The sequence below is a fragment of the Vanessa atalanta genome, chromosome 11, assembly GCF_905147765.1.
Source record: "Vanessa atalanta chromosome 11, ilVanAtal1.2, whole genome shotgun sequence".
Taxonomy (NCBI): Eukaryota; Metazoa; Arthropoda; class Insecta; order Lepidoptera; family Nymphalidae; genus Vanessa; species Vanessa atalanta.
In genome coordinates this window covers 4,700,991-4,773,079 of record NC_061881.1, presented here as the reverse complement: position 1 = coordinate 4,773,079, position 72,089 = coordinate 4,700,991, and the positions used below count along the sequence as shown (strand labels likewise).

Sequence of the window (72,089 nt, the reverse complement as noted above, 5' to 3'; positions counted from 1 at the left end):
ACTTTTTATTTTATTTTACAAAGTAAATAGATGCTTATAATTCTGAGATGTGTTCGCTTTTATACATATCGGCAGTAAAACTTTACCAAGCGTAATTTTCTTTTCGCTGACAATAAAATAAGATTTTCGTATAAAGATCTTCGCTTCTAGTCGTATAAAATTTACTAAAAGAATTTGTACTTTTGAACAGATTAAATATTAAATAAATTAAAAAGGGATACTTTAGTCTTTGACATACCTACACATGGCTATGTACCTATGTATAATACATAGCTTGGTGATTTGCGCTTTTTCATGTAGGTACGTTACACATAACTGCTCCGCCTCTTTGAATCGTAACGTTTGTTGTATAGTTTTAAAACGGTGCACATAAATGAACTATCAAACGCAAAGATTTTTCCAAATCAAATCGGTAGATCTCTTTGTTAGCGCGATCATACAAACTCTTCAGTTGTACGATATTTTACATCGAGTAAATGATGATATCATGAAAGGTATCGTGCTATTGATCATTTTACGATTTCTAAGACAATACAGATTATTGTTACAGAACAATAGATACAATAATTGTTACAAGGCATCTTACTGGTCTGTGTGACTGATATAATCTGTGAGCACGTATGTCCGTGAATCGGTACGACTACAAGTAATCTTTCATTCTATATGAGGTCTACCTAACTGGGATTAGTGGTATAAAAAAATAGTGACACAATATTATAACGGAAAATATTTTTTTATTTTCCTGTGGGTTTTTTTGAGCGGGTACATTTATCTAGTTCATTCAACTTTTGTCTAGTTAGTATTTAAAAAAAAACAAGTAATAACAGATAAAATAAAAATTATATTTTTTATACAATAGTTAATTAAGTATATGCTTAAGAAATAATAAAAAAAAAACGCATTTTAAAATATTTTTTTTAATAACTTTGCGCCATTTTTCTGATTCACGCGCTGTGAATTCGGTTTGGTCTCTTCATGTGCTCAATCGTTTTTTATTACAAAGTTAAATTGGAACTTCTTACCAGCATCCTTTTATAATCAATATCTTAGTTATTTATAAGCTGGCCAAGTAATCTGAAAAATATAATTGTCATATGTTAATGCATATTGTTATTTTAACAAAATTATGGACTCGTAAAAAACAAACCTTTAGGTCTTATTCCATTTCGTCTTTGTAGCTCCGCACAACAATCATAAAATAAGTCCAAACTGTTAAAATAATACATACGTGTTTTACAAAACAATACTAAATTGAGACAATTGTTAAATAATTTAAGCCTGTAATGAATTGATAATAATTGTCTACATTACGTCTCATTGGAAGGTAATGTTCCTTTCGATTTTTGGTCCTTAACTGTTTAAAATTAACACATATAAATACTTTATTCAACAGTTTAATTACAACCACCGTTAAATCATCAATAGAATTTTCAATTCATCGAGAAGAACCGGCTTAAAAAATCAGTAGTATTTTTATTCAATCTATACATATATGATTCGAATACTTACGTAACAGGCTAATCACAGTAGATATTAAATGAATTGTTACGCTGCAATCCTTATCGAAAGTTGATACTAAAATAGCGCATACAATAAACGCTATAAAAATCAAGATGCTCAGTGCAGTGCTGTATAGGAATAGCATCGCAGTTACCCGACGGTTCTGTGAAGTGACAAAGTAGGATACAATTATTTTTAGTTAAACAGACGGAAACGAAACGACATAATTTATACATAGTATGTGTATAGATACATCCTTGTATAGATTAACGCCCGGTTACTATATTCAAAAACCAATACGCTTTTCTCACAGATATTTGAAATATTAACGAGGCGTAATTCAGATGCTACTATTGGCTTACGGATCAGAGAGCTACGAATAACGTGCAGTAGGGTAAATTTATTTAGAGTTAGTTTAGGTACGGAGTCTTCTCTTTCAATAAAAGATGACGACTTTTTTCAAAAGTCTTGCAATCTTAACTTTATGAATAAGTCAAGTTTTTGCTAAAATCAAATTGTTATTTATAACAAGGAGCATAAAAAAGTTGATTCAGTAGATCATAAATAAATAATATTTCTTTCTCGCTAGAAATACACATACTTTTACCCCACGTACCCCTTGGGGGTAGGTATGTAGGACTCGCCATTACCCATGACGTATAGTATACCGGAATACTCACTAAAAAACCAGCCTCTCTGTTTTTTCGGCGGGCACCACAAGATAGATTTCGCATGCTATCGTTATATAAATATACCTACCTAGTTCAATTTTAGTACAACAAATCTACGCTTTTATAATTATTATAATAATACGCTCCTGTTAAAGTTCTCGTTACTAATAATTACATTTGTAAATTAAACCTTACTTATCAACAAAACGTAAAACAACGGCGTCTGCTTCATAAAAAGGTACCTAGTTAAGTTATAAAGAAAAATACAAGAAATATGAATATGATAATTAACTATATTGAAGTGAAGTAAGTTATTGCTCACCATAAATATTCCAATAAGAAACACCACACTTGCTAGAAAGAAAAGTACTCCCGTCACAGTCGTCAAAAATATAGCTATTTGAAAAACCCAACCAAATATTCCACTTGATTTACAAACTTCAGGTACTAGGAACATACAGGCATCGAGTACTGAATTGAACTGTGAAAAAGAGATATAAACCCGTAATAATATGTGTTTGTATTATATAGTATACTATAGCTACATTCATTTTCTTCTCTACATACATATGTCTATGTTTGTTTGTGGCTGAATATATATTGATTAATCTATTCTAATTTATATATACCTATAGGTATATAAAACAAATTTATAAAATATTTTCTTAGTATGTAATATAGGAAAAAAGAAATACTGAATAAATAAATTAATATAAACTTTAATTTGCTTTTCTGTCTTCCTTAATTAAATTTATAAATACAATACCTTGGCCCAAAGACAGTCTGTCTATGGGCCAAGGTATTGTATAGGAAACCGGATAGAAGGATACCTAAACTTTCCATCAGACACGAGCACTATTATCCTTCATCGCCTTTGGCTTATCAAACCATAGCCTAAGCTGAATATATAGTTATAAGTTGAAGTAATTATTTGAGAGCTAGATTTGTTAAATATTAATAATGTACAAGTGAATAATTGTATATTATTAAAATTCGAAAAGGGTTTACATATGTAGCTTCTTAGACTTCTTATAAAACTTACGATTCCATAGATGGCTATGATTATAGAAGCGATTTTTAAATTAATACAAAAACAACACTCATTTACTACGGGCAATTGATCGAATACCGACATATTTTAATTATTTCAATGTTTTTTAAGTTAAAATCAATTCTACTTTCTCGCTACAACTGTTTTTGACAGAATCTAGACAGCGTCAAAGATTATTGAAACTTTCTACGGTAGAGCATCGAAAGGAAATAATTTTGTTTTAACTCTGTCACTTGTAATATTTTTCCGTGATATAGACAATTATTAGTTAATATATTTCTGGCTGTAATACTTTAAGTCGTAAAAAAATCTAATTAACTTCAAAATATGCCTTTATCAAGTATATTTTTAGACAAACATTTTTCAATCATCAATTTAAAGCTAGTACTGGTACCAAACACATAACAACAAACTCAGCAGTTAGTCTTTTCCACCAATATTAAAACATAGTTATATTTATGAAATGTAAGCATAATTATACATTCTACGCGAAAATCAACAAATGCTTAAATATTTTATCACTTATATAATCTTGCATTGAATAATATACCGTATTTTGTTATTATTTTATAATAAAATATCTTAATAGATTATTGCGGATTCAAAAAAAGATTTTTTTATGTGTTAATTTGTGTTTATTATTTATTTTGTGCTCGACACTGAAGGAGAAATTCGTGAACCAAACCTCACTGGATCAGCATGGTGGAATAAGCTCCAAACATTCTCCTCAAATGGTGAGGAGGCCTAAACCAAGCAGGGAGAGATTTAGGTAGACGCTGTTACTTTTGTGTAAGAAAATATTGATATTAATTAATTGGCAAAGTAGTATCTGCGTAATTTACTACTGTAGAATTGCCCTAGAGAGGACTTATTGACTTTGCAGAGTCAGGAAAAACTTAATTTCCTTGTTCAGAAGATTTACATTGGAGTAATATTTGACCTTACCTGTTATACGTGTTTTCAATATAAAAAATACTAAAGGACGAACATTTTATTTATAATATAACCAACGTATATATTCAATACAGATTACAGAGTTGAATAATTAATAAACGTTAACATTAAGAAGTTACGTAATCAAAACATTTCATCTTTATAGCTTCTTATAACTATCATGAAGTAAAGCCAAACTGAAAAATAACAAATTCTAATTAATACGATAAGTACATTAAAATCTAGAAAGGTACAAAAATATTCTATAAATATGTCAATTCTTAAGAAGAATCCTTAATAAAGGTATCCCAATTAAATGAAAGCAGGTTTACGATATAATTAAACATTACTATTTTGTTAGTGTCATGTCAAATATTATTATGTTTGTTTTTGTCATATCTTGCATTTATGTACTAGAAAACCCCTCCAGAAAGCCCCGGCTTTGTGCGGGTGCAATACATAATTAAGGACATTATGTGATATTAATACAATTTGGACCCTATAGCACTCAGACATTATGTAGCTTTCTACCAAAGAAAAAATATGAAATTTTATCATTACTTCCGAAGATTATCCGACATAGAATATATAAAATTTGCCTCTTTATAGTATTTAGGTATATAGATTTCCTCTACTATTATGACCCACAAAAATGGTAGATAAATATTGACTTACGCAAAACAGACACAATGAGTGAAATATTGGGCCAGTCCACAGCACAATTTTGGTCTATGTTAACTGATACAATGGTAACTATTATAAAAATCACGTAAAGTAGTATTAAGCATGTTATAGCACATAAAAATATAACTGCAGTAATTCTGGTTCCCTGTGGAATAAAAATTACACATAAGGTTGTTTATCACTTTTTAAATATTTAATATATTCAAAATCCAAGACTCAAGACCCGTAAACCTAACCAAAGATCTTAACAGTCTTAAATAAACACAAGTGAATTTTCATTTATTTTCCCATATCGATGTCAACGGTGAAGGAAAACATCGTGCGAAAATTTTGCCACATGGGTATTCACCTATTCAAATTGCCGCAACTGAAATAAGATAGCTTTTCCTCTACAGGAGTGGAAACCTTAAACCTTAAACGTGGCTGTCACTCTGCTTTTAAGTCACACGATACTTTTACTAAGAATTTATTTTTTAAAAACTCACAGTTATTATACCAATAAGGAAGACGACAGCTGCAATCAACAGTAATACATCAGTTGCAATAAGGGCGTATCCAAGATATGTTACTACGACTGCAATGATATCTTCGCTTGAGCCACATATCGGGTTCATAAACAAATACACAGAATTAGCAATATTTAACTGAAAGAATTTCACGATTAAACGAACACATAAAATGATAGCCCATCCCTAAGTTATTGTCACGCAAAAAAAAAAATTGTGGCAAGAAATATTTTTATAATGGACTTGTATTAAAATTAACAAAACTTACGACTCCCACAAGAGCTATAAATATACTTCCTATTTTCAAATCAATACAAAAACAACATTGATTAATGGTCGGTAAAAAGTCGAAAAAGGACATATTGTATTTTTTTGTTTGTCCGTCTAATTTGCCTTGTTAATTGAAAACTAACTCGAGATACAAATTATGAGTCAAAATCTCGTTATTATATTTGTTGCATACAATATATTTTTGACATTAATATTATTTAATCAACGTCAAGTTTAAATCATAGATGATTGAATCCTAAGATAATCAAAGACATTTATAGTTTTTATAAGGATTAGTTCACAAAGAAGAAATGTTTCAAGGGGATGTTGCTCCATAACGGAACAATGGCTACTCCGTCTCATGTCATTTAATTTGGTCATATTGTATTTATTCGCCACTCAGCACGAGATTTATTACAAGTACCTACTTAGCATAATATACAAACCATTGTGCTTGTTTGAAACAAGCCTTAAGCCTAAGAAGATCTTGGCATTCTTTTCTTGGATCTCTTCCATGAAAATCGCTTAAAATGGGTATTATTTATATTTTTACGTCTATATTATTTACAATATAGCATATATATATTAATTTGAATGATAGTGAATTGTTCTTATATGTTATGTTAATAAAATCTAAAGAAAACGTGAATTGGTCACTTTATTTTGTTCAGTTTATATAACGGTTAATTTAAGGTGTTAATTTAAAACATAATACAAATATACATTCTTTTCCTATTCTATTTGTCCTTCGTATGCATTGATGATGATCACAAAATAGCACCACACTGTAAAAACATTGAACATTTGTTAATAATTATATTATAATTTACGAACAAACAAATATTTACCTGTAATTAGTCTTTATGGACAACAAACAGTAAATTTTATGTATTGTGCATATTGACGTTATTACTATAGGTTAAATATTTACTGCATTTTTTTTTTCAAATACTTACTTATTGTGTATACGATCAAGTTAAATATTTGCGTGTTATACCATCTGCAGTGCGCATAGTGCTCTTGTACAATTATTAAACTTGCATAAAGAATTGTTAAAAAACATTTCAACAATATGGAAACTATAAATATGTCGGCGGTTATTCGGATAGACTGAAAGTATAAAAATATAAAAGTAAAATAAAAATCATACACATATTTAAAATAATAAGTGTGAATGTATTTTTCGCGATCATATTTAAGTCATACACATTTACAATAATCATTATTCAAAGCAAAATTGTCATTAATTTACTATTAAAGCTACTATTTAAATATAGGGTGTAACAATAAAAATATTACTATAGATATTGGTATAGATATTGGTTGAATGCTTACCCAAAATATTCCGAGTAAGAATGCAAATGCACTGGCTAACAGTAACATTTCAGATGTAAAAAGAATCCATCGCAGTATGTTCACAGGTAATTTTATAGGACTAGAAACATTGTAGAGTTCTTTGCAAACAGGTTTGCATAAAATTGCCGAGGTAATGATACTTGAAATCTGAAAACGTATTCTTTTACTATAGGTATATTTTAAAATATATAATCAAAAGGAAATAATTATAATCAATACTTATATAGGTATATATTATTATTGAAAATAAGAATTATACAACGCTTAAGTTGGAGAGGGCGGTGATTAAAGCATGGGCTGAATAGGTAAGGGAGATTGTTAGGGTTGGTATTAATTGTATTATCATATTTATTTTCGTATCTGTAAGAAGTTAGGGGGTCAGGGGTGCGTACCACCCGGTGCTGTCCGGTGCGGGCTCTATTGAGGACAATTCAAGCAGTTGTTTTACCGCCAAACTGCGATGCGACCATACAATTTTTTTTTATATGTTCAACACAAACATGTATTAAATACATAACAAATAAAATTCCATACTTGACAGTGTATTAACAATCTAGAGGTTACTATTAACTATAATTTTTATTTAATGAATAGTTACAAAATTTTACGCACTTAGTATATATTTTAGTATTTAGGTTTGTATTTTATAATTAGGTACGTACCATGCCCATAAAAATAATAATAAACGAGGCACATTTTAAATTTCTCGTACACCAACAAAATCTTTCCGCTTTCGGTAAAAATTTGAATAATCCCATCGAAGTGTCAGTATATTATTGCACTTAAAACATTAAACTAAATTTAAGGTCCTATAAAATATTGCAATTACAGTTTCTCGTGTATAAAATATTTTTATTTACTTTTTATTTTCAACATAACGATGTCTTATACAAATATAACATTACATTTTCGCATATTGATACTTGACAGAATGCACAGATTCAAAATAATATTAATTGAAACTAGGCATCGAATACATATGACATTATAGAATTACTCATTCTACACATGTATGTGTGTATTTTACACTCTATGAACACTTATAAGAGTATTTATATATACCTGATCGTTTTTTACTAATTCTAATTTTAGCATACAGTATTTTTACGTTCGTTTTCTTACGACTTACCTTAACGTTTCTGAATCGCTGATTAAAGTAAAATTAACTAAATCAATTGATTCGTTAATCTTAGCCGAAGATTGTGGGTTCATAACCAGGTAAATACCACTGATTTCACATGATTAATTTGTGTGGAAAATTTATCACGTTTTCGGTTGTAAGGGATAACAACTTGCGGTAACCTACATTTTTCGGATGATAATCAGCCACATGTTTATCCACCAACCCGTACATGGTGAAATTATCTCCAAGGCTCAAAAAAGAGAGATCTTGAAACAGCAGTGGTATTAACAGCAACTGTAATTTTAATCGGGCAATGGCAATTAATGACCTAATAGAACACTTATGAGAATTAAGTATTTAGTCAGAATTAGTAAACTGAATTTAATCATCGTTTTAAAAACTGTAGGTTAGTAGTAGTTGTATTTCATCGTAAATAAAACCAATAAAAGGAATAAATAATTTAATAATACAAAAAAATAATATAAAAAATCGTACGTAGTATAAGGATAACATAGGCTTACTGTACGTATCTATTATGATTTTAATATAACACTTTCCACTGTTGACTTTTCGTTTTAAATTTTCGTGTGAACCTTTTATTATGGCCCTCAAGAAGTCCTTTGTCTGTAGGAATACACCACTATTAAAAAGTAGATCCAAACTGAAAATTGAAATACACAATAATTACATGAATATATATACCCGAAGCAGACGGAGGTGGCGTTTGTCATATATCCATATACAGTTAGCATTGTATACGACATGAACTTATACAATCTGTCGATTGCCGAGGTAGGTGGTGGTGAAAGTTGATAGTACGAGTTTATGACAACAATTAAATATAGCCGTATAACAAACACTGAAAAATAAAATCTTAAATTCTTCATTTTATCTTGATTATTCAGTGTTATTTTTTATTTTTGCATATTTTTTTATTTATTTTTTATTTTATATAAATTAATAGCGAGACTCGAATATGACTACACTTAAATGAACAACATTATTTTTTTATTTATTTTAATTTCTGAGTAAAAGACATTTTTCATTAATTTTATTGAAAGATAAGAGGATTTATGCTTAATCAATGAACTCGTATAGATAGACATATAAGTGAAATCAAATCGAATTAGGAATCAATTACTGTGTAAAATTATTTTAATATATGTATCTCATCTCTGTATGCAAATTAAACTAGTATAAACGATGTCTGTGCAAGATAAGTAACAAAATATTAAAATTGCTTTAATTGCAAAAGATAAACAACTAATTGAAAGTAATTTCAAGCTTACTTGTTAAATCGACACCCGCGAAAAAGAACTCGTAAACTGGAAAGCCGCTGCCTGCATAAACGCAGGCTGAGACATACAACATGCCGTATACGAATGAAAGCAACACTGACGTCAGGCCTGCTAGTATAAAAATTAAAGCTGCATCTTTGTCAACACCCTGGAATTGTTAAATCTTTAATAAGAGAACACGAAATTCACCCTTGTTAAATCAATAGTGTTACGAAGCACAGCTACGTACATATACCTATAAACGGTAATGTATTACACAAAAACCTTCACTGAAATGCGTAACATCTTCTTTTACTAGGTTTATTATTAGGTTTAGTAATTTTTTCAGCTGAACATTACAAAAAAAAAACGTCGCACTTCTTATGGTAGGTATAAATTTATTCATTTGTAACGCATATTGAAGCGGGCCTGTACCAACTTCATTATAATACTTATAAGTAAGATTACGAGTGCGATGAATATATAACAATCAAGACATAATTATTATGTTTTAGTAAAACTTGTTTGTTGTGAACTTAATTAGTATTCTTCTTCCAAACGAGTTTCATTATTCATGGCGTCTAAATTGTTATTATATTTTAGTGACTTTATTCATAATATTTTTGGAAATAGTTTTAATGGACTATTTTATAATATTTTTTTGCTGATTTAGATAGGCCAAATTATACCGGTGGCTCAAGATAATATTGTAATAGAAAAAGATTAAACAAGACAAATATTTTAAAACTTACTTTAAACATTTTGATAAGGAAATTAACGCCGCTGAAGAGGAAGGTAGCATCTGCTAACAGCACTATCCAGCCACTATACCTTACAAACCGGATAAAATCAGACTTAGTCTTGTCCACGCCCGACTCGTCTGTTGTATTGCGTGATAGGCATGAAGGTCCAAGGCCGGCATTCGCTCCAAAGCCGAAACTAAGCTGAAATATAATTTACAATTTTAACAATTAAAATAGACTTAACATTTCGTCTTGAATATTTTTTTCTAAATATTGAATAATTTCAATTAATAAATCGATTCCAATCGATTTTATGTGAGTGATACGAGTACAATCGTGGATTCAACAATCTTGTCATATCATGAAATCTGATTTTACTTCAATGAATATAGAATCGACTTTATTGAAATTTAATTAGTTCTTAGGTTTCTTATGCTACTTCACTATTTCTATTTTATTCGAAAAAGATTCAGTTATATAACTACGTAGTTCAATGTACTTACTGCATTATTAAAATTAATGTCCACAACATCAGGTTGAGATGAGTTCGTTTTAACAACGCATGTTACTCGAATAATGTAAGCATGTCGTATGATCGCCCAAGATACCAATGGACTAGTTACCTGCAAAAAAAGTTATTATTTTAATAAAAGCATGGAAAGGTAAATACGAAACAAAAATATCAATTAATGCATGCCTTCATAAATAATTCAAAATAATCTATAAAAGCGCTAAAATTATCGATACAGTTTCGTGTATTTGACTGATGTATTTGCTGCATACATGTTCGCATAGGTATGCATGTATTTATTTTTGAAATAAACCATGATGTTGTCATAATTTAAATGTTGATGAATCATCACTGAATTTGACAACGCTGCTGTTATAAAAATAGATGAACATTTTCTCAGATAGTGGGCGCTAATAAGAGGCTGTCCAGTCAATATTTAATTATTGATTTTAAAGTTAAGATATGTAAAAGATGTTCTATAAACAATAATGAATACGTAAGTACTAACTATGCTGATAACAGCTATAATAGCTGCAGCTGTTTTGAGATCTGTCACACATCCACAACATTTCTCCACTTTAGGTATTCTGTCTAAAATTGCCATTTTATTAAGATAATAAAATAATTTTCTATGATAATAAAATATGAGAAATCGAAAAGTTTGAATGACAATGTGACAAGGCATCACAGATAAAAAGTCAAAAATGTTGTCTGTGACGAAATATCCGAAATATTCTTCTTTTAGCTCATAACCATAGAGTAGTCAAATCAAATTAGATCAAATTCCTTTATTCAATATAGAAATATTACATTTAGGTACTTATTGATTGTCAAACATCACTATATCCGGTTTGGAGTTTAAAATACCCTGATCTGAGAAGAAACGGCGAAAGAAACTCAGCGCGTATATTTTTTAATTTGTGATTATTTACAAATATTCAATACCACAATATAAATAGCCAGAAGGTGATCGTTTCATTCTCAAGGTGTGATATTAACCATGAACTGTCTAATTGCATAATAATATTTCTTACACATGTTCTTTAACAATTTTTTTTTTTAATTTGACTATTGCTACAGGCATTTGAATGAATTCTGTGATTCTGTTGTAAAAACAAAAATACATTGCCCACAAAAGAGTTACTGACTCAATCCAATCGATAAACAGGAGTAACAAGTTGTTCTTTGTGCCAATGCTGTGAGTAGATATTACATTTTCTTACAAAATCATTAATACCTACATTTCCGTACAGACATAACATTACAAATATATAAAACATTTAATAGCTGTACACCAAAAAATATTCACGTAATATAACTTTAAAATATAAGGAGCGGTAATGCTGATTTGGCCTAGAATTTCATCATAATACGTAGCTTAGTTAGAGCTCCAAAAACCGGGGATTTCAGCATTATTGCTTCTACAGAGGGCCGCGGGTGGTGGAAAGAGGGAGAAGCCTCTTAACAAGATTACATTGGAGATAAAACGGCTCAGATAATAGCGCCCAAGTAAGCCGACGGAGCCAGGCTCTAAAACAAAATTAAAATCGAACCGAATGCAAGAACTTCGTTAATGTACCTACTCACTCCGGTTATAACCGAAAGATAAGATTTAATAGTACATCGAGAAATGAACAAAACGACTTAAATCTCATACGTTACAAATGAATTTTTAGTATTTGTACTAATAATAATTTATGTCCAAGCTATAAAACTGCAAGCAATGTGTTCTGAAAAATAATTATATAAAAAATATATTGTAACAAATTAAAACGTGTCGTTATTATGGGTCAACGTATTGCATAGTTCATAGAAAATGGCTAAATTGTTCTATTTTCCGCTCATTTTATACAGCAACAAATACCAGGCTATCGGCAGTGAAACAGTGAATGTATGACTGTAGAACGTAAATAGGGTTTTGCAGTAGTTCAGTATTGATCGGTCCCGGTTCTCGGCTGTTTCAAATTCAATTCGCAGAGTGGGAATAACAATAAAACACGATCCGTTCTGTATCTCCACTTCGCATCACCTGTGTTCGAACGTGTAGAGAATAAATTTATCCTAACTATTTACCTACCTAAATGTTATATATATTCCAAAATCTACCGAAGATAAGTTAAAAAAAAAACTATTGCATCAAATATTCTTATCACAAAAACCGAACGAATACAACTGTTATATTTTACTTTTTATATAGGTATTTAGATTTTTATCATTTCACGAACGGTATATAACACGAATATTTGATTCTGATCAGAAACTGATAAAATCCTCTATTTAAAGTTTAATAATTACGAATGGGTGGCATTTGACGTCTTTATTACTAGGACGTTTCCACGAAGGAACACCCGAGCTCCCAGGCCGCCGCAATGCGGTCCGTTTTCTACCTAGAAATGTCAAAATATTTCAAACGAGATCTCTAGTAAATATTAAAGGCGGTTTGTTCCTATGACATAATATCTCTATTTTTATAGCGACCTTAGTCATGTCGTATACGGAGATCACGCCTCAGGCTCAACGTATGATACGGAATGGTTCTTGTGATAAATCTTCACGAATTCTATCTTTATTTATTAAGTTATACAGTGTTTTACGAGATCCCTCAGTCGAGCCATTCATTATACAGCCACCGCTTGATGAAAAAAACTTCGCTGATGTCTTCCTGCAGCATTAATTGCAAAAGTTTCTCCCTTTAAATATCTCGAGGCAGCTTTAATAATGTATTTTACGATTTTTGGTCGAGGAAAAGAAATAAGAAAAACGTGATTCGCTTTGAACTGATAAGAATACTTATATCTAGTAATATAGACGTTAAAAATTCTGGAGACGTCACGTAATAGAACAGGACTGCGAGTTTTATGTCGGCAATTCGGGGCGTTCACAAAAGAATTGTTGATACGAACGTGCCGCCCTGGACCGAAATGGAGAAACCTTCAAATGTTTCTTACACCGATATAAATAACCACAGTACTTACCTCGATTACAAAGTACAAATAAGCGGTTATAAAATCAATCAATTTGAAATATTCGATAAATTTTTTTCTTTACGTTCCTCAATTGTACATGTGACATTTTTAAAGTTACCAACATGGACATAATGACATTTTACTGCTTTCTCGTAAAATAACAACGCGTAAAACATAAAGAGTTCACACTTTTGGTAACGTTAACGACATTGATCGAGTTTACAGTTAGTGTTTTCAATAAAACAAAAGATAAAATCTGTGAGATATTCATGAAATTAGTAATGAGACTAATAAGAATTACTGTACACGTACGTTCAGGATTCTGTAATCAAATTCAACAGAGCAATAACTTCTTGTAAAATATAATGGAAGTTTTGACAAGGGAGTCGATGAGGGTCCCGTAGGTGAGTATTTGCGGAGGGCGTATCTTGTGCACTTAATTTATGCTACTATAACTCAGGCAGACAGCCGCTCAATAGGTAATTTAGATGTCCCAGGCAACATTGTCGTAATGAATATGAACCATTTCTGACTTAAGTTTATTGGCGCGCTTACTGAACCACTCAAAGTAGGTGTCGAAGGTTACTTAAATACCTAATGTATACATACTACATCGTTACACATATCTACCTACTATATTTTAAGACGATGAGTGCTACTGGCAGTAGTATAGGATTATTTTTTGTAATTTACTTTTAATTTTTATTAATTACAGCACAACGTTCTGTTTTAAACTTCGTAATCTCATAAGCGACGAAATGGAATTTCTAAACATAAAATGTTTATTTAGTCAAATAAGTCCGGTTTTATATCTATACCTTGATATTATTAACAGTTAAGTTAAACATATAAAGGGCGGTTCACGCCTTTGCTTTTTACATTCTCCTGTTGAAGACATCATACGTATAATCAACTTTATTTTTTTGTATAGAGAGACTATATTTGAATGTGTTATAACATTTGATATCGCGTTATTGAAGCGAAGACCGAATGTTCTGGCTTAAACGAAAAAGCTCATAATGTACACAAGATATGGCTTCATGTGGCAGTTTGTTATGAAATTTATAGTGGAGTCAGTTCTAGTTACAAGCTTATCGGGACAAAAAAATATACGCCGATAATCTCAGGTATTATGAGTAATAATTTTACGATTGAATCGATCTGCTCCAAAAAGATAATATTACCGAAATTATGAATGAACAAAGACATGAAGAGTAATTGGATAGTAATATATTTTATGTTTATTATATCGTCAGTGGAACGCTTCTATGATATGATGAGAGTAACATAATCTTGGAATGTCATTAGAGATTTTTATTATTTAGCTCGTAGTCGTAAAACGGTACGTGGAATGTTTCAGCTAATTGTTATTATAAATAATTTATATAATATAAACATTTCGTCGTTGCTAATAAGTTATGTGCAATATTTGGACAAGCTATACGTCTTAGAAGTAACTGAGTATTTTGTCTTTGTATATTTTATGAACTGCAATCGAGTCTTGCTACTGCTAGAAGCGGACTTCCAATCGATATTCGATACCAATAAAACAACCTCGATTCTCGAATACATAAAACGTCGGATTCGAGTCTTGTGCTCTCTGTATAAAGCTAGAAGAAGGGTTCCCCTTTTTTATTGCAAAGAATTTGCATATAAAGTAACCATTGAAGGAAAGCGATCTCGGTTCGATTCTGCGATTTTTTTTTCGTATTCATTGTTACGAAGGCCGTGGGTTCGTGCAGTTTTATAGTCCATGATGCTTTCGAATAAATAAATAATGGTATCAACAGTTTTTTCGTTGGTGATTTATTTGAGAAAGCGCAGAATTAGTATGTTTAATATTTCATGGGGATGATTTATACAACGATATTAATGCTTTTGTATATGAATTATGTATTTCGACTTATATTGTATGAGTATCGTATCTAAATTCAACTTATTATTGTTTCAGGTGCAATAATATTAACACAGCAGTTGTACCACAATGGATGGAAGATAATAAAGGTAACAGTTGCATATTATTGTATCACTTTTAAAACAATTTATGACGCCTAAAGCGCGATTGAATTTAATAAAAAAATAATGTAAAAATAGTAAAGTCTTCTCCAATCTTTAAAGCAAATTAAATACATATAAGGTGTATAATACACTGAAACATTAAAGATAAAAATAAAATAGTGACCACGGGGCGTTTCCAGCGATTCTCAATAAAAATGATATTTAATTGAAGTCGATAACGCGTCATGTCGGGCTGCCTAATAAACTGTCTTTATTATTATTGTGTAAGGTCGTCGTGCTGCGAGATAAGCATTATTAAACAACATCAGAATATGTTCTTTATATAGAATACTCGACAAGATATTCAAGTTTACACTTTTTTTTGTATCAAGTTATTAACTTGCTGGCTCAACTCTGTATGCACTTAAGCAGGTAACTTATGTAGTTGGTTCATTGTAAGAAGGTCTTGTATATAATAGTATAAACCGGTAGAGGATAATTTATTAAAATTGCAAAGTCCTCGGCCGCGCCTGGCTGGTGTCAACTGGTCGATAAATTGTCTACATTAATGGTTGTTCGATGAGACATTGAAAATCTATTTAGCATAAAGATTTTTCACATACTCTTTAGCGGGGAACACAATGTTGTTTCTGCGTTTTGTCGGCAGAAGAGATAAAAGACGCTAAAATACAATAGCGTTTAAGTGATAGTTATGGCAGTTTTTATAGGCAGTTAGATTTATTTTTATTGCACTGTTTGTTTTAATGCGTTTTTCGCAAGTTGAGAGGTCGCGACAATTGCTTTCTCATTCATTTATAACGTTTATTTTTGAAACGTTAATTTTATTTGTTTATTAATAAAACAAGTGACTCATTACAGTTTTAATGTCATATTTTAAATGTAACTACATATTATGTGATCGGAAATAAACTTAGTGTCCTATCTCTATGTAGAAACTTTTCTTAATATATACAATTCGTCATACGCACTAAGTTGCATTTAAAAAAAAAATTATAATTTTATTATTTAATAAAAATAAATCATCAAGTAAATATGGGAAATATTATATAACAATATCTTTATATTTGTCTCATACATCACACACCTACGATATAAGACACCGTGCCCAATCCCCGTTTATTAGAGAGCCATGACAACGTAGGTCGGGCGAGCTTAATCAGGAAATATAGGCTAATAAAACGGTGGTGAGCCGGCTTAATCAAATTGTCCAAATGACCAATGGAGGTAACCTGTTTGTGATGGGGTATTTGGTTAATTCATCAATTCACCCTTTCCGTTTTTCCACTTTAGATTCGAACAATAGGATAAGATTATCTCAATTTTATTAATATATTAGGTATGTATAAATAATGGATGTAAGTGACTATATGACTATACTAATGATAATATTTTGTAATTTTTACAGTTTCTCTAAAAAAATCAAGGCATATGCATTGAAATAAAAGTTTTCTATACGAATAGAACTATATGAATATAAAATATCTAAATTTACTTTTATGATACCCGATCTCATGTTTAATTATGGTAATATTTCAAATTTAATTCAGCGATCTCTGCATTTTCACTTTATCTGAAAACAAAGATCTCGTCAAAAATTCAGCATGTGACTCCCGGGATGTGTCCAATAAATCAGTTTTACAGCATTCTCGTGTCATTTCAGTCGTCGAACGGCATAAAATGATAATTTTATTGCGCTCCCCTTCCGTCTCCAGAAGTTTACGACAATTGTGAAATGTATCGACAGTTTGGATGTCACCTTCAAGGTGGACTTATATCGATCTGCTGTAAACTTCCAGGCCACCTCTCGACTGTCATACTCTCCTAGAACTAAGGCTCAAAATTGCATAATGTAAAGATTTCCCTTACAAAATTAAAATTGTTTCAGCGGCAACATATGGCGCTATATCCCTCTAACTCTTCGGGCCCCTGAACCGATATTTTGGGAAGGTGCTCGAGAACTCATCAATCTTTCAGAGTATTTCATAGACTTATTTGATGGCGCGATGATGTAAGAATAAACGAGCGCTTAACTATTTTTGGAAGGTTTAAAATTCGAACATACGAAACGTTACTGAGACACCCTTGTTAAGGCGTATTAAAATACAATACTTTAATTTTTACTGCAAGGTCTAGGAGGAAGGTCCTTGCTTATTTAAATTAGCATTTTGTTTGTATTTGTACAACCGATGCCTGTCACAACAGTTTGTGTCAGTAACAATGTGCTAACATTGTCATGCAAAGTACACTATTCGGATCCTTTGTCCAATGTATGGAAATAAGTCAAGCCTTAGTACGGTAATCATTATGTGAAGCAATTTTAAAATTTAAGTTGTATAATTATTTCAACTAACTTTCTTTACAATCCAGCGAAAAGTGAATAATAGGTTTGTAAGATAAGTCGAAATACCTCGTAGCTTTGTCTATTTTTTTTTATTTCAATCGGTAATAATCTTTAAATCTTTTAGGTATGCTTGTTACCATTTTAATATGTGTCAACGCAATGTTATATTCGTGGACATGATTATTCGTGGACATTTATTTTGTAATCAATGAAATTTATAAGACAGTACCTAATATTTAAACTATGCCTGCAATTATAAAGAAAACTCTAGTCAATCCAAAGGTCATGATAATAATTTTGAAGATCTATTAGCGTTTTTTGCAGAAATAAATGAACCCATAGAAATGAAGCTCAGACGTAAACAAGGGTTGAGTGTCGCGACAATTGCCGCTTTACAACCATTTCACTTTTACCGCTATAAACTTTTACTATAAACTTGACCGTTCTACAGTATCATCAGAAGTTTAAACTATTTTATATTGCTTTTATATCCAAACTCAATGACGTGAAAACGTAAATCTTAACTAAAGATTGCAGGTTCACGCCGGGTAGGTAAGTACCTAACGCTGTTTTCATGTGTTTATATTTTATCTCGTACTTGTTGGTAAAATAAAACATCCTGAGGATTCAGCAATCTGCATTGGAGTATCTTCTCCGTAAAATTAGAAGAATTGCTTGTAAGGGCTTCGTTCTTCTATGATTTTTCTGAGTCTGTTTAAATTGCCTGTGCAAAAGTAAATTTTGCACTTCGAATAAAATTACCTACATTACGAAAATATGTGATATTTTTTTTTTTTTTATAAATTTAAATCTTTTTCATACTTATCTTCTTTAAATTTATTTGGTTTCAATACACCTACCTTCTTTATTTCTCAAATAATTAACTTTTAATTAAAATATTTTCTTACAAGGTGTTCGAACTGCTTTAACAAGTTACATACTTATACCTATCTACTTACTTACACAAAAAAAAAACAATATAAAAAGGATTGCTGAGTAGGTACTAAGTATACAATTTTTCTTTATCTTATACTTGAAGAATTTATGATAAAATAATAAAGTAACTACCTCATATTTTTCAGTTTTTTTTAATATAAATGATGATCGATCGATGTTTAAAATATTCTGATGAAATCTCATTGGTCAATGTTTCAAATGGGTTTTCCAAGCTATGATCCCTATTGTAAAACTCTGTTAATAACAATATTAAAGAATGTTTTTATAACATGTCTAGTTGTCATGTCTTTGAGCAACATCCGATATGCATAGTTTCATCGTTTTCAAACGTCAGTTTCATGGTTACGCTGTTATAGACATATCTACTTGGTAGGTAAGTACGTAGTATAAAGTAGTCAGCTATAGATACAAAAAAATTTGGATACCCCTCACGGATAGGAACATAATTGTCTTCTTTAATGAGGAGACTGATGCTATTGGTATTGAGACATTAAGATAGGCCGCTGGCTGAGTATCCATTATACCGACCCTCATGCATCTGTAAAGGTTCATTACGAGGGACGTGGATCCATTAATGGTGGTTAAATGTGGATGGAATGGTTTATACATATAGCATTAGGAGTATTTGTAAGATTGGACCAGAAATATATAGGTTTTTATACCTAATTAGGCAGAAAATTCATGGAAATTAGAGCTAGAGTATACAAAGAAGGTAGCTATTAAGTATTATTATTTATTATTAATTTTTGTTTCTGTTTAACACAAAGTGATTATATGCCTATTACTCTTCATAAAATTTATCATCTCCATAAAAAAACAAATCATGTTCATACATTCAATTAGTAATTTAACCTAAATTATTCTTGCTAAGGAAAACCTAAATTTAATTTAAAAGTTAGCTCAAATACAAAATAGTATACGATATCGTAATATAATCGAAAAAATAAGCAATTTTTTTATTAGGTATTATATTCAATAACATCAAATAATGTAAATTGTGAAAAACCTAACAAAATGCTGCCAACCTTATGACATGATACTGCGTACAAAAAAAAACAAAGCGCTTTCACGCACACTAATGCACATACCGGTTCCGACGAAGTGAACGTCACAAAATGGCGGCCGTAAAAACAAGTGAAGAGTGAGTTAGTGTCGAGCGTGTGGGTCGGGGGCACGAGGAGGGGGTCGGATGGAGCGGGAGGAGGAAGGGGGGCATGACCAATGGCGTCTCGCTGAGCGAGCAAGCCGCATTCTCCCGCCAACTCTGCTATTTCTTTTATAGACGTTGTTTTTCTTCGTCGCGCTTTTTCCCGATTTTTTTGTGGAAAACTGTTTTGTTTGCTTTGTAAAGCGACTACAATGTGGTTTTAGTGTTTTTCTTCAGTCCGTCTGAATATAGAGCTTTCTCTTTAACGTTCGCTTGACATATAACTGTTGGTGAAGTTAACACGCTATCATTATATCGCTATCGTACGTTAACTACATTGTATACAAAAATAGAAAAATTCTCGACTACATCGTTTATTTGAATAATATAATGCAGTTTTATTTTGCTCTACATGTTAAAAAATGTATTTAATTTGTTGGCTGTATTAATATTATGCTTTTATTTTTACTTACAAATAAATGCGAAAACTACAAAAAAAAAACATTCAAAACAAATACACATAGCTATAACTTTTTATGTTTCTCGCCAGGATTAAGTTACGAACAAATAAGTACCTATAGGAATTGCGTCTAATCCTACATAGCCATAAAAGTAAAAAGTTATTTAGTACAAAACAGAACTCATCAGGAAAGTTGCAGAGTAATAATTTACTTGCGAAGACGTAGCCCGAGTCTTAACGTCTTGTAATATCTTCCACTGACATATTTATTGTTTTGGAGGGCGGGGGATGACGCTTCCTTGAAGGGGAAGATACATAGATATATTTTATTAAACACGAGATGCTTACAAAACATCGGGATGACACTAAAATGAAGTTTTTGAATAACCGATGTTCTTATCGTTATTTTTTAATCTGTATTTTTTTGGAGATTAATTTTATAGAGACATTAGAATGTTATTTATGTTTTTCGATAATTACCAACTTTGTAGTTTCTTATAAATTAAAAACATGACTATATTTTGGGTAATTTTTTTACGAGAGTAATTTTGTTTGACGTAGGTAAATGGGCTAAATTAATTAAGTTTGCTTTTTTAATAACCAGTAGTATTGCTGCCTACTACTAATTAAACGAAAATTAAAAAAATACGTAGATATACCTAAAGATACGCTTTATCCATATTCAGTTATTTTCAATGTTTTTTTTTTAATGAAATATTGTGTATATTAATTTGTCAAAAAAGTATTTGAGAAGAGAAAATTATTTTTGAAAGAAAAAATATCTTCGACAATTTTTATGGCATTTGTTGTATTCACTTAAAAAATTAATTAAAAAATTCCAATGTAGCGATAAAAAAAAAATCGGGTCAACGGGGATTTTTATGAGGCAATAATGTTCATGATTAAGACGTTTCTGCAATTATAAGGACAATAACAGCCAATCGAAATGCTTATGCCTACCTTATTAACTTTACCTACTGTGTGGTTTAGGGTGTGTTTATACAGGCGTGTGTCAGCTGTGATGTAAAATTAAAAAGCGGACGTAAGGTTTTTTGTTCAGGGCTACCTTCATAAAAGATTCCGTTAAATAAGTGCAACGAACTAAGACAATATTCTGAGTCTCGTGTCGCTTCTTACTCTACACCTACTTTTTAAGTAGATGCCTAGTTGGTTTTGTAGAGAAATTATTTATTATACAAAACGATATATTATGTATGATTAAGATAGGTAGGTACATTTCTAAGAATTAGCAATATTGAATGCTTTAGGTAGAACTGAATTTATAAGGTACCTAACCTTATAAATTCAGTCAATATAATACTTAAAAAATTATAATGATATCGAAGTTCGAAGTACACTTCAGTTGAAATATTTTAGCTCACTGATTAAAGATAAATGATCTCATTCGAATTTTATTAACTATATTTTTTAGGCAAATTTTATGATATAATTATTACCAGCCCTGAAAAAAGCAAGGCGTGGGGCAACGGGTCGTCGACCGGCCGCCTGCGTTCGAATATCGCTCGCAATATCTCGGTGAGCTTAATACCTCGAGCCTGTCTGCCCCTAGCTTAACTTCAATTTACTTGCAATATTTTACATATTTTATCACCTCGAGGCAGGTACCTACTTTATACAATTTGTATAATTTTAATTCATAAAAGTGTTTTTGTTAATATAAACTCTAATGCGTTTTAAATATGTGTAATAATTTAATGTTAATTTACTTTATAGACTTGGTTTAATGCGAAATTAAAAAAAAAACACGGTAATTATAATGAACAGCCGTTGAAACAAAAGACGATGAGCTAACCGCTATACTATTTGCTATTTGTCCTATCTGCATGAGTATTTCGTATATATGTAATTAAGTATGCTCTATTTATATTAACGTACTTAAATTTTACACATGATGTGTGATTTTAACTGTCTTTTATTTACTGTTGTGTACCTACACCAAATAAATAAGGAAAGAACTCTTAACTCTTACTTAGGATCGTAATATTTTAACCTAAAATAAATCGTTAAATATTTCGAGAATTGAACTATCCGATAAGGGACTTAGAATTATTCTTTGGATTAAATTAAGACATTTTGCAAGCCACAAGAAATACTGTTCTGGAGTTGGTCGTTCGTTACATTTACATAGCTACTAGCCTATAAATAAATACCGGCTCACGCACACGTGCACAATATGACGTTGTTTTAAGTTTATTTTATTTTTATACTCGACGGCGTTGGTGCGCGCGCGGCCTGTAATTTCGCGCTGCTCGCGGCGCGCAGGCGCGTACGCACGCCGGATAAAGATGGCCGTGGATTGCTAAAAAAACGAACATAATTTTAAGTGATTCACCCAATTCGATATCGATAATGTAAAACATTTCTACTGAGAAATCTTTTCAGACAACTATCGATCGAAGTTTTGTGAAAAAAAAAGACGTTGTACCTAAGTCAGTGTTGAGGGATATGTTAAACACTTTACAAAGCCATTTTGACATTTTGAAAGCCTAGAGTTGAATTAACTTGGAGATTTATATATTGAAAGTGAGTATCTTTAATGTTTACTTATTCATCTCGTATAATATTCTCTGTATATTGTTATTGTTACAAATCGTCACGAACTTTTCCGTCGCAAGATTAGAATTTTCAATGCATAGCTACTGTGATATTTTTCGTTTATGTTTAGTTTTATATGTTATATTATTACTATATATCCGGTTATCAACGAGGTCACTTAAACATATGTGCTTGAGGTTAAGGTAAATAGCATACTATACCTACCTTAGTTTTACTATACATAGTTATATTTAGGAATAATCCATTGGTTTCTTGTCGATACAAAAAGCAAGACAAAAGATATAGTAATATGTGAGTAGAAAATTTAATACAATTAAACCATAAAAATCTATATATTTGTTAGTCATTACAGCGTTGTCATTTTACATAAAACTGCCTTAAATGATATTAACGTCCGTTTTCTGATGTCTGAGCATACTGCGGTATTAAAATTTGTGAACTTACTACCTACCTACTTTTCTGATATATATTTTTATTCAGAGCAAATGCTTGTTAAGATATTGAAGCTTTTCTTTAAGTAAAAACCTACCTCCTACCTATTTACTTCGCGTAGCGCTTGAGTAGATATACCTATTATTCTAGTATAAGATGTTACAGGACTTTTAACAATTGCGTATATACCTTCGATTGAATTAGATCAATTTAAGACTTTTGCTATAAATATATTTTCACAACAATGTTTTAATAAAAACACTATAGATATATAAAATTTATAAAGCTGGGTCGTCACCTTTTTAAAATATAAGTCTTATTTATAATTTTAAATAAATACTTATAGTTTTTAGTATATTGTAAATAAAATTGAGTAAGTACTTGTATATATTATATATATTATTCTACCGAAAATATTTGCCTATATCATTGCGATTATATTAATCGTGACTTCGAGTAGGTATCGATGAGACCGATTAAATATTACATCTTCACGACAGAAATTCGTGAGTATGATACTGAAACACATCGTGTAGCACGTTTACATGAAAACTTGTCTTTTCAGTGTAGATTTCTAGGTTTATCACATACGTGCTCTACGGAATAGCAAAATTTTTATCGCAAGCCCGCTATCGTGGCCGATCATAAATCTGTTTTCAAATCGTGAGTCGCCATTTCTGGTATAGCGGCAATGCAAGCTCATGTAGAAATATTCCTTCAATTGAAATTGAACCATTCACGAGTGACCATAAAGTTTAATTTACGATAACGTCTTATATTCTTTTGTTATGTTAGGGAATTAAGAGGGTTTATTGGCGCATTGTACGAAGTATTTGCCAATGCACGTAAAATACTAGGCGAGGTTCTTAAAATGCCTGACTTATTTACGGCCCAAGATGTTCCATACGGATTTGTGCCGGGGTTCGAAAAGATAATAGTTGCTCATCTAATGAATATATATTACTAGCTGTGCCCTCGGTTTTTCTTGGGTTCTATTTGGATTTTAAACACGCCCATGTAATTTTTAGGTGCCTTTTCAATTGTGTTTCATAACTTTCTGCTGTAAATGTTGGCCTGCAAACGCCTCCTCTTATTTCATCATGCTGTTTCCATGTAAGTTGTTTAAAACAAATGTCAGAAATTTATCCGATATAAGAGAATATATCTTCGCAATATATTTTTCGGCCACATGAATTATTTTAATGATAATCGTTTAACTCCCGTTCTATCACTTGACCCATAACAGCTCTATGTTGACGAAAATTGTAAAAGAATATTTTTGATATTTTATATTTAAGCTGGAACATATGTCATATTGTAGAATTCTTCATATGTTGACACATTAGCTCTGTTCTATGGAAATTATGTTAAATGGTAGAACCACAGTGGAAAATGCTCAACGAACAAAAGGCCTATATTTATGCCTTTTGCAGTTGAAACTCTTAATGAACCTCAGAGTGTTATTGCATCAACCTTTTTACCTCTACTGGGGTGATATAAAGACCGGTTCAGTTTTCTCTCAGAGAATCAGATTTGCGATTTAACGAGGAAATGCTGCTAGCCTTTGTGATATTATTTTCGCTCACGTAGCGCTACTACGTACCTCGATGTCAATGTTTCTGACACGTTTAATGTTTGTTATTTCCTCATTTCATTCATGATTATCTACTGATATTCACTAAATTAAATATTACTTGGACAATAAGTGAAAAAATAATAGTAAGTAAGTCGGTAGGTAGGTACCAGAGGTGTCATTAACTAGTGGTACCTACCTAAAAATATTTCTGTGCTTAGCATCTCAACGAAGTGAAATCGCTTCATATTAATAGAAGTGTCCAAAAAAAAAAAATTAAGTGGTTTATTTCTAATTTTGAGCGCAACACAAATACGTGAAACAATGTTCACTTCTATAACAAAAAAAAAAAACATCGAAATATTTTATACTGACGTGGAAATGATAAAATTTGATCCAAATTCTAAAATGTTTATGTAAAATACCTACGTAATAATATCACTAAATATGGGTTGAGCCCTAAAAAATAGAACTTGGTCGAATTATTTTATTTGACTAAGTAAACATAAAACAAATAAAGTTAAAATATATTCATTACATGAGGTTTAATAAGGTAACGTTAATAATTTTGTATTTTATCGGTCATAATCTCGGAATGGAAGTTTTTGTGAATATTTATATTTAAATTAGAAAAAAAATAATATTTTCATTGCTATTTAGTCTTTAAAATGTTATCTAAATTATACTTATTTTTAAGGTCAATGTAAAACAAAATCCTGGTTCGCAATATCTTACAAAAAAATATAGATAAGAGTTTTAACTTTGGGAATTTAATAGTTTTAGGTTTGTTTTAAAGAGAGAGAAAAAATTCAAAGGATCAGATCGCTGACTTCTTAAACCCAAGTAGGTAGCTCATTATTTCAAAGGTTGCTAGAAGAAAAAGATAATATTTCGAAGTATATTAAATAATACCTACACATTAAAATAATAAATATAAGTATATATTTTTTACTTAGCACGTAACTGATATTATTTATCCTATGTAGGTACATATTTGTTATAAGCTGAAGATTAATCATCAAACGGTTTATTAGTACAGCCAATAACAATTTATTGGTTTCTCAGTGAGAGTCAATTACGTTGGAATAACTTTCCCGATGCGTTTCTACGTTAGTAACGTTTGTGCAAGCGAAAATGGGCGTATTTAATGTAGTTATTTGTAGTAGCTTACGTAGAGAATTGCTAGAAGATACAACGAGAAAAAATATAGTGATAAAAAAAACAATTTTATGAAATTGCTTTGCGTTTCATATAGAAAATATTCTAAAAGTAAAAATGTAAAAAAAGAAATGTTGTACAAAATCGCGAAATGCTTTTTACTGCAATAAGAAAGAATAGGTCTTTATTACCTATAAAACATTTTATTTTAGGACAGACTACAATAGGAATATTCCTAATAATTCTTGAATGTCTAATTCACGTTTATGAATTTTCAGTTAATGCTTAACCATATTACCTATATCAATTTGTTTTTTCTTAAAAGCTTTCAAAACAAAATTTTATTTTTAAACGAAAAATTTTAATCCAACTGATTGATAATACTAAAAAGTAACAATAAACACGATTATTGTTTTATTTAAATAAATCCTTTGACATCACTTTACAAATTGAGTGTATTGAGTACATTTCAGATAACAAAATAACAATATGATTTATACCATTTACATTTTCCTCAGAAAAAAAAACCTGCAATTTTCTTTCACATCAAATTACATTGCGCCATTAACCGAAGTTTCAGGAGTAATTTACGACGGAGTCGTTATACAAAATGGAAACTTGTGCCCGCAGCTGAATTATTTGATTTATCGTAGACGAGAGAGATCTAGCTCAATTAGAGGGACTGCGGGCCTCTGCGGGTTTGATTTATTATGATTCATAGTAATCTCGGATAACAAGCTAAATTAGAAATGGCGTACTTACCTATACTTCAAGGCACCTAAACCTTAATTAAAATAATAACTAACCAATTACATGGCATAGGTTTCAATGTTTGCATGAATAAATAAATTATCATACCTATTATATCAGTAGCTAGTAGCTAGTAGTAGCAGTAGTAGTAGTAGTAGCTAGCTACTGCCTAGCAAGTGCAAACTGAACTCCATCAGATCATCTTATTTACACGTATCACGTATATTTGTATTTACAAGTATAGCCTATTCAAACCACAAGAAGACAAATTACAAATAAACAACATTTGACGCGATATCCTTGAACGAAAGCTTCAATAAATAATAATCTATGTTATTCCGTATGAATTTGCGAAAAAATGCGCTTTGAATGTCGTTTAGGCTGATATCGAAACTTTGGAAGTAAAACTAAGAAGATACCTATAAGTAGTTAATTGGATCATGTTATATTATTAATAATTATATATTCATTACGAACTCTTAGTAGTGCTCAATACAGTTAAGTTTTTAGAAAGTTGCATGAATTACGTAAATGCAAGGGTTGTTTATCTTTATTACGTCTTCGATTGGAGTATGCTTTAGTTAGGTACTTATAAATTTTTGATGTAACATCTCATCAGAGATGTTTTGTAAGATTTAAGGATTTACACAAATGCTTTTTGGGTTGGGTTGGTTTGGCTGGGAGTTAGTATTTTGGTCCCTTTTACACCACTCTCGGACCGCACCTGGGCCCTTTCATACACATGCTGTACGTACGCATGTACATAGGTTAAATGCCTCAGTAACTAAATAGAAGGTAAAGGTGGTCAGATGGATTAGAATTTATAATATATGTTTGTTAATACGTTTATTCACGGGAGTTGTTTATAATATAAAAATATAGTAGACATCTCATAATTCGGCACGACCGCACGAATAATAAAACTTTACCGAAACGTTTAACATATTAAAACAAAATCCTGAAGAAATAACTTATAGATAAATAATAACCTAAGGTTCCTAAAGATATGGATATATATTTATTTGACGTTTTCTGTAGGAATACAAGTCAATTCTATTATGGTATGCTCTGAGAAAGCAATCTTGCCTGCCAGCTTCTCTGTTTTATGACAACAATGACAGATGACTTTGTACCACTTCGACGCCATCTTGTATTGATACCACAAATTGCGGTTACATTCAGAAAACGTAGATCATAGATTATCATGGATTAAATTCCAAAATATAGTAAATAGATATTTATATTAGATTGTACCTAGTTGAAATTAATAATATTTATACTTATATGATATACCAGGGAATATATAAAAAAATCGAATAAAGGTAAAGCAAACATTTGATAATAAAATATTCAATCGTACCGCGTTCCCATGTTTGATACAAGCGTTACCTAAAGGCAATAAACAAGGCACTAAAGGTGACACACATAAAGAGATCTACTTTACATGACTCTGATACCGCGTCATCGCTTGTCGTCGCCTCGGCATAACCGATAAACAAATCGTCGACTCCACTCAACCCCACTATCGTGACCGTAAAAACTTAACTATCCGGTAACACGAACACACCTGAATATAAATCACTACACTGGTAACGCACTTATCAAAATGTGTATGACACGATCGCGATTTATGAATTCCTTTCGTGCTCAAGTTCTTTGATAACGCAAATATGCAAAAATCACGCAATGACTACTCCGCATCGGAGCCGACTTCGTACTATTAGTATGCAAATATTTGAAAGCTTTCGTAACCGAAATCACTTTCGTTTCCCGCAAAACACGGAAATATTTACAGACAAAATGTACCACATTATGCAAATCTCACCCTTTCAAATCGAAAAGGACAAGACGGACAATGTGAGCAATGATTTCAGTGTATTGTTTCATTTGAACTAGTATTTTTTTTTCTTTACAATGGATCGTAATTTATCTAATGCGTTTAGATAATTTATGAAAAGGTTACGCAACGTATTGTCCTTTTGTCAAGCCTGGTCCACACTTTCGGTTTCAGCGTACTGATTTGCATAACCGGGCAAAGGTACAATGCTCGGACACCCTTTGAATAATCCTTTTCGTTTCACTTTTAAAATGGTTTCATTGTTGACATTTCGTACGAGTAATAAATAAATCAGACGCAAATTTATATGGTCCAACGCATGTGGTATATTGAACAACAATGTTGCCTTATATACCAACCTTCTTGGCAGTCGGGTGATGTGAGAATGTTGTAGTTAATTTACTTCAAACACATACACACTCCTGTCGAACTTTATCACCTATACCTACATTACATTACGCTTACATTCTACTTTTAGGCTGCATAAGCATATACAAAGTAAAAATATAAGAGTGCTGGCGAATGTGTCAAAGGGGTGTATAAAAAAGGAATTTCTATTTTTATATAAAACTTATGTAGCGAACTAAACATAAGTAAACTAGATGGAATGCTATATTTATATTTTTGTATTTGTATAAGAGTTTCGATTATAACCACACAAACCTCGGGATCATACGTTTAATTGTATTAATTGACATTAATTTGACTATTACCATAAACGATAAAGTGGTCGATGATGGTAAAATGGTTAAAATAAATGCCAATAACGCACGTCATTATGGCGTGTAATATCGTTTTACAACTTTAAGGCAATAAATAAATTGACTGCCGTTTGTACATTTTATTACGATTTAAAAGTCGATGAGTGTTCGAAACGAATAATTGATTTATGCCGGTTATTAATGTTAATTTGATGCCGTGTTAAGTATTAATTTCACCATTGATTGTTTATTGACCTAAATAAAAATGACCTATTCACAAATTTTACGAACCAATATAATTTTTTACCTAAAGATTTTTTTCAAACGTAAACACAAACGCGTATCGTAGTATTATTTAATTATATACCTACCTACTGTTAATTAATGTGCAATGAAATAATCATAATCATAAAGATTAACATCTGAAAACCGCTTCAACTAAACGTTCGTAATACAACATAAATGTACTAATCAACAATGCACTAAATTACTTTACTAATAAAATAAAATATAGCCATAATCACCTGGTGAGCCATAATATAAACCGAAAATATCAGAATGGTAATCCATCACACTCATATGTTAATGATCGTACTTTTCTACAAATGTTTTAGTCTTTTAGTCGTTCAAACACGTGTTAATAACCAATAAAACAGTTTAGTGGTACATAAAAAGTTGGGATTTATAACGAATAACTTATGATTGCCCAACGCGTGCCCGCTTTACAATGCGATTAAAATCTAGGCATTCGTACTATGGTTCGAGTTTCATTGACTTTCATAGTTGTTTCGCGATTATTACTTCCGAATTATGTGTCTTATTTAATAACCGTTTAAATAACAATTTGATTTTATATCACATGAATATTTAAATTTATTATACACTTATCCACTTCCGAGACGCGACGCCGTTACAACAGTTAAAGTATTCAGTCCGTTAGATATTCTCGAATAGGTTGAACGATATATATAAAAAGGCTTAAAACTTGTTACAAAATAGTAAAGTTTTTGGATAAAACAGACGGTATATCTTTATGTTAGTACACGATTATGCACTTACATATACCGTCCAGGTATTCTCTTGTCCAATCAGAGAACTCTCGAGACGGGCTCGATGCGAGCGGTTACGATAAATTTTATTCAACGTTATTTCGATAATGTTCCAAACATAACATAACGTGTAGGAGGTAAATGGAAATGAATTAGAACCTTTCACACGCACGTGATCTGGTGTACCTACATAATAAAATAATCTTCAAACTACCTACCTAATTGATAATATTGTTTTGTATTATTTTTTAACAAGATATTTAGTTAAACCTATATTTTTAAATTAAGTTTCGTAAACGTAAATATCATAAATGCTCTATGCTGTGATACGATCGATAAAAATCTTTGAATTTGAATAATTTATTAGTCATACATTTTATACCGGATAATAAAATCAACTTATTTGGGAGTTATGTTGCCATTATTTTACATGTCAAAACCAATTTTAGTTAGTCGAACGTATAATATCATTTATTGTACAATTTACTGAAGTTCGACGCACTCGAAAGTCGTGTGAAGGGACATTTCGTTGGCGTGGGATTCTGGAACGGGTTGATCTGGCGGACGAGTCGTAAACATTCAAAATTAGTGCTCTAAACTAACCGGTAACAAAAAACTCTGTTTAATTTTAGACGCCGGGTAATCTGAATCGGCTGCATACCTCTTCGGATTTCACGTTGGTATGTACTTTTAAGGAGTCAAGGGCTACACAAGATTATACTTATTCGAATTGAATAATATGTGATACATCTACATAAATTGGTACGTGTTATTAATGGATCTAAGGGAATGTTTAGATTAAAGGCAAGAATATTTATAAGAACACAAAGAATACTTCTGAAACGATAAAATTATAAACACGTCATATGAAATTCAGAGTCAAAATTCTGTATTAAATTTAATAAATACAATTTATTTAACATTGTGTAAAAGAAATTTTTCAGTAAATACCATCTTCCATTATCATTAAGTGTCTAAAAGCTTCCCCCATAATAACCACCCTTTCGCGGGTCTCTCATGACCAATTAGGTGTCGACTACAATTACACGGGCTCCCAGCTATTAAAACTTTTCCCATCAAACTATCACAATCGAAATTAAAACATAGAATAGTTACCCCTATTTTTAAATATCAGAACCTGATTTTATTAGCGTCCACAATAAATGTTGTAAAAGGGTGGGAGTGTGTAAAAAGTAATGCGGGCCGTCATATTTACAAAATTCTAAATGAGAAAAAATGAGACATGAACATTTTTTTTTTTCAAAATAATGATTAATAGGTTTTCTTATATGTAAAAGTACGTCTTAACAATTTAAATATTCTACCTGGTTTGATCTAAATTTTATTATTTTAAATTAGCTAAGGCCTTACCTAATCGACCTTTGAGTTCTAAGATAATTATTAAAGATATACCTATTCTTTACGTACTACTATACTATCTCATCATGAATGCTGTAGGTATTTAAATAAAAGGATGAATTCTTCAAAAAATAATCGATAGCTATTATGCAATATATATTTACAAAATAATTATTTACAATCAGGTCATAATCGTATAGAAATAAAAATTAAAAACAAATAAGTAGTTACTGTACTCATGACCGCGTGGAATGGTGGCAAGAATGGGAACAGCATTTAACTAATATAAAGATAATGGTTTATATATGAGAAATAATAATAATTTTAAAAGAGCTTGTTTATCATAAATAATCCACATTACTTTAATTAGGTACAGTATAAAAAGAATGATTCGTAAGTAGGTATTTTTACAATTTCCGAGATTATCAAGGTCCGAAATTTTAAATGAAATTAAAATGACACATTGGATTTTTTATATTCAATTGTAAAAATTAAATACTGCTTTAAATTCTCACACTATTTATTTGTATGTACATACTTTAAATATGAATAATGTATGACTTTATATCATCCGTGCTTTACAGACCATTTCACCGGAACTATGACTCGACCAAAATTATCTATCGCAGAGATAGATGGGGACTGGTCGGGGGAATGGACTTTTTTATTATTTATGTAATATTTTGTAATTTTTTTAAATAAGAAGGGTGGATCCCTGCACTAAAGGGTGGGCCCTTGCTGAATGAATTTATTGTCCTTTGTAGATAAACATATCAATTTGTTAGTGTTTTGTTAGCGGCATAAATATGGAATACAATTGTAGATGAGCACGGTCTCAGTTTAGTTAAAAGCTCTCCACTGAACGCTTGCTCGTGAATTAACTTTATTTGAGTGTTATAATTTTAATTTAACCGACACTGGCCGAAGAATGTTGTATTTATATGTAGTGATAAGAAATTCTTTGTACCGGTAAGTTTGTTTTATCTAAACCACTTATTAATACGGTGTATTCTTAAACAATATTTTAGTAATAATTGTTAAAGAAATAGTTGTAATTAAGAATGATTTATTTTTATGAATTATTTATTTTTAAGTGCTTAATTTGTATCTCGCATTCATAACGTAAATACTTTTCAATTTTTTAAGTTGTTAATCAATTGCTTTCGTTTTCAAAAGCTCGCAATACGATCTTCATTTACCGTCCTTCAAACAAATATATTTACATTCAAATTAGATTCTTAGCAATGGGCACCTGAATTTAGTGTAGCTACTTTTAACATTACTCGTTTGAGAATAGGTTTAAGAAATAACTAAACAAACTAGCTCCGATTTTGTTTATCCAGCTCCTGCATCCAACCATGCGTATCCGCCAACCACTTCCTTGTGTAAAAAAATTAGAATACACGCGCTAACGTAATCTACGAGCGACTTTATACGTGAATCGATTAGAAAGCAAGCGAATAAAATCGATTTTCCCCCAAATTGAATAGTCGTAAAACGTAGGTAGCAGTTTTAACGTCCAGATTGTTTACACGGCGGCGTCACGAGTGTAAACGCTTGTCGATAATTGATGATTTGATTTACAACATCACTAAACAACCGGTGTTTGGGCGATCGATACGTTTGCGCCTTTGAATGGAACGGATTACATGCGTTCCTTACGATGCTCTATCTAGTCTTGTGTCTATTCTAAGCCTCATCGATATTATATAATTTTATCGATTCGTTTCCAGACCACAGGAAGGTCGTACAAATCGATACATGATTTAGTACACTAGCTTTGCTGTGGCGTTAGAAGTACAAATTCTCTAATGAATCTACATACGTTAATCTATTATATACTTGATGTATACTTTGAATGATAAGTAGAAAATATAAATATAAAACGTAGATGTCAAATAAGGAATTAACTTCCAATTATAAGCGGCATTTGAAACAATGAGTTGATTCTTATCGGTCCATATAAAATATCAACAAAATCCCGCTCAGCCATTAAAAATGCGTAATCAGGCAATTTAAAGGTCGACGACCATACACACAGCACTCGTAACCTTTGGTACTATAAATTTTATTTGATAAACATTGAAACAATCGAGTCGATGTTATGTCAAAAGTTTTGCGGTAGGTTATGGACTATTGTGACTCTTTCCGTGTGCTTTAATGGATTTTTATAGTACCTGCGGGATAAATACTTAAGACCTGGGTAGATGAATAAAGAGAAATCAACTTATATCGCTTGTTCTTTTAATTTCTATTTGACAGTATCGACGAGTTATTTGCGATTAATAGATGATTAGCCATTCATGATCGCGTTTATGGCGGTCTCGTAATAAATTTAGTTTATTGCGTATCAATCATGGGTGTGTGACTGAAGAGGCCCGGGCCCTCGCTGCGTCGTGACCTCCGTGAGGCTGCCTAGTAAATTACTTTTTATTGTAAGCAATATAAATTCTTGCAACTTTGCAGACCTGCTGCGAAGTTTTGTCATGTGAGGTCGGGGAATTCTTGAAATGAGATGATTAAAAAAAAAAAACATTATTACACTATTCATCCATTTTTTAATAGATCTTAAAATAAGGAAGAATGCAGGAAACAATACTAGTGCATAAATAACATTTGAATTTTTTTAACTGGATACTAGTTATTTCATTTCGAAGATTAACTTTTGATTCCAAAAGTGTAAAAAATCTGAACTATCTTCTCACCTACATTAACAATCATATATTAATTATATTATAGTATATAAATTATAAAATGATTGAACCACTAAAAACGAAACAACGCATAGATTAAAATAATAAAATGCCTACTTGTTTTAATTTCTATTAAAATATGAATGTCAGCTAAAATATTTTCACTAATTAAAGATAACTTCAATATATACTGAGTCACCACTTCTGGAAATACCCCCCTGAATGACCTTTCGGCGGTTGTACCTACTTGATAACAATATAGTAATTAATGGGGTAGATTAAATACCATTAGACTTACTATTTTTTAGTTACTTTCCAACTTTACGTACGTAATGTACATAAACACGGACACGTTTAAAGAAAGGCCATAGTTATTTTAGAGCAGTCATAAATTCACCATTAATATTTGCTTAGCTTACCATAAAGTGAAGTGGTAAGGTCCTGGATACTGTAAAATGTGCACTTAGTAGAGATTATCGCATATGGCTGTAAATAGTCTACGTTAGTGCACTGTAGTACCTACAGGCTTAATTTATGAGCCGAGTTGCTTGTTCTGAAAAACAGCTGCGTCTTAAGGTTACTTGTAAGTTAAGGTTATTTAAATTTAAGCTTTAAAGCACGATCTTGATATTTATTTGCGTGTTTTTTCTGTCTGTTCATAATTTGATTCGTGTGCACTGTGTCATATTTTTTTATTCGTGGCTCTTTATCGTAATTTTATTTCAACTAATAATTAAGTTAAAATTTTAAGTTAGGTAGATTATTCATTTGGGAAAATTGTTATATTAATTTAGAACTATAGGTACAAAATTATCTCTATATGTTTTGTACAAAAAGCGGGCTTAGCGGTAAAAACAGTTCTTCTTCTTCATCTTCGAGTCAACCTTAGGGAAGAACAGAACAGATTATTGGTGAATTAATAGTAAAAAAAAATCAACTATCATTAAATACATTTTTGATATGAATGACTTATTCGTATTTTCGGATTTCGATAATAAAACATTCTTTTAGTAAGATAAATAATTACAACCGTTTTCAAAATTAAAGGCTTTATTGGAAAGTTCTAAAAATATATGTTTTTTTTTTTCTTTATTTCAGATTTCTTCAAGATGGCTTAAAGAAGAAGGCTAGTTAAAATTCTGCAAAACGTTGCCTATAAGGTATGATGCTTTTATATTATTTGCACATTATTTCATAAATCCAATAAAGTTCCGAAATGACTTTTAAAATTGGAATACTATCAAAAGATTGAATATGTATTTGCAGTTGATTGCCGCAATGAAATATCAAATTTATTTGAAGCCGTAACGAAAAATATTCCAATATCGTTCACATGCGTCGAACATTCCGCCATGCGGAACTTTTGAATTTTTCATTCCCCTTCTCAAATCAAAAGAACCCAATCTGCTATCGATGCCACTACTCTGAACGAATGAGATAACACTACATTTTTCAATTCACATTGCACGTATAGTTTTCGTCGTGGTAGAGAGAGACGGCAGATAAACAAACATGGCGGCGAGGAGAACGGGTATGGCACCTGAATTTTCGAGCACACATGTAAAGCTTTTGTGACTGTGTGAGCTTAATCTTATTTACGTGAGGGAGGGTATATCAGATCAGATGTCGTGCACTTTAAGATATTCCATTAAAAATACGAATATTTTTTTTTTGAAATGTTGAAACTAATTAATGGTATTTAATATATTTGAAGGTATGTAATGCGACCTGAATATTATTTTCCTATGCATATAATGTATTTTTTTTTTTTGAGTATTTTCTTGGATAATGTTCAGTTAGGTATCCTAAGAAATACATTTTGTGAAAGTAGGAATTTATAATAATTATACGTAAACAGTTATTAATAAATTACAAATTATTTTTACATTTCATATATTTCATAGAAGAACATAACATAATTCAAACATTGAATTAATTTTATGTTCTAGTTAAAAAAAAAAACTTAAAATGTTGACCAAACCTGCTTTTGGTTACACATCGTAGTTTTCTCAAAGCGACAAAGATGGCGCTTTCGAATTAAAATTATCTCATCTGTATTGTATCTGTACTGAATATTCCACACCAAAAAAAAAACACAGAAAATATGAATTATTTAATCTATAACTTTATAAAATATAATTCATAATAAATTCGTAGTAGCTTTTTCATTCAATTATATTGGCAAAGAATATTTTATTAAATAAATAATAATCATGTTAAGTAACTAATAAAATCTAATTTCATTGTAGATAATATAAATATATTTTCATCGATCTTGACATTTCGTGTAATCAAATCAAACTGAAATGATATTTAATATATTATTTTCAGCAGAATGTAACAAATAACAATCTTAAATCTATGCTCTACATACATTCATATAACCCACTAAAAGCTCCATAGTTAATCAAACCTTCTAGCAGTTCAAAGCAACACCGATAGATGGCGTTTTTAATAAAAAGTGCTGAGTGCAAAGATACTGGTACTGTATTCAAGAACTTACAGCGTTAATGTGCCGCCAATCACGGGATATAAGATTTTATGTTTCTTTTGCTTGGCTAATTACACTGGCTTACTCGCCATTCAAGTTCGAATACAGCGAAATTTATATTGATATATTTATTAAAATTAGAAAACACCTGCACTAAACTTTAAAAAATTAAGTCTGTTTTATTATATTAAGACGACGACCGCTTTTAAAGATATACTTATAAACTTATGTCGGTATTAAAAATCAATCCGATATTCAATCCAATTTTGTATTTATCAAAATAACAACATACCTATTTACTTAGTATTTTCAATATTTACCTGTAGGTACATAAATTTTTCTTTTAAATCCTCGCACACAGGTATGTAAGTATAATACTGTTATTTTCTAACAAATGTTTATAGTAAAAAAATTAAATCGTAAATTTAAAAAAAATTGCTAAGATTTTTTGAGTACGCCGGTGTTGCGTAATATTTATTTTTGAGTTGACAATATGTTCGTTGAGTCTCGAATTTGTCCTTAGAGAATAACTCCGCAGTTGATTGTTTGTCTTCATACCTACTTACTTATTTAAAAGAAGAAAAAATAATATGTGACTTATTATATATTCTCATAAATTAATTATAATAATAACGACCAACACGTATAAAAATAATTACAATCTGCTGAGCTTTTTTCCAAATTAACATTTATAAATAAGATGCAAGATTATTGCATTAACGCCGGCGGCACTAGATTAGTATCTCTCGAATGTATTTCATTAAAAATAAATAGACTTCCTCTACAAAACCTTGCCTATACTACCTACTACAGATTAAGAATAATTAAGACTTTAGCACTGGCGCATAAAGTTTTCTTGTTTTTAGTATACCTACCTAATACCTATGTACTTACACTTGTACAGAAAAAGAAGAATTTCATTATGCACAGAGATACTTTTCCTTTTTTACATTGAGTCTATTTATTATAATTTACAAGTCCTTCAATTCATATTATAAGTACCTATAAGATATATGGTACATACATTTAGGTAAGATATTACAATGCAATAGAATGTAATATCAAATAGGTTACTTACTCTTTTAATTCATTTCGTGGCTCTGATGTATATAGGTACATGTTTCTTATCAACTTTTTTCTGTATTAATGAAATTGTAAAAAAATCGGTAGTTTATTTGAAAAAAACAAAAATGATCATCACTTTTATGAAATTAAGTCATGACCATGCTTTAGGAAGATTTTTTTGCTGGAACTCACCTCCTCTATCACTCTGATTCGTTTGATCCACGACATTTGAGCCAGCCTGTAGATATATCTGGTGTACATGGTATATAGATAACAATTAAGTACATACACCTACATACCTACATTATACATATGTAAAAATACCAATATGTTTATACATTTAAAACCTTATTTTTGAAATATGTATATTGGACTAAGATTTTTAAAACAATAACACGATATAGCACAAAGCCTACACAACCGCTTCCTAGAAACGTGAGCTCGCCCTGCAATTTTGTATAAAAATTCAAATTAGTTTTTTGCTAGTAAAGAGAAAGCCGTCCATCGCGAAGTCAGTACAGTTGAAGATTTTAAACGTGAAAGTAGTGTGTTCTGTTATAATGTTTAAGTTATTTGTATTCTATGATTTCATTTTGTATAGTTATGTAAAAGAGAACTTTGCGCCTGAATGCGCAAGCGACGGCTGGCGTCGAGCCAATTTTTCGACCAGTCTAACAACCGGATAGCTATGGAAATTCGCATAGGTACGTTATACGTCGATATGTACGTTTTATTTATCTTATCTTTACATATATAACATAAAATATTTATCTAAGAATTTTTCACTTTAGATATATGCATAAATAATCAGTCAATTAAATACTAGTTTTGATTCAATATGTACTCAAAATTATTTTATTTATTACACAATTTTAAATCAATATAAAATACGTGTCAAGCCGAGAGGACCTAGTAGATTGTCAAACCGGCGTCATAATTGAAGAACGTTGGCGCCAACTCGAACAAGCACCACTGAACTCTCATGTGCTTTTCTATAAATTATCCCGCGCTCGAGGGTAAAGAAAAACATCTCGAAGAAATCTGCATGTATCTGATGTCAATCTGTCACATGTATGTTCATTCACCAACCCGCATTAAAACATCGCTTCATTTATCCTGCTTCAACATCTTCTCAGAAAGAAAAGAGGTCTTAATATAGTTCGTTATAACTTATTTATATATTTTAAATAATGACACAAAGTGAGCTTTTGTAAGTTAATCTTAAAGCTCAAATATCATTAAATTAAAAGACGTCAAAATTTAAATACATACAGGAATTATATAATGAGAATAATTAGTTGGACTACCTATAACAATGGTAATTGAATTATTTTGTAATTGACAAATCTTATTATTTGTGCACGTGTTTAACGACCTGCATCTTATATCTTCATGTTATTCGGTAAAAATAACTACTATTCAAGTTACTAAGAAACATTCTTAACTAATTCAAAATGATTTTATTGCTACTTAATGGATGTTGCATTAAATAAATTAAGTATGTTAACTACTCAATCCGGATTCTCTGTGTGTGGTCCGGTACATAGTTTTATTTAAAAATTCAATGTTACCTAAAATCAGTTCGTGCGTCTTAAGTACCTACTTTATGGCAACTTAATTTATTGCAGTGATTTCGAGTGGAGATTATAAATTATTCCGGCGATTTCTTGAGCATTTAAAGAAATATATAACGCCAAATGTACGTATCATGTAAGTTTAATTATTTAATTGTACGATTAATGAGTTTTATTATTCGATATAACAATTAATTTGTAAGGAATATTAGGTGAACCGCATTATCGTTACTTTTAGTTTTTTTTTCTTTGATTAGTATAAATGCAGTTTTTCCTATTTCGAGTATAAAATATGTCGTTGCCATAAGAAAATCGTTAAAAAATCTCTACACAAATACGTGAACTGTCTCATTCATTAGTACAATCACAGCCATTCAGCAATTAGTCGATGAAGTAATGATTGGTGTAGTTGGTAGCGTACGACGCGGGTGTTCCACGCCGATGAAATATACGTCCGCTGTAGCGTCTTTACGGCCCCCCTAATAAGCCCCAGGCCTTCTGTTCGTGCTTTCATGAAACCGGTACAATTAACGAGAAGTGGTTTTCTAGCTGATTGTACCAGTTGATTGTATGTATTTAGCTTATCGTATTGCGATAAAAAAATACAGAACATAGCTACCCACCGTCGCTAGAAATACTACTTTTTAATAAAAAAGGATATTAATAATTTAAAATCATCGGTATCGGCTTCTCTTTGTAGGTTTTGTTTTAATAGTGGAATATATAATGACCATATTACAAATGAAATTAAGTATACTTAGTTTATTTTATAAATACCAATAAAATTAATTTTAGTTTTTTTCTGTAATTTTGAATGATAATTTTACAGCATTACATGTTTGTTTTATGAATAACAATAAAATTTAATAGCTTTGTTCATGTAGGTATGTTCTAATTGAAAGCATTTTCAGTAATAATGAGCAAAGGGTATCCAGGATCTATGTAGGTAGTGTAACTAACTATAGTGGTTGAAAGTACTTCACGTAGACAAGAACAATTAAATTGGTGAAAAAAATCTTCACCATTTACTCACTTAATGATAAATTACAACATTGAAATAAATCCTTGATTATTTTTTTAATTGTATTCTATTACCTATATTTCTGTTTTATTTAGCTAGTTACGTGGTTTTACTTCAAAACGGTGACTAAAATAATACATCAGCGATACGATTCTATAAATATATTCTAATACGTGTACCCCAATCTAAAAATGCTTGATTTGAATATAGATGGAAATCTTTTTCATGTCCTTAACCGCGTTTAAGCCATTTGTATCTTAAAACACGAACAATTCAATAGAATATTTCGTTTAGATTTTTATTAGTTTCCGTATAACAGGGGTGTAAGTGAAAACATATCGGAAGCGGGAAAATCCTGCAATAACAATAACTCATACTGTTTCGCGTACCCCCCACTAGATGGCGCGCCGCGGACATAAGTAATCCATTTATTCTCGGGGCGAACTTTATGTAGCGAACTCTTATGGGTATATTGTTTTATATTATTACTCTTAGTTAAATATTGTCGGTTCGTGCTGAGACAGACGCCTCTGGGATTATTAAGTCATTTCTTTCGCCTCTCGTGCAGCAATCTCATGAAGAAAGTTTTCGTCGACTAATCTAAGTATGTTTAAAAAACGTTTTGTCGATAAATATTAAATTAGGGTTTACTTAAACATAAATTAAATAACGACACTTAAAAATGGTTTATGTATGTACTATATTTAGATGAAGATGATTTAAACAAAAGGCAATTAGTATACCTACCTATTTATCATCATGTTAAATGTATGTTTTTAAAGCTTAAGAAATTGTATCGCTTCAATTTATAGGTAGGTAATTTAATCCCGCCCTGTCACGATAACGTTTCTGTTAAAATTAGAATAAAGAACATTTGCGAGTAAGATATCCGAAGAATTCGCGAAGCCATTACTGCTGAGAATCTGTAAAGTTTGCTGGCTTGGAATTTTGCGGATAAGCGTTTTAATTGGAACGTTCCAGAATATTTTGTAATTGCAGCCCGAGGCTGTGGAATGGGTATATCCTACCTTACAATTATATCATGGACGGTTATTAAAACGAAGATTGGCGTACAATTTTCCTTACTAAATAAATTGTACGTTTCTTTTATTTTTATTTGTATTTTTTTTATGTTGTTATGTAAATTACTTGGTAAATGTATTTTTAATAATAAATTAACATATACGTTTTAAGATGAATCAAGGAAACACAAAACTATAAAATATTAAGATGGTAGATACTACATATTTCCTCGTATCAAAATAATATATTAGCTATATTGAGATAAATATTCGGACTATTTATTTTCTGAGAAATGATAAAATCATATATTATATACATATATGTAAATAAATAATATATTCTTAAATGAAACTACAAGCAAGCTACAGCTTACAACCTTTATCAAAACCAAAACTATTTTCAATTAAGCGAACCATTTAGATAAAACTAATTTAGGCCACATTTTAATATTCATTGAAAATTCAGGTAGGTATCTTTATTTTTGTTTTATTTGTTTATAAGTAGATGTTTATTTACGTAATATATTTAAATAAGAACTGTGCAAGGGCGATCTTGAGGCTATTATAACCGAGTCCAAGGTCCCTAAGGCGTTCATGAACGAGCTTCGCTAAGTGCGCAATTAAACTAAATAAATTGATGAAACACCTTTAAAACCGGTATATATATTTAGAAGTACTAGTTCAGAGAGTTATTTACCTCGAGTTTGCAATTTCCCCTTCGAAATATAACGTTTCAACTATAGAATCAAATGAAAGAGTACCGTTGCCGATAGTATCGGATAACAAAGAAAGTTTTTACTGTTTAACTTCTGGTTCGTAGTCAAGCCGACTCTGCTATTCCAATTTAAGAAAAGGTGGCAGTAAAATGTTTTACTTAGCCATGTCTTTACTGATTCAATTGCCCTTTTTAAATATACTTTTACGAAATAATATGTATCATGTTTGAAATTTTTTATTTTTTAATCCTTAAGTTAATTCGATAAAAAATTTGTAGTCCTATTGGATATTTTTATTTAAATTTGAAAGAGGATTATTTTAATTTAATAGCCTCCTTGTCTATAATTCGCTTCCACCTGAAGGATATTGAATCCCTTTAATTTTATATTATATTTCTATTCCAATTAGTTTTGCCTATTATATTATAACACAAGTGTGGGGCGGTCTTTATGTTTGAATTTAAATTGGTACATTTTATAATAATGTCTTTGAAAGAAGCCGCACCCTATCCCTTATTTCTTTTACTCTTTTTATAATGTAATTTTCTTAAATCACCTCCGGTACTCTTCAGCCCTCCAACCTGTCTATTAACGTCGTTATTATACTGCGTTTGAAACGAAGGTTATTTTTCCTTCGAGAGCTATTTTACTGAGTTATGAAGCTATATAGAATTCGTTGATGTATATATTCAATGTATAATTATTATATATAATAATATGTGTGAATATTTATGATTGTCCATTAATCTTATTGATAATCGAAATAACTAGTATAATTTAATATGTGTATCTGATATAGGTATAATGTCAGTGTCTTGAATCAAGCGTTTGATATGTCAACAAGGCCATAAATTAATTACTTTCTTGTCAAAATGTCCATGACATTCCATAATTTTACCCAATAAAATATTCCTCCTTTTACATTGATTACATGCGTAGGCGCATAAATAAGTCAACAGAGAGCGCCGCAAGAACGCATCGTCGAGTGTCGTTCACCCCAAACATCTGTTCCTATATTTCAGACTTATCAAGCGCAATACTATTCAATATTCACTTGCACTTACACTTGGCCTGTTATCTCGTTATTGGAATACATGACTCTGCTATAAACCTAGTTTATTATTGTCATGAGTGCGAGTAATTTTCATTACTTACGAGTGTATATACATAATTACATTCAAACAACCTACTGAAGAATCTTTGGCCGCGTATTAATTTAATAATATATGCCTTAATAAAATGTTATTCAGCACAGCGCAATTCAGATATTTTATAAGAAATCTTAATAAAAGTTTATTTTTTAAATCGGTTCAGTCACCTGCACCGCTGGTTTTAAAATTTTTGAATGCAGTCCAAGATCCATAAGTTTCGTTACGGCCGGTCCTTAATCTGATATAATAATAGGGAGTGATAATGCCCATAGCTATCCGCCATATTATTCTCTCTCGGCGGAATGCTCTGATTGGCGTTCAAAGCAACATGGTTGCCGCGCCATGTATTTATAAAAGGTGCCCGTTTGTACGGACCCGTTTCTTCTTTCCGAAAGCTCGTTTATAATCAAATAGTCGGTTGAACGGTTTTACGCTTTATTATTATAGATTTAAAGCTGATTTTAAAATAACATGGTTCAACTTATTATTTAAAAAAAAGTGTTGTGTGTTAATAATTGTTGTGCGTCCTGTTTTTTTAATCCATATAAATAATAGCAGATTTTTAGCCAAACGCTTAAACCTTACCTAAAACAAAAATGTAATTTTTAATTTGTTTTTCTTGTAATAGAGGTTTAAAAATTAAGAATTGTTTTATTTTATTTTTATTTGGTTAACATAATTTCTGAGTTTCACATATAAAATTACTAAGTATAGATATGCATTTTCGACGCGATCGCGTCATGTCGCTTATTTTCATCCAGCGGAGAGCTCACAAGATTTACGAGCACTTAGACGTTCACCGATTCGGCACATTCAGTCTCCACAGACATAACTGACAATCTTCTGTCTCGTAATTTTACTGAATTTAATCGATTGTTTCTCAAAAGAAATATCCGTGAATACAGCTTAGTACCAACAAATACTTTATTTAAAAAATAAAAAAAAAACTTTAATTTAAGCAAAATTATTTACCTTCATAGGTAGTTGTTTTGTTTTATTATTATACGAGGCTTAGTTTCGTTAAGCGCATTAAGACATTACAATTGTGTACCGATATGGTTTGTATGCGAACCACGGTTCGCAGTGTGAAGATAAACTGAATCTAGGTATTTTATTCTTGTTCGATGAATACAACTCTTCTATCGCATACGAATAACGACTCTTATAGTAAGAATAAGGAACCTACTTGTAATATTGCTAGTACATATCCATCGTAATTACTTTAAAAAAGAGTGGTTTGACATTTCTTTAAAGAATATTCTTTAAAGAATTAAATATATACATTTTTAATACTACTCCTATTGATATAAACAATGACACGAAAAATAAATCATTTTGTAAGTAAATGTAGGCACATAAATATATAACTCGTAGTATTTAGTTTTAAACTTCCTTATTTAGAACGGTGGCGAGCTTTATAGGCACAATCTAATATAATCCGGGCCTTAATTTGGAAGGTACGGGCTTACGCTGTCCTCGAGTTACGTCCGAACCCTGCAATTTAATAAATACCCGCCCAAAACAGTTGAGCAACTCGTCTGAACCCAGCGGAATTACGTCTTTACGTATCACACGAGTAGTAAAACTTGTGGTGAAATAACTTTGGCAAATAGTAAATATATCCAACATTATGTCGATTAATTGGTTAGGATGAAGTGCTTCTGCGCAATTTTAGACAGTTGACTTTCTAGAGTGTATTCATTTTGTAGTTTATCCGATTTTAGAAAAATGTCAAAACTCTTTCATCTGCTCGTATTTTAATTTATGCGAAGAAGTTATTGTATAGCAAAGAGATTTTTGAAAAATAAAAAGTAATACAAAAGATCTGAAAGGACAAATGCTTCGCTCAGCGTGGCCCAATTTCGCGAAGTAATTCATTCATATTCATACCTCCTTTCACCCTTTGTTCTATGTTACGCAACCGCTCTATTGTACCCTTTTCCTTTTGTTAATTTTTATTCTGTTATCACTCGAACCATTGTTATTTGAATTAATTTTTAAAGAAATTTATCTTTATGGATACAAATTGTGTTACTTTCGTCTTATTATTTAAATATTTTACCATTTGAAAACGCAATTATATGACTACACATTAGTTATTTTTTTCATTTGTGTTTATTCTAGTAACTGATTGAAATTATTTAGTAAAAAATAAATCATTAATAAGTACAACATTTTTCTCCATTTTTTTTTTTAAATATAAGAACGAAGCTACGATATTTTTCTTATTAAAAGCAACATGAAAACATCTTCGCTTAGTTCGCACCAAAGTGTGAATAATATGTAAATTTAAAAGCCTCCGCAAAAAGAATACTGCAAGATATGGTGTTGGTTTCATCTCCTACACTTATAAAGAAATAATATTCGGAGCGATATCTGCAGAAAATGCTAATTTACATTTGAATGATAATAACTCGGACCCGAGTCGCCAAATAACTGGTTTTTACTAGTATTTGTCAGATAAGGGTATCTGGATTTAATTTGAATTTGATGTGGCAGTATAAAACGAAGTTATCTTACTTATATGCAATTGCTTTTAAAGAAAAATTAAATAAAATCACTCGCTCATTTGATTTAAAATTACGTATAAAAATAATGAATAGTCGGTACTAATGTAAATGCTTTTATAAATGTATAGTTATTTTATTTCATCTTTATTAAACTAAGTGAAAAATGTTTGGATAATTTATTATAAGAACTTCATCATCCGCTATTAAATAATTTTACATTTTCCTGTATAATCATCTGGGGGAATATTTTCGCTAAAGCTTCTCAAAAGCTCTAGTTGGGGTATCACAATCTGCTATGAAACAATTTATATAGTTACTTCACTTAACTACTTGTTTTGTACATACTTACGATTCTAAGAACAACTTATTTATTGACGTGATTATTTTTTTTTTATTTTATGTTCAAAGGTCTACAAAAATAAAATGACAATAAAAAAAAAAGTATGATTACATTTTGGTTATGTAGACACGACATGCTTTATAAGTTAGAAACAATTAGCTTCTAGTTCGTGACAGCAGCATATAAATTATTTATTTATTGTTTTAATTTAGTTATTTAATAAAATAAATAAAGTTATAAATTGCAAATATAAGACTTATATAAACCATTTGTAAGAACAAGTTGCATTCAACTACATAACATATATATTTAGAAGTATTACATAATACAAAAAATATAACATTGATTTATTGAACGCCACCATAATAATAACATACTAAGCCGCTGATAATAAGTTTATATTTTGATAGGTACCTTACGTTATGTAAACAAAAAATATATAGCAAATATGTAAAGATAAAAACTCATATAGGTTGTATGTCTTCAAGAATCATGTCGTCAAGCCTCACAAACTTCATGAATCCCAATGTTCCGGAAAATATAACAAGGCGATTTATATTCGAGGGTGGTTCGGGTCTCGCGCGTTTTTCTATCAGAAATCTGGCTCGATGCGTGCCACATAAAATATATCAAGGTACAATTCACATTTAGAGTGATTTGTATAATTCAATACGATTGTATTTACGGTTTGAATTTAGAAAATGATTATATTATGGACCATAAGTAAGTAATTCATTGCTTTGAAATAAATACATTTATTAAAAAATATATTTCTTGTCTAGTTCTATCTAGTTGAACTTGGAATTATATAATTTAAATTTAAGGTATAAAATACACGCATACTTTCATTTCAATTAAATATGATTATTAGTATTCATATCAACTGTCACGGCTTGTATTTCGATGCATTTAAATTTTAATCACGAAGAAACAGTTGCATCCTGCTAAAAGCAAGCCGCGAATGACAAACAAGGGGGTGGACACGAAATCATTTCTTATAAGAAACCACCGCCCCGAGACAAAAGGCTCGCGTTAAGGGACGCGTTATTTTTATACGAGACGACCGCTGAATAACAATACGAAGGGTATTCTTCGTAAATATCTTAATAAAAACTCCAAATCGTACGATTACATTCTGATCATGCGCCATCTTGCTTCCTCTTTCGCTAAGCATCGACTAAATGATTTCAGCCGTCTTGATTTACGTTTATTTGGATTTAAAGATTTATATTATAGGATGTTCATTGTTACTCGAAAAAACTAATTTGTGTTAATATCATTCAGTTACGAATTATGTAAAGTAAAATATACAGTAGCCTGAGCGTCGAGTAGTTAATTCTTCCTGGCGGATCTTTTTATATTTCCTTACATTTGTGCATTCACTTCAAAGTTAATTAGACTTTATAGAGCGTTCCTTCCCAATTCCGTTTTACTCTCGCGTCTGACGCACGCCAAGACTTATTCATTGGAGGGAGAAATGAGGGGAACGGGATGGAGGGGGAGACTTGGCCCGAAATAGCAAATAAATGAGACGAAAATGTAAATGTTGCGCTTCAAAGATGAAAAGCGCGCCGCTCGCTCGTTCTTGTTAAGCTCATCGCAAATGTACCAGAATTAGGAGCGGAGCTAAAATAATTTCCAACCCAGATGTAACGAATGTAATAAGATTCTTATGTACGGATTTAATTCATGGTTTATTTACCAAATATATTTGTTATGGTAACATTAAATCCATTGAATCAATTATATAGTTACATTATGAGACTTGAACAAAATCAAAATGTTAGGTTAGGTTTAACTTTGCCGTTTCATAAATTCAATTCAAATCATTTGTAAAAAATACATTGGTAAACAATATTATATAGATGACAAAAAAGCGTGGAGTTAATGCTTGTTGACTTCCAGGCAGGATATGTAACATACATATATAATTGTATTTAACTAACATGACTGTATTTTTAAATGTTTAAAAAGAGTAATTACTGAGTTTCTTGCCAGTTCTTCACGGTAAAATCTACACTTCGAACCGGTGGTAGCTTTAATTAATGTAGTTTGTTAAATGACGATTCAAAAGTGCTTGTAAAAGCCTTCTAGAATAAAGTATATTTTCATTTTGATTTTTGATGAGAGTAAATGTATTTCTAATTAATATAAACATTAGAAACTTTTGTCTAGAAACACTGAACCGGAAAATAAATTAGAAAAACGCGATGACATAATAGGATTATTTCGACGGAACGTCCGGATACATAATATACGGAGACGGTCTCCTTTCTCGGAAGAGGTGTTTGCTATGAGAAACACGTCCTTCGACAAAACAATAGAATCCATAACCCGTCTAAATGAGCCCGGCATCGGATTGCTTCAAGCTACGATCACTACACGTGCTACTCTTGTTCTTAAACGTAAAGAAATATATAATAATGGTTACATTTTTGGTACTTACTGTCATGATATTCACATTTGTCACGTCAATAATCTAATTTCAAGGTAATCTCTGAAACGCGCTTCATATTCTGGTATAAGCTTTATGGATATTATTATTTTCAGTTATACGTTGCAAAAATAACCTATTCTCATGTATTAGTATAAATCGTATAGTTGTAAAAGTTAAAGGAAAAGAGTAATTCTCGAAATAGCTTCGTCATAACTGTTAACAGATTTTGCTGCTTTCGTATTGCATTCGTCTTAAATTTAAATAAATATAAGTTTTATATCTATATTTATTGTAGCATATATCATAATCTCACTGTTAAGTATCAGTTTAATCAGTTGAATAATGCGACGTTCCGACAAGATAATCAGGGATTGTAGGTATATGCTTAGGCCTGTAGTTCGTATGTCAACTCACAAAAGTTAATAAAGCCTTGTGTACGTATTTAAGCCGCTACGTATATTGTTTCCCAAATAAGTCCGCTTAATAAAAGTCCGCAAGTTGGGTCGACATATGTCCGTATATTGAATCATTGCTCGCTCCCCAGCTTATCTCATATTGCAATATTTGCAATAACCGATTCAGATAAACTTGTTTCATAATGCAATCCAATTTTATTGAGAATGTTTGAACGTATTTTGGTATCGACGTTTTATATAAAGAACACTTTTTATTGCATTTAATAGGATTAACCGAGGTAGAAAAATTCCAGTGCCCTGATCGGTGGTGGCTTATTTTTTTTTCAGAGGGTCTCAAAATTATCACCTTTTTATGATAAATTTTTCGATATTGCATTTATAAAAAAATGTAAGCTTATTTATATGAAAAAAGGAATAAACAAATTGACTTTTTTAAAAGAAAGAAAATAATAGTCCCAGGTTTTAGTTTATATAACAACTAAGACTGGTAATCTTTAGTGTATATTATAAACGATTATGTACGTGGGAATTCAGAAACATATAATTTTAAATTATAATGCAACGCAGAATAAATTCTGTCATATAATATAGTCATTATATAACACACGAAGACGGTAAACTACCAACGATTTTACCTCTCGACCTCACATTAAAACGTACATAAAGTCGCGAAACAAAGAGATGCATTTATCTCCGCCCTCCTAAATATGATATTCAGCATCATAAACGTTGACGTGATGCACTTTTGCACGCAGGTGTACCTATATTAGACTTGTATCTCTGACAGTAGGTATCAGGTAGGTAAGGAACAATATAAATTTACATAATGTATTGGAAAATATTATTAACCGAATGTTTCAAACGACCACGTGATTCTGTTTTTGCTGGCAGACGGTTCAGTGCAATGTGTATGTTGAAAAGCTCATGTTGTTTAGGTATCTAACACTAACTGATCGATTATTCTGTTGCCAAAGGACAATGCTCTTTATTATTTGGACATAAAGGATATAATAGATTTGATCTTATGGCTTGCAAGATGTCGTTTCTGTCCATATTGGGTAAGTATATACTCATAATTGCTTGTCTTAAAATATTTCTGATACAATTCGTTTATAATTAGCATCGACTATAACTATGATGACAGACTTTATTCGACATTTAAATTATCATGAAAATGTTCGTGTCGAGGTAAATATCTATAAGTTTCCAGTTTAAAAGTACAAAACGTGTGAGGTTTTATCTTAATCAAATGACTTCATTATTGTTCGTGTTTTGTAGAATGCTATCTAAAAGTGCATCGTTGCATCCGTCGTAAACAACTAAGAGATCGTTGATACTGCACTTCAGAGAAATAAGACCAGTGTAAAGAATTTTTGCATAATTTTAATTTTACACACTCAAATATATATCTTCATGTGTATATAGGTAACTGTACATTCTTATGTATACCAAACATTTGAATTATATGTACCGACTAAAACACCGCGTCGTCTCATAATATATAAATATAAATAGTTAGTTATCAAATGTATGCGAACTATAAATAAAAGAAAGCACAATTTATATTCAATGTAGAGTCATTATATGTCATCATAGAGATCATGATAGATAAATAGAGGAATAAAACGTAATGCGAAAAATCACATCTATTTGAGAAAATATTACTATCATTTAAAGTAGTTATATGTTTAATATGTTATATGAAAAATAGTAAAACGGCTCTGTGGCACAAAGACCTTGTACAAGTTCTAAGGCCAAGTTTATGCGTCGGCAAGTGCTGTATTATCTTGTGTATGTATACTAAATGATACTTTAATGGTTTTTAACTAAAAGTTTTTATAATTTACTCAAACATTTTTTTTTCTGGTTACAGTTATAACATAGCATATGACATATAGCTACTAATAAATAAGCGTTTTGTAAGTGTTAAAATGACCATAGAAGCAGGTAGAGAATGTTAACAAAATTAATAGGTACGTGTAATGTTTTTATTTTCTCATTATATAGAAAATACATATACGTTAAAATAAAAATTAAAACATATTTATGAGAAATTCATCTAAATTAAAGTACAATAGAGATGATTGTTTTCTATATACATTATGCAGATGCAATTAATAAATTGATATAGAATAACTTTTCTACAAATCGTCCGTTGTTTTACTTACATAAAATAAATAAAGAATAATTACATGAATGATATTCTTGTGACAAAAACATATTTATTAGGAATAGGTATCTTGTAATGAATAATAATTCTGTTTGTTTGAGGAAGTGAATTAATTCGCCAAATAAGGATCCTCTCCTTCATTCATTCGAGCCCCGTAAATATTTTATAGCCCCAAAGAAAAATACACGAACAAATTACGGAAAAATATTGGGAACATTTTTCAATCTTATTCCTTAAGTGGAACAAACGATAAAATAAATTTAGCGCTTGTGGGCATTTATTGCTGAGATTTCTAGAGCTTTCTTGGAGGGGGGTACAACATTTCCCTTCTTGCTAATGGAGCCTCCTCGGTTAGAACAGGGAAAAAACCTTTTATTGCTTTTGTTGTTGAGAATATTGAAATTCCGTATTACCTACTTGTATTCACGCGCGTGAGTAGTACGAAACAAACACGTCTAAAGTTGACTCACTTAAATGTTCCGTATCTAAGTAATGGTTCCTAAAGTCGCCGCGCGTCGTCGTCACCAATCAGTAGGAAATTAAATTGTTTTAGATCTCTAAATAACTAAGGTGTCGACAAAATTATCAGATGAACCACAGCCGCTTGACAGTTCATAAAATTTATACACTACAAAATAAAATTAGTTACGCCGTCACAGAAATCTCAGAGTCGGGTCCACCTTTGATTTTAAACTCTATTATTCGTGACAGTGTGTTAATATATTTCATACGATTCAAAAAAGTTAATAACTTCATTATAAACTTGTATACCTATACAATTTATTTATCTAATTATACGAAAATGCAATGTAACGTATTTAACAAAATTAAAATTGATTTAAAACGTAGGTAGGTAGGTACTCATTAATCAATTAATCATTTTAAATGTCAAATCAAGATCTTGATCGTAATAAATATCTCGTAAAAGATACGATCACAGATAATACAAATATTTTATTATACATGTAATTTAAAATAAATTACAATTTTTTACTATTACTTACAAAGTATAAACAATGAATACACTATCGTGCGTAACAGTTTTATTAAAAACGAGCGCTTAAAATTATTTATTCCTTCCTCCTTTTCCATATGTAATTTTATTACCGAAAGTCCAATGAGTAGAAAGACAACAAAAACTAATATGAAAGAAATGATTGTGTTGGTCGAAGTAAAATACGCTGGATACGCTCGCCTATTTAATTTACTGCGGTAGAGTATGAAACAACTACAATGTTTGTGTGTGGGCGTTAAAATGAGACTTGTTATGCACGTACCTACTGTACAAGGTTCTACATAACGAGTATATACCTACTGTATATTACTGCGTTATCGTTAATAACTTAGAACTACGAATACGAAGATGTAAATTAAAATCATCTATGTTTCATTCATTCAATATTATTGCAGACATGAGACTGATAACTAAAATTAGCAGTAGGTATTACTTTTTTAAAGTCGTTATCGGATAGGATATATTTTATGTAAATTTTGAAATAGTATTTACGAATAAGAATTTAAGTAAATTATTAATAATGATTATTTTATGCAATAATAATAATTATTTGAAACAAAATACATACCAACATCAATATATTTAATTATACATATAAGGTTTAAAGGAGGAGAATTTTGACCCTTAAACATTGGTAAATTATCTTTATATATCTTGTTTATATGTATTATGCTTAAGAATAAAATTATTTCTTAGTTGTTATATGTAAATAAAATGTTTTCCTTATTTTCAGGCGTGTTGCGAGTAAGGTTCGGGCGCGGCGTCCCTCGCGGTCGACCTTACTAACAGGTGAGGCGACGACGCCACACAGAACATGATACTAAGGTTTGAATTTGAACTTTATTTTTATCATCTTAAAACACATTTTGTCTTAAATGCATGCACTCGAAGGTGATTATTGTTTGACCTTTTCTCGCACAATAGACATGAAAAACAACATAGATTCAAATGTATCGATTTGATTTAGTATTCATTTATACATAGACGTACTTGAGCTGATTTTTTTTTAATTTATTAAATTAAATCTTAGAAGAATATTAAAGACATATTATCATATATATACACTGAGACACCTTTAGACCTCACCTTGTCCTAATTGCCAGCTGGTTGATAAGACAGTTGTATAGAGCTGGTGTAAAAATATATAAGTACCTGTAATTATTATTTACCTTTTAGTCTTTCAACGAATATGATCAAATATAAAACTATATATTGTATTGAAAATATTTACATACGGCTGTTCGTGTTTATACATCAACTTGTGGTAAAACCATTTCGTTCGTCTGAAGCTGTTGCCAAAACTTTACGCTTTTTATAGCGCGAGGAAACGGATTTTTCTTATATTTACTATGGTACATTTATTATACTCACGTTCGACTTACCTGAATAAAAGGAATTTTAAACGAGCAGGTATGAGTATAGGTATAATTATGGGTAGATGCATCCAGACATGCTTCGGTCGAAATTCATGCGAATGCATTTGCATTTTTATTGCATGAACCCTCGGACCGTCTGATCGTGAGTTTAACTATATGTACTTATAAAGGCGGAGGATAGCGTGTAACGTTTAAATATATAGTGGCCTTTATGTTGTATATTTTGATCTTAATAGCGTTTATTTTATTATTTTCCAATTGAAAAAATATCATGCTTACCAACTTTATAATTATTATCGAGACATTAATATTATTCATTTTATTCGTTTCTACTATTAATTTAATCAACTTGCCTTTTCTTATCTACCATTTTAAACGGAATATAGCTACTAAAAACACAAAATATAACTCTTATAAAATATATTAACATATATATATATATATATATATATATATATATATATATATATATATATATATATATATACACATTAAAAATAAAAAGAATGCGTATTTAAATTATTAGTCGATCATTTCGCTAAAGTTATTTAAATCGCTAATTTATCGCTTTGCTTAAACGATACAACAATGTTGCGATTATTATATTCATGTTGACATTTCAATCTCATCTTCTTTATAATAATATTCAAAAGGATATATTTATGTGTTAATTAGCTATATACTGTTAGAATATAATAAAATCATACTAAATTTATACTATTAAATAACTACATAGGTACACAGACGTATAATTTAAATTCAAATCAATATTAATTGCTTTATAAATGACATGAGTTTATGATCAAATCACTAATCCGTGTCTAATAGTTAAATCACGAAGGAGGTGTTATCATTGAAAACTTAATTAAAATAAAACAATTTTATTATTATTAATTCATCAGAATTCTACACATGAATAAGTACTTACTGTATATAATTTTTTCTATTAGATTTCCTTTTGAAAATAACTCGAAAAAAAAACCCGTACATGATTCTAAGTATTATACATCATGTTAAGTATAACTTTAAATGAGATCAATGTCATTTTACAACATTCTGTGGATATTTAAATGTACCGATCGAACGTGATATCAGCCAATCTATTTCGGATCATCCGTCGAATCACAATACGTATGTGTCCTTGTTGATAACATCGGACACATAGGAATGGATCGAATACTGAATAACAAGGACCACCGGCCGATCAATATTTAGTATGTAGAATGTGTGGGTATGCCCTAAAGCGGTAGGTAAGTCGAGCTTTCGATGGGAATATTTTCACATTTGCATTGTACATTTTAATACCAATGTAACTATGTATAGTTTTGATTTGATGTTCTATTACCTTAATATATTTACTGCCTTTGTGTAAATTATGCTTATTATTTATTTAACATATATATGTATTGAATATTAAAGAAATATGATATTTTCACATGATTATATAATCATGTATAAATATCATGTTTTTACTTAATAATTTAGGATGTTCAATGATTGTTTCTAGAACGTCATTCAATGTATATTAAAATGCGTACCTAAATATATCCTTTCGTTAGTTTGTAGTTTTTAGGTTAAGTTACCTTTGTTTTTCTATATACCTGACTGAAAATTGTCCGTGATTGAATTTAATGCCCCGTTTACATTTTATTGTCACTTCACAATTTCGCTTGTATTGTTAATTTGCTGAATAATTTTCTTTGCGTATTTATAAATGTATGACAAAACTTATATCATTGCCTTCCGTGAGTTTTTTACTTTGTGGTATAATTCTATTCAGTAAATCGAGTTGTATTTCTAAGATAAGTAATTTCACAAAAGCAGTTGTTATGTATCTGTTATTTTGAGTCGGAGAAACGTCGAAGCGTCGCTAAATCGCAGTTGGAATTGCAAATGAATCGGCCGTTTACATCGTGTCGTAAACCCGGTGATATGATCCAGTCAGTTTTCGCACCATTAAATTTTCGGACCTCCTCCCTCGATACTATTGTTGTAAATATGTCTTATTTGACGCAAATTCATCTATTTGTTGATTATATTACTGTTTTACGATTTATATTTTGAATAATATTATGTTTAAGTATCATAATACTTACATTTTATTTTCAAAATAATAAACTATTGTAGGGTCTTATGATATTCAACTATTGGGTATATATTTTTGAATTATTCAAATCTGTAAAGAAGTTATTTGTTAAATAGTCGTGGGAGACGAACTATTTAACGTAACGTACTTGTGAGAGATAACGCAACTTGTCAGTTGTAATGTACCCCAAACTCGTCCTGTCACCAGATCTATCGAAACATACCACTATAAATTGAACTTGAATATTTTTTTTCATTCCACATTCTTCCCGTAGTATGAAATCAGTACGTGAAGGGGAAGGCCTTATTAAAATGGTTAAAACGCACCCGTTGGCTCGCTCGCGGCTTGCTTTGGAAATGAAGTCGTAAAAGTCAACTGGAGTGCTCTACGCCATCTTTCTTCTGTCATTTACACATGAAAAAAATAGTAAACAAAATTTCCTTCTATATTACGATACCTGATAGGAGTCCAACAAACCTTGCGCTCGGGATAAACTTAAATGAACACGTCGGTGAAGTTTTGTTGGAATACGACTTAAGTTTCCGAAGTTAACTGTACCTACTTACCAACGCCCTTCCTGTGTCTTTAGTTAGTTTAAAGGTGATTGAAGATACGCGAACGCTTTGCTAAATATATTAAACCTTGAGTATGATCGTAATTCATTAGTGACTCCACATGCGCGTATAGGCTGTTTTAAATCAATCATTAAGAAAACATGTAATTGTTAAAAAGCACAAAACGGAATTTACGATCGCTAACATGTCTAGTAAAGTCAGCGATCGTTAAAAGTAAAAAAAAAAAACTGTAAACACGGCTTTTTTCGCGTTCATATACAAGTAGGTGCGTCCCATATCCTCGGGGAACTTAGAAAAAACCGTGGCAATCGGCGCAAATCACCTATTTTATGTAAACTTCGTGACTATGCGCCATATCGAATGACTTAGAAAGGATTTATTTATACGTATCGAGCGAAGTTAGAGAATAAAATAGTGGAATTGTATGGTTCAGTCAATGGGATAGCTGGCGTGCGGGTTGTGGAGACTCGAAAATAAACTAGGTAACGTGCCCCTAGTCGCTACACGCCGCCATCATTTAAGCCGCATACTTGCCTTAGTAGATTATTAGTCACGGACCTGCTATTTTTACACAAATGTTTTGTTTAATGCCATATGTTTTATATCTTAATTAGAATAATAATAATTTCGAGTTTTCAAATTAAATGTTTGAAGTATATTTTTATAAATATATCTTTGTTTATATTATGATACATTTTCTTTTCACACTAAACGTCTTCGTATAATTGATTACATTTTTATTTTTCAGGTTACCTTGCCCGTTCACACAGACTTCGCTAGCCAGTTTGCGTCAAGGTGATTATTAACTCCTTATTATTAATTACAGTAATCATATCTCGAGGCATATTAACTGATAGTAATAAACAATCTATGCTGAAAATATGAGAACGAATATCTACGCTACGATACGATAACAGATATTGCGAGCAGCAACGTAATTTTTTTTTTTTACACATTTGAACATCAACATCAAAAGTTACCGATTAGATACTTATTGTAAGTCCTTTATTATTTTATTTAAGTTTTTAGTCTGTCTCTTTTAATTTATAGGACTAGCTTATAAGGCTGCAAGACTCGAGGTCTTGGGCACAAATTCGGGTCGAACCAATAAAAAACATAGCAATTCACAGTAGCGGCCCAGAGTACCGAAATTAGCACCGTTTACACTACCTTGCCATAGAAAGTTGTTGGTCCTCTGCTTGAACTCTTTTCGGTATCGATGGATTTGTCGTCCCATCAGATTTTGAGAGTCAGGGTTTTGCGCTTACTATAATAAGGTCGCCGTAAATTCGGTCAAGAGGATATCCACCTTAATATAACTGAAACAAACAAGCTTAAAACTTAAATTTTATTTATATTACAGATAATTTTTTATTCCTTTTTAATATTTTTATTAAAAATAAAAGTAAGTAATTTGCAAGTAAATGTTATTGGAGAGGTTTACAATTATAAAAATAATAATTTAATGTCAGTGAAATTAAAGAGATAATGAGAACGGTAATACATTTGCGTGAAAGTGTTTTCTTTATACCTATATTGTAGAATATATAAAGGGCCAATGAAACAGAATTGGAAAATAAAATTAAACCGCGACACGTAAAGCTACGTCTACCATGCAATTAAAATTAGCAATTTTTGTGTTGTCAACGTTCGGTTTTGTGAAAAGATCCTGAAATTTCCTTAAGTTGCCAACAGAAGTTTTATGAACCAAACACACAAATTTCAAAATACTTTGAGGAAATCCTAATTTACCTTAAGAGGTCGATAAAAATTACACCGTTTATAATGAGTTTGCAATTCAAACTCATATTTCCACAATTTCATTGGAAACGCGCCCTTAGGGACCCATTTTAAAATTAAAAATCAATAATATATTTCGAATGAACCGGTTAATACCAGATTGAAGACACATTAAATGTTATTTATTGTTCGAGATAATGGAAATCCTGTTTCTTAACGACGATTTTGTCTTCATTTAATTTTACATTTTTTAATTAAAAGTTATATAAATAATATTTATACATAAGTATAATATGGCTACAATATATTTGTGTTATTAAAAACTTAATACATGGCAAAATAAAATAATAAAAAATATAAAATACTTATATTGAGAACATTTTCGAAATGGTATTGAAAGTAATTAAAAAATAAGATTTTGTTCGCTCGCGTTGTTTTTAAACGGAATGGTATTTGTGTAAGGTAATATATATAACATTATGTTTTACATGCTTAAAACAATTGTTTATGCTTACGTTAGCCCCATTTCGTTTGCGCAACACATGTTTGAGATAAGAAAACGCACTTTTATTTACGCACAACATGGCCGAACACTGGCCTGGAGAGTTTCCTAACGTAAATATTTATAGACAGCCCGGCTAAGGCGCACACTTGTTCCTATGTTTGTTACTGTCATTCAACACGCCTCAGTTAAATCTGTATGTGCGTTGAGTTCATTGGTTTTGATCTAGATAACTTTTTCTCAACGTACTGTCAACCAATGTAAGGATATTTGGGTAGTACGTACATAACGAACAGTGCAAACATATCGTAACAAATAATGGTAATATTTCTTAATTAGTAATCTTAATCTTTGTGTTATGCTTAATATTATTTTATTTCTATATAGCTCATAAAGAAAAGTAACTTGTATTTGACCATAAATTGTTGCGTTTTTACTTGCATTGTTGAAGTACGACTATAATACCTGCATAAAACTAACTAATCTTTGTTGTAAAATCTATAGACACGTACATAATTCGCAAAATTTATCGGCTTCATACTATACGCCGCCTTTTATTGTCGAATCATAATTAGTTTCACTATAAGGCCGTGTGGGAAATTAGTCCTGTGCTTGAGTCACATATATTATTTTGACAAGTTGGTTTTCAATTACCATAATAACAGGACAAAAAATTGTTAACAAGAATGATAACATTACTTAGCGTGTTATGTATGTTTTTGCTTTTGTTCGTTTGACATATTTTATAGCCGTGTCTTGTGTAAACAGTACATGTTGCTTCTATAGGTGTGAAATATTGTAAGTAGATTTATTGGTTGTAAGCATTGTTCCCTACGACTATATGTAAAAGGAAGGGTGTGCCGCCTTACCAGATCGCCCCGAGGTCTTATCCCCATGCTATACACACTCTTTGGTAACGAATAATTACCGTACATACTATTAATGCACTCCGTTCTATGAAAAAGCGAAATATACAAAAATATTTCCGTGATAATTTCTATTAAATGTACCGTTAGGACTTTACTAGTGACACTAAATATATGATAACTATTACCTATGATTATTTATTTATGGTAAAATTAACAGACGATAAAATTAAGTTTATACTCACAATAAAATGTGAGTGAGTTGCCGTCATAAAGTCTCGCGTTTTTTATTGGTGGCAACTCGGTGATGGTCGAGTGACGCTTGCAGTTTGGTTAAACGGCAGTTTATGGCTATTTTGCCTCCATTAATCGCTTAACTACGCACCCGCACCCGCGCTACTGTACTCCGACAACTCTTGCACGATTTAATAGTAAAGATCGAGATGTGAATATAAACTATGAACCGTGCTATTAATACCCTAAGTTATAAAAAATAATGTGATCATTGGTCCAATAAATGTATAGCGTAGATCATTTTATAATGAAAGTTGAAATTAGAACGTTTACGAATTATGCATGAAAATATTAAAAATTAAAAAATATGATACAAAAAAGATAAAAAGTATGATATTTAAATGAAATACAACAAAAGGCTGAAATCTATAAAAGTAGAGACGTGTGCCGGGCGGGCGGGCGGTCATGGGTGCAGCGGTTAATGTATCCGCCCGCCGCTAGATGGAGCCCCGCCGCGCGCCTGTGTGCTTCGTGCCTTGCGGCGCGCACCGCCGCGCGCCACCACTCCGCGCTCGACCGCGCCGCCGATTGCGCGTCTCGTGTTTTCTCTTAGCGTTACGAACGCATTACGATACACTCGCGACTTTGTGCTCGCTGCACTACAAACTATTTAGAACTGGTGTCATGCAGAACTTTTGAGTTGAAATCAATCGTTTGAATATTTAAGGTTGCTTATTAAAAAAAAAACACAAACTAAATTTATCGTAAAAAAACATCGTTTCGTGATATTTGGACTTATTTTTATGAAGTTAAACAAAACGAACTGTACTCGTCAACTCGTTGACGGATATCGCTTTCCGAAGTTTTCCAGTAGCCTCGAGTGACTACTTAACTGTGTCGGCCCGCTGCAGTCGTCTCTCGTCCGACTGGCAAGCTAAATTGGGAACCGCGTTTTAACTTTCATGTGCCGCTACTGCGTGGTCGCGTGTGCGCGTGGTGCAATGTGCCCGCGGCGCGCGTGAACTGCCGGCTTCGTTCCTGCTCACCCGTGGCTTGCCCGGCCGCCACCCTGTACCCTGACAACCATGTCGGGGGCCTCGGCGCGCCCTGCGATGCGGCTGCCGCGTCGCCAGCGCCCGCCTCCGGGCACTCCGCCGGGCCGGCCTGGTGGAGCATGATGAACGGCGTCGGCGGCGCGCTCTACGAGGAGGCGCACGCGTCACCTCCGGGCGGCTCACCACCGGCCGCGCCCGCCGCCGCGCCACCTTCAGCTTCCAGCGCCTCACCTGCCTCCGTGGGCTCTAACCCACCACAACCACTTCACATCCCGGCCAAGCGCTATGAGCCAGAGCCGGGAGTCATCCGGCACGCGCAGCAAGGTTGGGGTTACCCACCTGATGCACCTGGTTCCTTCGAGCATCAATACTCCACTACACCGACTTACTACAATCTGCCTGTCGAAAGGGAGCGCAAATCTGCATTACCCTTCTGGCCGACAGGTGGAGGAGAATATAAACCTTACGCTGATGGCTGTCATCAAGGTTTTTCACAGCCCTGTTGGAATTACCCCTATGGCGCTCCGCGTGGGGATCAGCCGTTATCGTACGTTGGTGGTGATGAACGCCGAACTGCTGTCTCCGAAGCATCGGGTTTCTCCCATGACGCCTATGGCTTACGAAACTACGCGCCGGAATCAGTTGCCAGCGCGCCGTACCCGCCTCCGAGTGCTTTACCTGGTAAGTAATTTGTTTGTGTACTTATTTACAAATATTCGAACTTTGAGCTCACGTTTTTTTACGTCCGGTCACGATATTGTACTGTTTGTAATCCTAAGTTAAACTTATCGAAGTAACATGTGTTGAAAACATTGCTTAAATTTGTAAACATTATATAGCATCAAACCTCAAAGTTCGAGTATTGGGATTTCAAAATTAAGTGAAATTATTAAATAATAGTGTCTTTTTTAAATAAAACTCTCTGATTTTTTAGGCAGATTAATAGATTTGTAAATAATATATTATGAGTTTATCAACCTTGACCCTTGCAAGTGTGGGTGGCACCGCTTGCCGCTAGATGGCAGTTGTGTTACGCACACAGCTAAGACATTGTTTTCAATGTGTGCGGTCACGCACACATGACCACTTTTTACTTGTGTGAGTAACACGTTTATCATTATCAGTTTGTTGCATACTTTGCGTGACTGCATTTTTTAAATTGAAATCGCTGCAAAGGTAATGGTGGCTTCTAAAAATAGGTGACTGTGATATTAATCAAATTTAAATAAAAAATTCGACAACTCATTTGGACCTGTTTGATGCTTATGTAAAAAAAATATCAATATACCAAATTATATATTTTGCTTAAGACGATTACTCTACCGAAAGGGATGCATGTCTGAGCAGTAGTAGTTTCGTTGAGAGGTAAAATCGACGAAATCAAAACAAATTTCTCACAGCAGACCATAAATTTGATGAATGAACGAAACACGTGCTACAAATGTTTAAAAACGAACAGTAAGCATCGTTTTATAGGCAATGTTAAACGGCGCTATACAACCGATAATAAATTAAAGTTTACATAAAATAAAGCGCTAATAAAAATGTATAACTAATAAATAAACACGATACCTGAGCGTTAAGACAATAAACCGATCTTTGAGTAGTAGCAATAAACCAAATATTGCTACAATAAACACTGTTTAGGCTGATGAGGCGATAAAAAACTAGAGCCCGAGGCGAGAAACGCATACGAGACGGTTGTACACTTGTCGTAGATGTGTATCAATTTTATGATATCGTAAAACTGCGACGTCACATATATGCAATAATAGTACTGGTTTCTTCCCTAAATCGCTAGTAAGTTGTAATTAGGCAGCGTCGAGCAGCATGTCAATATGAGAGCAATAAAAAGCCTCCATTCATAAACGGTCGGCGCTAGTTCGCTTTCGATCGCCGCCTAACCATAAAGATGAGTTTATCGTACCGGTGTTACGGCAGAGGTGTAACTTGACATAATTTTGCGTAAAACGCGCATATAATGGCCCATTAAAAGGAAACAATTGTTGAAAAAGTTATACGAGTGTTCACGTCACTTTATGATTGTATGTTTACGGCCCACCTGAGGTTGACATTGACTTTGATTTGTACATTTATGGCCTACGAACGGTCTCAGGAACAGTTATGTTATATCGGAGAGCAGAACATAGCGCGAAATAAGTAACTTTCTTATGTTCCAGTGATACGTCGCCGACATGACGCCGGCCATTGATCATTACAACCATACAATATACAAATGCTTGAATTATCATTTCAAACTCTGTGCTCGGGCTTAAATTATTAATCAATAAATTAAATGCAAAAGGTTATTATTCACTCCATATCTTAATTTTATTGGTACGGAAAAAATTAATTCATCCAACATGAAGTTGCAAAATGGTACGTCATTTTAAAGCGATAACAGGAATGACACAGATTCAAATGTCAAATGTGGAATCAAAGAAATTTGAACCTTATTTCTATAGTTTTACGGTTTTATGCGAGATCCTTGTCAAAGCAAAATACACGAGATAGTCGAGCCGCGGTCGGGTAGGTAGCTTTTACGGTCGAACGGAACCCGCACTTTTATTGCCTCTGATCGCTACCTATCCTCATATAATTGACAACTCGACTAGTCATTATGTTCTATTTGAGCAATTGTTTCTCTCACCGGACATCAGAAAAATAAATTGAATTTTAACAATAAAAGAGTTATTTTGAATAAAAAGCTGTAAAGCGCTTTTTGTTCTCATTATAATGATACTACAAGTATATTATGAAATTGGCTTGTAGTAGAAACATAAATAAAAGGTATTTTACAGTCGTTCTATATAAATGTGTTTATATTTAAGAACATAACATTATTACCTTACAAATTAAAGTTCGTCAAAACACACACCCAATCGTAAGCAGCATATAATACCATGCAAGGAAATTACACAATCGAAACTTTTAATTAATGTTTCGTGAAATTCAGATTATAATTTTAATTGCTATTCAATAACCATTAATCTACAGTCTAGAAATTCTGTAAATACAACAGTTGTTTGATTTTGTTAAAGCCACTGTCGTAGAACAATTATCCAATTTACACTTTAATTAATTAGTTTTCTTTATAAAAAAATTTTCGCTAAGTAATAATATCAACATTTTCCGTGATAAGTATTTCGAAACGGTAAATGAGAAAAAAATATATATTTTAATGTTTTATCTTGAGCAAGAAAAACATACTTTCTTTATTTAAAATTTATTGCTATTAGTAAATCATACGCGATCATAAAATGTTAAATAAATTCTAAGCATCCAATACTAATTACAGTTTGTTAAGAAATCATTAGAACGCTTTCTAACGCAAATCAAAATAAGGAAACAGCTATCATTAAAGAAGAACAATTGCCTTGCTCTACTAACTGGTTGTCTTAAATAAATTTAGTCGAGCAATTTAGGTTTATGAAGAGTGACAACTATAGGATATAACTAGCAGTACATACGCGGTACATAAACATGATGTAGATATTTTCATGTATTACACAACGACCTGCGTTCATCCACTAGACAATGCAGCATCTGTTTCGCAACGTTGAGTGTAACGTTCTAAATAATAGGAAATGGTGCAGTCGGTTGCTAGCATCGAATATCGAGAAGGCCGTGGGCTGCATACAAAGTTTATAGGCGGTGATCTCATCAAAAGGACCGCTCACATAAATTGAGCTATATGCAACTTCTAACGCACCGTGGCTACTATTGTTTCCGCGCTGCATAGAAATAGCTAGTTATTCCAAATGCACCGAGCATTTGAAACAAGTGACTCTATACGCGGAGCTCCATACGCTTTCGAGTAATTAAAACCTACCGCGATGCATTCGCGACTTTTGTAGTTTATTTCATTATTGTATAATAAATCATCACACACTTTAATAAAACATTATAACATACATACAGTATAATATGCAGATACATATACGATGTTTTATAATGCTTTTTTTTGGTACAGGATCTCTATCGATGTCTGTGGGCGTCGGCGTCGGTTGCGGCTCATCAAACCCCTTAGATTGGACCGGTCAAGTGACCGTGCGTAAAAAACGCAAACCATACTCAAAGTTCCAAACTCTCGAGCTGGAGAAAGAGTTCCTGTTCAACGCTTACGTTTCGAAGCAGAAGAGATGGGAACTGGCGCGAAATCTGAATCTCACAGAGAGGCAGGTCAAGATATGGTTTCAAAACAGGCGAATGAAGAATAAGAAAAATTCCCAGCGGCAAGCGGCGCAGGCAGCTCAAAACAACAACAATAATTCAAATGCGAACAATCACAATCACCACGCGGGTCACCACCACGCGCCGCACCACGTAGCGCTGCACCACGCCCCGCCAGCCAAGCATCATCAGTGACCCGCGCCTTTCTCTGGGACTTATCCCCTTCATCACGGTATAGCCAGCTAAATCAGACGAAGGAAAAGTTCCGAAAGGACTCAGTGTGTTGTGCTTATGGACGTACTTAAAGATCCGTAAGGTTCGTCGGGTTGTTACCCAATAGACTCGAGGAACGTATCGCTGTACCGTTTCGTACGTAATGTGGACGCTTTCCGGACCCGCACCGGTGCGCCGCGAGTCCCAGAGAATCTCATAGTAAGATAATTGTGTTGTCGATTTGTGTATAGTATTAATTACGAAATTATTTTCTGTAATTTTAACGAGACTAAGTACATAAGTAGATAACGATTCCTGATATTGATAATATCTAGTATAGCGTTGAATACATAAGTATTTGAAAATCATTCAATTATCGAAGTTCGAAATGATATCGTCACCGATGAATTAATGTATTTAGATAGTTTATTAAAAATAATTTTGTAAAATATTTTGTGAGACTGCTTTATTGTTGTATTCGCTGTTCGAAGGATGGTTAACTTTTATTTTCGTTACCAAATTGTTGAATTACTCGGGTTGCTTTGGTGGCAGTTTTATAAATCTCGTGTGGATGTGCGTTGGGGTTAGACCGAGGAGTCGACACATCGCCGGACCTAATATTTAACGTAGCATCGACGTCGATATATTCTTACATATTATAATATTATCAATATTCGCAATATGATCAAATATTTATTACTGTTTATTTTCTTTTCTCATTATTCGTTATATAAATTATGAATTTCTGACAAAGCTTTAACTCGGTTCCAGTAGAATTATGCATTAAGTTACTGTTATGACTTTTTTGAAACTATTAAAAGTTGATGTTATAATCAATATAATTACGTGTATGGGCAAGTGCATTAATATTGTCCTCTATCGACTCATTGTGCTGTTCGCTTAAGCCTATCTATTTCTATTATTATTTTTTTTGTTTTAGTTAAATATTTTATTATTTATTTATATACACGAAAATAACATTCTATGTAATGAATATAACTTGTATCTCGCTCTAGTACATCGAAGTAAATCGTGACTATTAGACGTACGCTGTACAGATGTTGAAAATAAAATAGTAAAATTATGGTGTAATAGATACCTTACTATACAAGATGTAGGAACGTGAAGAATCATTCAGTTTTAGAATGTAACTATAGAATTACTATTAAAGTCACTAGCTACATCTTCCCTATTTTATCTTATATCTATATAATGAATGTTCTATCTTAAAATTAGTGATTTACTTAAATCTATTTCATTAAATCTGTATTGTCCGTTACATTATTAGAGTGTATAAGTGTTTTGTACAAAATGGCGACCTCGTCTAGGTAACCGAATTTCTACATAAGTGCAAGGCATCTTAGATATCTCTACGTGGGTAGCAATTCGATTATAATGGAGTGGCCACAGGAGTATTAATCAGATCTCTCTATCATTCGTCTCATCAACGAGACAATACACTATTATAAAAGGCTTATGACTACTAATCCTTAAGCGTACCTATTTTAATTGTTTATGAGATAAGTTAAAGAATGATAGCTGAATATTAATTGTTTTGATACAAAATATATTTTCAGCTATGACGCCATCTTCTGTCAAATTGTTTTTTAAAAAAATGTGGTCATATCTTAACTAATAATACATTTGTAATGTAATAATGTTTCTGCACAATGTCAATGAACGGAGCGGTTTTTTTATTGTCATGCCATTTTCTACTATTACATGGATACATTGTAATATTATCTGAAGAGTAAACTTTAAATAAATATTAATGTTTTTAGTAACTTAACCGATACACACACATTTGAAAAAAATCATTAATAAAATCGCGTCATGTCTCTTCAACGTAGAGTCTTTCAAATATATATAAAGTTGCTTTTCAGATATTTGTAATGTCAAATTTATTTCATTGCAGTAGATCGCATCTAGAAGTTCTTCTATAAACTATATAATATTGTAATAATTAAAGGTCTCGTAATTATCATTGTACAGATAAATTAATGTAGTTCAAGTCTCACCGCCGTGTGAGGTCTTGTTAAGTAATAATGTATAATTAAATGAATGTGCTCTCGACAGTTTTATGACGAATTTAGAAAAGATTGTATGAAAGGGAAAAGAATTAAATATTTCGTCGTGTCTCGGATTATTTTCTTTATACCTCAACTTTTATTACTAAATTAATTTTATTGGAAATAAATCGAATAATCCTGTTGGACGTTCCTATATACCTATACCTTTCCTTACAAACTGTTAAAAATGTCACCCTATTGAGGATAATTTTATTTTGACGAAGAAAAACAACAAATCAATTGAATTTTTTTTTTCTATTTTCTCACATAAAACATTTTTTCATTACAACATTCATATTATTATTTTGTATTACAATGTAAATAATTACTGCACAGAGTATAAAATTCTTGTTTTTAATATACGATTAAATACTCTTCATTACCGACTTCACCTTATGTGCTGATTTCAAAGTAATTAAACTGTTTTCGTACTGATTTTTTTTATAATAGAGGTGATATAAAATAAATATTAACAGCATGTTTGATAGAAAATATCTTAAAAAGAAAAGACTCCAATAAGGATGTTTAGATAAGAAAGTTTTAGATGCATTCGCATTCACATTGAATAGTCGAGTGTGACATTTTAACATTGAAGCTGAAATCGGTGAATTCACCGAAGTTTCGTCAAACCTTCTAATACCTATGTTTATTCAGAGGGTCAATTAGACTGTGATATAATATTTTTTAATGATAAAATACTAATTGTAAGCCTTATTAACTCTCTTTGCACCATATCGATAACAGACTAACATTTAATTTTAAAAATAATTTACGTAATGATAATATTTCAAGTCTACCTAGTTTTATTATAAAGATTTGTTATCTGAGGTTATTTGTTTTAGAAGACTATTATGAGGGTTTACTATGAATTATTAAAACGAATAAAGTTGTAGGTCTCGGGATACTGGGTTTATAACTCGGGTCTCAAATAGAAAGTTATTCCGTTTTTCAGTCAAGATATTCTCAATTACAGTCAAATGTATCAACAAAGAAAATAGACGTTGTTGTTCTGCGTCTAAACTTCCAGTTTCTCCATTCGTGCCGGATTTCTCGTTTCATGGGATACTTAAAGTGAGAAAACAGAGAGGGTATTTAGTTTGCGCTCACTCATGTGTAGTAGATATACATACATATATGTATATATTCTGCAGTTAGTAAGTATCCCTTGAGAATGGCGCTTACGACATATTTTTATACCTGCATTTGTATACTTCCCACGTACTTATTAACTAGTTTGTAATCAAAAATAGCTTTCTTAGTTTGTAGTACTGCCTCTGTATTTTTTATATATATTAAATTATGATAAATGTTCAGATTTGTTCACCAACATTTGTAAAAGAAAATTTTTATGTTAGCCCTGCGCGTACTAGCGCTCTGTAGGTAAGTATTTACTGTAGATTTTAAGCTATGGCCTTTGTACTTATCGTTCATTTTAGAACTTACCCAAGTATGCTAGCTACATACGCTGATATTTGTAGTTGCATTTATATCTAAGTAGGTATATAACTTACGTATTAACTAATGATTTTAAAGAGTTACGAAATACCGAATATTATTTACTATTTTAACATATTATAAAATATCGTAAAATTTTAAACCTAAGCATTAGAAACGACGTGATATTAAATAAAAAATATTTTATTATTATTACTTTCAAATAGATAGACTGGTAAATAGGCCACCTGGCAGTAAGTGGTCACCACTACCTATCTACATTGGCACAGTAAGAAATATTAACCATTATTTGCAAGGTAATTGCGCCACCAACTTCGGGAACAAGACGTTATGTCTCTTGTGCCATTTGTATTGGCACCCTCTCCTTTAAAACGGAATTACACAATACCAATTAATTGTGTGTGGCGTTAAAATATAAATGATAAGTACCAACCCAAACTCGCTAGCACAAAGCCCACCACCAAGTAGAGTAAGTTTTAAAGTAAGATTCAAATCTCATACATAATTATTTGGATGTTATGGAATGCTTTTCCAGTTATATATAATCCAGAAAAGTAAAATCAGTTCTAAATATAAAATGGATCAGAATTAAAAAAATTGAATAGACATTTAAAAATATAAATGATTAACAATAAAATAAAAAAGTATTTAGTCAAAGTCAAAGTCAAAAATCTTTATTCAATATAGAAGTGTTTACACTTGCTTATTGATTGTCAAAAATCTACCACCGGTTCGGAATTTAGCACCTCGGACCTGAGAAGAACCGGCGAAAGAAACTCAGCGGGATATATATTTTTTTTTTTTAACCATTTTCCATGTACAATAATAATTATATTTTAGTTATTTGAAACAGCCTGGAGGCGATCATTTCATTCCCAAGGTGTGCAGTCAACTAAAATTTAAAATTTAAATTACATTACTACAATCGTTTTCTGATGTATATTTTCTCATTAAATATACACTACAAAAACGACTCTCTACACGTAGGTATGTACATATGTAGCGACCTCTATGGAGTGTATTTATTAAACCGAACTATTACTAAGAATATAAAGGACTTAAAATTTCCACAAAAAAACATTTATTTTGGTGTATTTTTAACAAATCAATACATTTCATTTACCAAGGTTTTATGAATTAACTTAAAACTTTTAGTTGAACGCCATCTATCGGTATACTATTATTCAGGTTTCTTAAGGAAAATTTGATAATCCATTATGTTTTGGACTATAAATCATAGTGCTTGCCATATATAGAATTATAAAGAATCCGTAAATTGGATCTTGGAAATAGATGACATTAGAAGAAATATCTACAGAGATTGCACTATACAGCCTATTCTTATGTAAGTCTTAAGTATAGTCTACACTTACATTGACAAGGGTTTTGTATACTTTAGTATATTGTAGCAGTTTTCTTAACAATAGGATAAGGTTTTGTGTAATAAATCTATTTATAAGCTTAGTATATACATACAAAACATATTTTTATATTTAGAACTGAATAGTCATACTTATTTATTTATTTACTCAGTCTGTTGTCTGTTACGCTTTCCTGGCTAAATTACTGAATTAATTTTAATTCAATCTAGTACAAAGTAAGCTTGAAACCATATGGATAGTCATTAATTATTTTTTAATGTGAATTAGTCTTTAATATTTATAAGAAAGTTAGGTAAAATCATCACAAATTTGGTCACAAACTGAACTCAACGTGCTGCGTGCTGCGTGTACTTCATTTAACATAACAGGTAGGTACTATGTTAAGCTGCGCTTTCCGATAGTATTAGAATAAATCTACTCCTCAGGCTAGTATGTAAGTTCTTTAAATAACTTTCGAAAATACTAAGCGTTGTAACTTACAATGCTTAGGTACTTGATTATGTAAACTCTTATTAAAAACAAGTTATCCTAATTCGGCAAATACATATAACGAGTAGGTATGTAGAAATACGTACACTACATTTTTATAAAACACATTAGTATTTAGTTTTTTAATTTAATAATTAAATAATTGATATAATTTTAGCATGTATAATTACTTATTACGTCATACAGCTGTTTTTTATAATTCGGTAATTACTTACGTAAGGAACTTATTTTTATACTAAAATTAATTAGTGAATTTTAAAAATTGTTTTTATAACATGTTCATTATAACATTTTATAAAGTAATATATAAACTAAACGTGAAAATTTATTGCTATTTTAAAGACAAAGTAAGTACCTAGGTACCTAATAATTAACTTCGAACATTAACTTAGGGATAAGTAAGTGTAAAACATTATATTACATAATATTTATATTTTGATGACCGATTAAAGAATGAAGTTCAATATGCTTGGGTTTAGTTCAAACAGGTTACAGGTTGTATATCCTATATCATGACAAACGTCATTTGTATGAGGAAACTAAATTGACTTACATTGAAACTTAAATAAATTTTATTGTATTGTCTGCACAGCGTGAGCAAATTTTCAGCCAAAATAATCATTTCAATAAATTGTTTTTCAATTTCAGTTGCACGATTTGATTCACACTTGGGTACATACAAAAATGTTGCTGAAGAGTTTGATAAAAAAAGTTTCTTAGTTAACATTTACCCAAATGCAACGAAAGACTAGGAATACCTAGTCACTGTGATGTGTTTTAATTGCATTTTAATTTTAATAAAATGTATTGGTATTATAAACAAGTAAAAGTAAAGTAACACTTTGTAAATATCCTACTGCTGAGCTAAAAACTTCCTCTCGCTCGAGGAGATGATTTTGAAAATTAATCCATCACGTCGCTCCAACGCGATTTGTGATACGTATATGACGAAAGATACATGTAGGTTTCTTTATGTTTATATTTTTTTAATTCACAAAGTTAAGGATATCAAAACTCAGTGGTGCTTGCCTAGGTTTGACTTTTGTTTGGTTTTACACTTGGTGAAGATTCACGCATTTGTACCATCGGGTATTCTCGGCTAAACAGCTAACAAACGAAATGTAATAAAAGCCTTTTCATTCAGCAGTACACTCATGCTTTATTGTCATTATTATATTGTCCTTTTTTATTTCTATAAGATATTCTAATTAGAATGCTGTAAATATTGTTCATTGTTATAATTGAAATTAGTAAAAAATGCCAATATTCAAAACGCCATTCATTTAAAGTATTATTCGGTAA

At 31.4% G+C, this 72,089-nt stretch overlaps 3 protein-coding genes across 4 annotated transcripts; 1 reads left to right on the top strand and 2 right to left on the bottom strand.

Moving 5' to 3' along the window:
- Positions 1-6,347: 6,347 nt before the first annotated feature.
- On the bottom strand, positions 6,348-7,749 carry LOC125067516. The gene is made up of 4 exons (XM_047676175.1): positions 7,634-7,749; positions 6,951-7,118; positions 6,572-6,725; positions 6,348-6,400 (listed from the first exon to the last, which is right to left on the bottom strand). Exons 1-4 carry the CDS (start codon positions 7,727-7,729, stop codon positions 6,348-6,350), a joined length of 471 nt encoding a protein of 156 aa, XP_047532131.1. The 5' UTR covers positions 7,730-7,749.
- A 790-nt stretch (positions 7,750-8,539) lies between these two features.
- On the bottom strand, positions 8,540-11,229 carry LOC125067515. Its single transcript, XM_047676173.1, has 5 exons — positions 11,134-11,229; positions 10,618-10,737; positions 10,124-10,315; positions 9,384-9,540; positions 8,540-8,755 (listed from the first exon to the last, which is right to left on the bottom strand). The coding sequence occupies exons 1-5, from the start codon at positions 11,227-11,229 to the stop codon at positions 8,703-8,705; spliced, it is 618 nt and encodes a 205-aa protein (XP_047532129.1). The 3' UTR covers positions 8,540-8,702.
- Positions 11,230-22,841: 11,612 nt separating this feature from the next.
- Positions 22,842-67,530, top strand: LOC125067395 (homeobox protein abdominal-B-like). Of its 2 annotated transcripts, XM_047675972.1 has the most exons (6): positions 22,842-23,059; positions 35,743-35,804; positions 53,306-53,397; positions 57,358-57,404; positions 61,085-61,687; positions 64,980-67,530. In XM_047675972.1, exons 3-6 carry the CDS (start codon positions 53,387-53,389, stop codon positions 65,372-65,374), a joined length of 1,056 nt encoding a protein of 351 aa, XP_047531928.1. In that variant the 5' UTR covers positions 22,842-23,059; positions 35,743-35,804; positions 53,306-53,386; the 3' UTR covers positions 65,375-67,530. The 2 variants fall into 2 exon arrangements, with proteins under 2 accessions (XP_047531928.1, XP_047531929.1); XM_047675973.1 differs by lacking the exons at positions 22,842-23,059; positions 35,743-35,804; positions 53,306-53,397; positions 57,358-57,404 and having other exon boundaries at positions 60,846-61,687.
- The last annotated feature ends 4,559 nt before the right edge of the window (positions 67,531-72,089 follow it).

Coding starts and splice junctions, on each gene's coding strand:
- LOC125067515 (XM_047676173.1), bottom strand. CDS start 11,229: ATGGCAATTTTAGACAGAATACCTAAAGTGGAGAAATGTTGTGGATGT. Junction 9,541..10,123: donor TCCTTATCAAAATGTTTAAA/GTAAGTTTTAAA, acceptor TAACAATTCCAG/GGTGTTGACAAAGATGCAGC. Junction 8,756..9,383: donor CGCGGGTGTCGATTTAACAA/GTAAGCTTGAAA, acceptor TTCAATTTTCAG/TTTGGATCTACTTTTTAATA.
- LOC125067516 (XM_047676175.1), bottom strand. CDS start 7,729: ATGGGATTATTCAAATTTTTACCGAAAGCGGAAAGATTTTGTTGGTGT. Junction 6,726..6,950: donor TCTTACTCGGAATATTTTGG/GTAAGCATTCAA, acceptor TTATACTTTCAG/TCTATCCGAATAACCGCCGA. Junction 6,401..6,571: donor CTTGATCGTATACACAATAA/GTAAGTATTTGA, acceptor ATGTTTTTACAG/TGTGGTGCTATTTTGTGATC.
- LOC125067395 (XM_047675972.1), top strand. Junction 57,405..61,084: donor GCTAGCCAGTTTGCGTCAAG/GTGATTATTAAC, acceptor CCGCGTCGCCAG/CGCCCGCCTCCGGGCACTCC. Junction 61,688..64,979: donor GCCTCCGAGTGCTTTACCTG/GTAAGTAATTTG, acceptor TTTTTGGTACAG/GATCTCTATCGATGTCTGTG.